A 72,089-nucleotide genomic window follows, 5' to 3' on the forward strand; every position below is an offset into this window, starting at 1 on the left:
TACAATTATTGTTCATAGCTAAGCCAATTAGAGTAATATAATCATATTTCCTATAGCACACAAATTTAAATTTTTTCTGGGAGTAATTAGTTGACTTAGATTTGTATTTCCTTGGTTTCTTCAATGACAAGTTGAGAAATCTAATATTTACTTCAATATAAGTAAATAAGATAATCTGTCAGTTTATGAATCAAATGTTTCGAACTGACCTCATTGTTCTCTTGGCCCATAACCCACAATATCTGGAATTCTCTCCATCTCTCTTTAGTGTTAGATTTTCTGTAGCTACATTCTTGGTGAAATCGTGGGCTAGATTAAATTAATCCATTTTTTTCTAGGAAGAAAGTAATGTATGCCAGAATGATAACTGCTCTGAAGCAGCTGGAAGAAGCATAGTCAAAACAATTTCCTAACGCAGGCCACACATGATTCCTATAGATAAAGTCTTACCAAACATGAGCTCAACATTCAAGATTGCAAAACCCTAAGGAAACACTCTACCTTAGTGAAAGTAATAGGCACACATAGATTTGACCCACCTTCTATACCCAAGGGGATATAAGTTGTGCTTTTTGTGTCCTACCTAAGGAATTTTCACCTAGTCCAAGAGCACAAAGATTTTATCTGATGTTTTTCTCTAGCAGGTTTATAGTTTTAACTTTGACATTTAAATCTATGAGTTTGACTTAATTTATGAGTATGGTGTGGGGTAGAAATAATGGCTCTTTTTTGTCCATATGGACTTCTAGTTGTCCAAGCACCATTTGTTGAAATTACTGTCATTTCCCTATTGAAATACCTTGACACCTTTGTTAAAATTAATTGATCACCTATGTTAAAGTGTGTGTGTGCACATGCATAGGTCTATAGCTGCACTCTTTGTTCTATTCCATTGACCCATCTATCTTACCATTTGCCAGTATTATACTATCTCAATTACTGTAGCTTTACAGTAAGTTTTGAAATCACATTGTACAAATCCTCCAACTTAGTTTTTCTCTTTAAAAATGGTTATGGCTATTCTGGATTCTCAACAATTCCATATACATTTTAGAATCATCTTGTGAATTTCTACAAAAAGACTTCTGGTATTTTAATTGACATTGCTTTGTGTCTATATATTATATTATTTATGAGAGAACTGATATCTTAACAATATTGATTCTTCCAATCAAGAAACAGAATATATTTCTACACTTATTTAGTTCTTTTAAATTTTCTTTTGATTATGTTTTATAACTTTGAGTTCAAGCCTTAGACATTTTTTGTTAAATTTATCTCTAAATATTTGATTTTTGGGATGCTGCCATAAATGGAATTTTTTAATTTCATTTTATAATTGTTTGTTACTAGTATATAGAAATGCAGTTAATTTTGTACATTGACTTTGTATCTTTTAACATTGCTAAATTCATTTATTAGTTCTATAATCTTTAGTAGATTGATAAGGATTTTCTAAATAAATGGTAGTAATGTTATATTAGATGTGCTTTAGATTCTATATTAAAGCCTATGTGAATAAAGAAGAGAAATAAAAGAAAATTGTATGAAGTACAACTAAAATCATTGGTCATTATCTACAAAGCAAACATAAGAAGACTCTGAAAGGTGGAAAGAAGAAGGCAGGCTGGCTAGGGGTCTTTGGACTCGAGAATGACAAGGTTTTCTTGTGCCATTAGTGTCTCAGAAGGAGAGGAGAAAAAGAGGAAAGCTAAAAATGTACTCAAAGAAATAATAACTGAAATAAATCTTCCAATTATTGGCAAAAGACGTAAAACTACAGATTCAAGAAGCTGAGCAAACAACAAACAAGATAAACTCCAAGAAATCCACACCAATACACATCCCAGTCAAATTTATGAAAACTAAAGACAAAGAAAGAATCTTGAAAGTAATGAGAAAGAAATATCTTACGTATAGAGCAAAAACAATTTGAATGATAGCAGATATCACGGATCAGGAACCATGGACGTCAGAAGTAAGTGGCACATTATTTTTCAAGTGCTAAAAGAAAAGAACTGCCAAGAATCAGAATCCTATACTCAGCAAAAAATATACTTCAGTAATTAGGATAAATCAACACATTCTCAGATGAATGAAAACCAAGAGAATTTGTAGCCAACCAAAATAATGATTAAAAGAAGTTCTCTGAATAGAAATAAATGATAAAATAAGGAATCCTGGGACATCAGGATAGAAGAAAGAACAGAAAGAGCAAAAATATTGGCAAATACAATATATTTTCTTTCTCCCTTTGAGTTTTCTAAATTATTTTTGACAGTTGAAGTAAAAATTCTAACACTGATTGATGTGGTTCTAAATGTATGTAGGGGAAACATTTCAGATAATTATATTATATTGGGGGAGGGTAAAGGGAAATAGAAGGATGTAAGTTTGACTGGTAAAATGTCAGCATGAGTAGACTGGGATAAATATATGATGTAATACCAAGAATAACCACTTAAAAAGTTATACAAAGAGATAATCTCAAAAACGTTGTAGATAGATTGAAATAAAATTCTAAAAAAAATATTCTCATAACCCATAGGAAGACAGGAAAAAGAAAATATAGAAACAAAGAAAAAACAGAGAAAGCAAAAGGGAACAGAAAACAAAATAAATGGGAGGGTTAAAGTCCTAGAATATCAATTATTTCCTTAGACATAAGTAGTATAAATATACCAATTAAAGGGTGGACTTTTTAAAAAAGGTCCAATTATGGACGATTACAATGAATTCACATCAAATTCAGCAATTTAGGTAATTTGAAAGTAAAAGGATAGTAAAAGATATATCATGCAGACATTTAGCAAAAAAAAGCAGGAGTGACCAAATTGACTTCAGATAAAGTAGACTTTGGGGCAAAGAAAATTAACAGAGACAGAGAAGAACATTAATAAAGGTAAAAGGATCAATCCACCAAGAAGGCATAGCAATCCTAAATATGTATATCACCAATAATATACCTGAAAAAATTATTCACAAAGACTAAATTGAGTTTATACTGGAGATGAAAGGTTGGTTTAATATTGAAAATCAATCAATGTAATCTACCAAATTAACAAGATAAATATGAAAAGTCACATGATTGTATCAATTGATGCAGAAAATCATTTGACAAAATTCAATACCCACTCATGAAAAAAAATCAGAAAATTAGGAATAGAGAGCAAACTTTCCCAACTTAATAGGAGGACTATACCCAAAACTTAAAGGTAACATTACATTTAATGGTGAATTATTCACTGTTTTCCCCATAAGATCAAGAACAAGGTTTGTATGCCCTCCCTCACCACTCTTAGTCAACATAGTTCTAGAAGTTATAGCCAGTGAAATAAGACAAGCAAAAGAAAAAAAAAGGCAAACAGATAAAAAGAAGAAATAAAACTATCCCTACTTACAGATGCCATGCTTGTCTACATAGAAAGTTCTAGAGATCCACAAGAAAACATCTAGAATTAATAAGTGATTTCAGCTAGGTCACAGGTTACAAGATAAACATGGAAACATCAATTGTGCTTTTATGAACTAGCAATAACATTTTGACACCATAATTAAAATCACAATATTGTCTTAGTTTGTTAGGGCTGCTATAACTAATACCACAGACTTGTTGGCTTAAACAACAGGAGTTTGTTGTCTCATAGTTTCAGAATTTAGAAGTTCAAAATCAAAGTATCACCATTCAATGCTTTCTCCAAAGTCTTTAGGCTCCTGGCAGCAACTTTCCAACTATCCATAAATCAATCTCACCTCCATGACATGGTGATCTCTCCTTGTCTCCTCCTCACTTCTCTGCTTATAAGGTTTGATATCCTCTGCTTATAAGGTCTTCAGTCATATTGGATCAAGGCCCACCCTGATTTACTTTGGCCTCATCTTAATAGGATATTTAAAGATCCTATTTACAAATGAGTTCAGGTACACAGGACCAGGAGTTAAAACTTGAACATTTCTTTATAGGGCACATGATTCAATCCACAACAAACACCATTTACAATTGCTCAAAAACTGAAATACTCAGGTGCAAATCTAACAGAGCATGTGAAAGACTTAAATACTTAAAATTACAAAATGCTGGTGAAAGAAATTTAAAAAGATCTAAATAAATGGAGCACATACTATGTTCATGAATTGGAAGACTTAACATGGTAAAAATGTCAAATCTCCCCAAATTGAAATACACATTAAATACTATTCCTATTCATAACCCAGAAAGATTTTTTTCAGATATAGACAAGATTATTCAAGAATTTATATGGAAAGACAAAGTAATTGTAATAGCTAAAATAATTTTTAGTATGAAATAAAGTGGGAGGGACTAGTTTACTCAATTTCAAGACTTACATAGCTACAATAATCAACACTGTGTGGCACTGGCAGAGGAATAAACACATAGAGCGATGCTACAAAAAAGAGAATCTATAAATATATGCACACAAATATGGTGCACTGATTTTTTACAAGGATGCAAAGGCAATTCATTGGAGGAAAGATAGTCTTTTCACCAAATGATGTGGAGCAATTGGACATCCATAGGGAAAAGAAAAATGAACCTCAAATAGACCTTATATCTTCTACAAAAAAATCTCAAAATGGATCATCAACTTAAACATAAAACAGAAAACTATAAGTAAAATGCAAAACTAGAATAAAATTTAGGAAAAAAATTTACAAGACCTTGAGTTTGGTGATGAGTTTTTAGACAGAACACCAAAAACACTATGAAAGAAAAAATTGAGAAGTTGGACTTTTGCTCTGCAAAAGATTCTGGTTAGAGAATAGAAAGACAAGTCACAGAGGAAATATATGTCTAAAACATCTGAAAATCCAAAATATACAAATAAATTTTATAACTCAACAATAAGAAAATAAATAATGCAATCATAAAATGGACAAACAATCTGAACAGACACCTCACCCAAAAAAGGATATACAGATAGCAAGTAAGCCTTCTGTATATTGAGAAGTTCATCAACATCCTTTGTCATTAAAGCAATGCAAATTAAAACAAAAATACAATACCAATATAAAAATCCATGAAACCGATGATACCAATTGGTGGCAAGAATAAGGAAAAACAAGAACTCTCAGTTATTGCTGATTGGAATGCAAAATTGTACAGCCGCTTTAAAGGTAGCTTTACAGTTTCACCAAAAGCTAAACAGATTTACCATATGATCCAGCAATCATGGTTCTAGATACATACACAACTGATTTGAAAAATTATGTCTACACAAATTCCTGCATGTGGATATTTATAGTAGCTTTATTCATAATTGCCCAAAACTAGAGCAACCAAGTTGCCCTTCAATAGGTGCATGGATAAACAAAGTAGTACATCCATACAATGCAATACTGATCAGTGATAAGAAGGAATGCACAATCAAGCCATGCAAAGGCATAGATGAATCTTAAATCCATATTCCTAGGTGAAATAAGTCAGTCTGAGAAGGCTTCACATTCAATGATTCCATTTATATGACTATACAGAAGAAGCAAACTGTAGAGATGGTAAACAGATCAGTGGTTGCCGGGGATTGTGGGAAAGGGTGGATTCAGTGAAGAAGAGGGCTTTTATAGGGCCGTGAAACTACGCTGTTTGATAATATAATGTGGCACATGTCGCTATGTATTTTTCAGAACCCATAGAACTTTACAGCACAAAGAGTGAGCCTTAGTGCATGAAAATTTTAAAAATTCATTTTGGTTGTCAGAGTATCAAGGAATGGAATTCAGACTGAAAAAAGAATGCATTACAAGCATATGTAACAACCTTATTAAAGGGAGCAGTGTGGAGGAAGATGGTGAAATAAGAGACTTTGGAAATGAGTGAAGCCTTTAGGACAAAAGGCAAAGGAGACTGTGTATAAACACTGTAATCTAGTTGATAAAGTTGTTTTCCATAGGGTTATGGATTAATAATTCAGATACCACTATATATGTATACTGGAACAATCAAGTAAACGGAAGGTGGATGGTAAGAGCAAGGTTACTATTAACTTTTGGAGTGAGAGGTTATAGATAAGCAAGGTAGAAGACTAGAATGGTTCATGTGGTAATGAATTAGAGTTAGAGATATCAGTATAAACTCATGCTTAGTTTAAAATAGATATTGAATGTTACATATAGAAATATTTATGTATTCATGTATGCATGTATTTACACATCTATTTCCTTGCCCCATAAGCTGAGAAGGGTAGCAAAAAGACTCCCAGTAACAATAAGCACACCTAGCACACAGACCTAGGTTTATAATTCCATCCCTAGTAAAAGGAACAAGGCTCCTTGGAGAAATGGATAACTCTAGAAAAAGGACTGGAAATATACAAGATGGACCAGTAGCATTGTGTAGTAACAGAAAGACACAATGATGGTAGTATGTCAAAGGAACACAGAAATTAACTGAAAGATACCACAATGGCCATAACCAGAAAAATGTTAGCAACAAAATAAAGTAGTGCTATATCATATACAAATGAATGAAATTTCCATGACTCATATAATAAATCATTCATTATAAATAAATGATTGAATAGATAAATAAATGGAAAAGAATAAACAAATTTCCCATGCAGAAGAATTCCAAATAAGTTATGTAGATAAGCTGCCCTCAAGAAGGTTAAGCATAAATAACTATTCCTAAAGTGTGGGCTGCACACAGTAATTTCCTTCCAAACAGTCCAGTTTAGAAAGGGGGAAAAGAGTAACTTTACAATTAAGAAATATGAAAAACACTACATCAACCAGGTGATCAAAGTTAACATCAACAGTGATAGATCATGCTGATGCTAAGTACCCATGATATCATATGATGAGAATGTCACTTTACTTCTATAATCCATAACAAAACCCATAAACCCAGTCTGATAAGGAGGAAAACATTAAACAAATCCCAGTTTTGTTTAATTCTGCAACATACTTGACCAGTACTCCTCAAAGCTGTGAAGATCATCAAAATAAGGAAAACCTAAGGAACTGTCAAAGCCAAGAGGAGCTCAAGATACTTGACAAATTATAGTGTCATAACTTGTTTGAGATCCTGGATCAGAAGGTCATTATGTAAAACTAACGAAATTTGAATCAACTATAGAATTTGCTTATTAATTATATATCCATCTTGGTTCCTTAATTTTGATGATTTACCATAGTAATTAATGTAATATGTTTATAATAGGGCAAACTGAATATGGGGTATATTAGAATTGTCTGTACTATCTTGACAATTTTTCTGTAAATCTAAAACCATTTTAAAATAAAAAGTTTATTTAGAAATTTAAAATGTTAGTGCTTCAAAGACCCTGTTAAGAGAATACAAGCTAGAGACTTGGAGAAAATATTTATAAGCCATATATCCAACAAAGGACTATCTGTTGAAAATATAAAGAACTCTCAAAACTCAATAGTAAAAGAATAAGCAATTGAATTAGAAAAGGAGAAACAGACAAACATTTCACTCAAGAGGATGTACAGATGGCAAATAAGCACATGGAGAGATGCTCAATATCATTAGACATTAGGGAAACACAAATTAAAACCACAAAGAGATATCACTACACATGTGATATTGGAAGCTATGTACCCCAGAAAAAATACATTCTTGAACTTAATCCATTCTTGGAGGTGTGAAGCCTTGTAATAGGACCTTTTGATGAGGCTACCTCAGTTTAAGTGTGGCCCAACTCAATCAGGATGAGTCTTTAATTAGCAGAATGAAATTCGGACAGAAATGGCACAGATGTTCAAATTACTAGTCAAAAACACTACAACAGTTATTTAAACTGTACTCCTTATATTCAAGAAGCTAGAGGAAAGAATAAACATAATAACTAGAGGCATGGGATATAGAAAAAGACCCAAGTTGAAATTCTAGAGATAACAGTTTCAATGTCTGAGATGAAAAAAAAAAATACACTGAATGGGATTAACAACAGATTAGACATTGCAGAATAAACGATTAGTGAATTTGAAGACATGCCAACAGAAACTATCCAAAACGAAATTCAGAGTATAAAGAGACTGAAAAGAAACAAACAAACAGAGCATCACGATCTGTGGGACAAATTCAAGTGGCTTAATATTCATGCAATTATCATCTCCGAAGGAGAAGAGAAAGGATAGACTACTTAAATTTTAAAATTGTGTGCATAGTTTAATTTGGAAAAAAATAAATTTTATTTTATCTAATATTAATTATTTTATTTTAAATTCAATCCACATGTGTAGATTTTTTGGCAAGTAGTCCAGACTGAAAAAGTCTGTCAAATATCAGAAGTATTTGATAATTGGGAGAATTACCAAAAGTCTGAAAAAGAGAAATGTGTCCCTATTTAATTTAGTTTGGCTTCTCTTCAAACTTGGAGAAAAGTTTGTACCTAAGAAGTACTAAATCATAGTTATGCATTCTGAGAGTATTTCTAAATCTGTTTATTAGATTCGAGAACAGAATACCTTAGAAAAGGAAGAGGTGAGCTTAAGTATATGCATGGGTTCAGTAAGCCTTAATCATACTATACTATCCTAATTTCTTCTGATGTTGAAATATGTTTATTTCTTTGCCTTGTAGTTATGAGGTTGTACCTCAGAAGAATTCTGCTTTGGTTTTAAAAGGGCATGTATCTTGAATTATCAAAATAATTGCTCTCCTGTCCAAGAGTTGGATTTTTAGGTGCCCACAAATTTTGACAATCCAAAATAAAATCACTGTCAAAACTAAAGACAAACAGAACAGAACAAAAATCTAAAAAATATTGTGTGTAGAGGAGTTTACATTTCAAAACAATGTATTCCATTCTGTAGAGTCATTTTAAGAGAAATACTGACAAAATGAATTTCATGGCATAGAAGACAACAAGGAGAATAACTTGCAAACTGTATCTTATGAAGTTCACTAAAGGAAATCATTGGGATGTTTAGCTTGGAAAAGAGTGGACCCAAGACAGATGTGAGAGGTGTCTTCAGACAACTGAAAGGTATTTGCATAGAAGGATGATGGCTTTGTGGTCCAGAGACAAAGCTAAAACAAATGGATGGAAGTGAAAAAGAAACAAAATTGTATGTAAATACAGAAAAATCTCTTTAACAATTACAGTTGGTAAAAACTTTCTCATAAATTAGTGAGTTTTCTGTCTGCAAAAGTATTCAAAGATATTCTGGCAAAGTACAATGAGGGATATTATAGCTGAGCTTTGTATGTGAGTGTGAGACTAAGCTGCCACCCTAATATCCTTTCAACAGAGAGATTCTAAGATCTTATGGGAGAAAGGCGCTGTATTAGTTTGAACTTCACTGAGTAGGCAAGTCTTCAGCCCTATGTCTAGCCTAAATTGCCCTGTTGCTTGATTTAAATGGCTTCAATTAGCTAATGCAGAGATGAGGCTTGAATGATAAATGTTCATATTAACATGATTCAAGACATGATATTGACAATCCTCCTAGACTTATCTGCTGAAAAGCCCTTCAAGAGCATCACAAATAGCTCTAATTACTTTCCTCCATTTTTTAATGAAGGTTTTTTTTTTTCAATTTTTCAGATTTTTGGGGTCTGTAATTAGCTAAAGTTTATTTGGCGGTGAACAATTATTCTTTTTTTCAAGTCAAGTGATCATGTTCAGTGATATATCCATTGTTTGCCTCTGGTGCCAGGCCAAGTCATGGAGTTTTCACTTAAATTATAGCACCTCACCTTTAAAGGTATTGATCAATGTGGTATTCCTTGAACTGTCTCCTCTAACCTGTCAGAATTGACATGTCACCTAAATCAGCTCCACACTCAACAGAGAGAGGGGCTTGGGACTTTGTTCAGGAGTCAGTGTGGAAAAAATTGGTTTTGCCCAACACTCAGTTCAAAGTTTCAGAACAAATAGTCAAAACTTAACCCTATGTTTTCTGATGTGTAGTCTAGAGTCTCTCAAAATAAAACAGATATATATGCTAAATTAAATTAATTGGATTTAATTTTCTTCTCAGAATAAAAATGAGCCATTATTTCCATTTAATAGATGTGAACATTGAAATTTGAAAGGTTATATAGCCTGCCTCTGAACACACTGTTAGCAAGAAACAAAGCTGAAATTTAAACCCATGTATGTCTGACCCAAAGCACATTTCCCTGTGAGGCTGATGGAGTTCCAAAATTACAGCACAGCAGGAATATAAGAAAAAAAATATTTAATTCATCACCTTTGACACTAGAAGCATAAAATATATGTAAATGTAAATATTCCAGTACATATTTTTCCAGTGGGAGCAATAACATCATTGTATGGTATACACTTTGTTATAGGAAGTTTATGTTTTTGGCTCTTAATGCTTTTACCCTCAGCACCTGCTTTTGTTTTTGTTTTTGTTTTTTGTTTTTTGTTTTTTTTTTTTGCACTTCAAGGTCAGTGTAAACTCCGAGTTTCAATTCAGAATATTTCCTGCATTGCTGATGTTGCTATGTATGTGAACTTATGCTCAGCTGAAATAAACCTTCAAGTAAAATGCCTTGACGCTTTTCCCCTTCATTGAAATGTTTTCACAGATTGAACAGAAAAAAAGTGAATAGAAGTCAATATCTTGTAGCCTACTTTCTTGCTACATCAATCTGCTTGCTACTCATGGAAAACAATTCTTTCTTTTACTTCAGTGCTTTTGCACATATTGTTCTCTCTGTTGTGAAGGAAATGTTTTTTTTCTTTTTTTCTGTCAAAAATCTAAACACTTTTTAAGAAGCCCAGTAAGATTTATATATCCCACCTCTGCATTCTGGTAGCATCCTGTGCTTACCTCCAAAAAGCCCTTGCAATAGTCTATTGTAATTTCTGTTTTATTGGTCTGCTTTATCCCATTAGACCATAATCTTATTTTTGTTTCCCCAGCAACTAGCACATTACCTGGAATATAGTGGGAAGAATGAGTAAGCAATAGGTGCACAATCTTCCCTTTAGAAGCATATTTTTTTGAAAAAAAAATGCTAAACAGCATACTGGGAGAACACAAATTTGAATTCTTGTCATGCCAATGCCACTAACTAGCTATGTAAACTTGTATACGGTCACTTAATCTCTTTGGATGTCACATCCCATCAGTAAAATGAACTTATTGGACTTGACTGTGAGTGATCAATATTTTTTGGATAACATGTCACTGTTTTCAAATGAAATAATATTGCAAAGCCCATATGAAATTTTGGAGCTATTCTGCATGAAAAAATAGGAGACTATCTAGGGCCCTACAAATTTAACCTCCCTTTTCCCATTGTCCCACCTCCTCCATGCTAGGAGGGCAGTTTGAAAATTGTAGGAAAGAAGGATCATTGCCTAGTATCTATGAAGTTCCAACTAGCCCATATAATCTTGGAGTATTTACACACTGAGTTGAGATGACCTCTTCCTTACTTGCCCAGACTCTGGGATATGTCTATATCCTGTCAGCCAAACTAACAGAGGATGGAAGCCATATTATTATGGAAGTGAACAAGCTTTACTTTGGTATTCAGAAATTTTATTGGCTGGTTTATTGGGGGTCTGTAGTCTATCTTATTAGTGAAGGAAAAGAATGGCATTATTTCTTGGCTTTGAAATTGGAAATATGATTAAAATCCTGCATGGATTTAAGGCATATAATAATGGCTAAGAGCCAGGGATAGAAGAAATTTAAGTAATTTAAGTGACCCTATATATATAGTTTGTCATTTTTTATGGTTTGTGAGAGGGGCTAGATAAATTTATTATTGATATGAGTAACCAACTGAATGTTGACTCAGTGGGAATACCAGTGTATTTTTGGTGATATAGTTGAATAATTAATATGAGTTCATTGTTTATAACTTGCATCTAGTTTATCATTTAATTTATAGGAAAGATGAGATTATTTTTAAATTGACTGGAGACAAAATTTACTGTTAAATTGTCTCTCACTCTCCCTTTTGCTTTTATTTTGCTGCCTGTATCTTTTTATTTTTAAACTCTTTATTTTAAAACATGTAAAACATGCTCAATATCACAGGACGGTTAAAAATAATACAAATCCCATGCAGAGAATTCTGATATAGCCCTACCCCCTTCCCCCAGTATCCCAGATCCACCGATTTTAACATTTTGCCACCTTTGCTAATTATCTATCTATCTATCCATCCATTTTGGAACATTTGAATGTAGGCTGTATACCTCATGCTCCTTGAACACTAAATACTGTCATGTACATTTCCTAAGAACAAGGATATTCACTTATGTAACCATTTTAAGTGCAGCTGTCAAGTTCAAGCAATTTAACGTTGATATAAAGCTTAAAGTCTATATTGCAATGTTTTTATATGTCTCAATAATATCCCTTTGAGCCTTTTCTCCTCCCTTGCTAGATACCATCCAGAATCATGTATTGCATTTAATTGTCATTGTCTCTTTATTATTTAACTGTGGGAACATAGATACAATAGTAACTTTCCCATCTCAACCACTCTCAAGCCTACCATTCAATGGGATTAAGTACATTCGCAATACTGCAGTACCCTCATCACCTTATATTACTAAAAGTTTCCCATCTCCCCAAACAGAAACCCTGTACCCATTATGCATTAACTTTCTGTTCCCTCTGCCCCTATCCCTTGCTTTAATTTCTGTCCCTAAGAGTTGCATATTCTCCAATATTTTCCTTGTAGATACCATGGGGTTTAAATTGAACATCCTAAATCTATAATATTCTTGTTTACTTTGATACTTCATTTCCATAGAACACACAAATTATATTCCTACACCCCTTCAACCCCTCATCTTTATGTAATTCTAGTCATAAATTACATTTCTATATCTTATGAGTCCAAAACCACTGATTAATCAGTACATTTTATGCATTTGCTTTTTTGATCCTGCAGGAAGTAAAAAGTGGAATTAAAAACCCAAACAGAATATTATTGGCATCTATATTTATTCCATGTCATTACCCTCACTGGAGATCCTTATTTTTCCATGTGGCTTTGATCTATTGTCCTTTGCTTTCAACTTGAAGAACTTTCTTTAGCATCACTTATAGAATCAGATTCCATCAGCTTTTGTTTAGCTGGGAATATCTTAATCTCTCCCTCATTTTTGAAAGACAGTTTTTCTGAATATACAATTCCTGGTTGGGAATTTTTGCTTTGAACACTTTAAATATGTCATTCCACTGCCTTCATGCCTCCATAGTTTCCTATGTGAAATCTGTACTTAATCTTATCAAGGTTCCTTATACATGGCATGTTGCTTCTCTCTTACGGTTTTCAGGATTCTCTCTTTTTCTTTGGCATTTGACAATCTGATTTTAATATGCCATGATATGGGTCTATTTGGGTTTATCATCTTTGGAGTTACTTGAGCATCTTGGGTGTATATATTCATGTCTTTCATTCAATTTGGGAAGTTTTCAGCCATTATTTCACTGAGTAGTCTCTAGGACCCTTTCTCTCTTTCTTCTCCTTCTGGAGATTCACAGTGCATGTATTGGTATGTTTGATGTGTCCCACAGGTTCGTTAGGCTTTGTTCATTTTCTTCATTCTTTCTTCTTTCTGTACCTCAGACTGAATGGTTTCAATTGTCTTATCTTCAACTTCACTGACTCTCTTCTTCCAGCTCCAAACTGCTGTTGAACCCCTTTAGGGAACTTTTAATTTCTGTTATTGTGGTCTTGAGTTCTGTTTTGTTCCCTTTCATAATTTACATCTCTTTACTGACGTTCTCTTCATGTTCATCTATCATTTTCCATATTTTCTTTAGTTATTTGTCCATGTATTTGGGACAATTTTTTTAAGTCTTTGTCTGATGGGTCCTAAACCTGGTCCTCCTCATTGATGGTCTTTAATGCTTTAATTTCTCATTTGCATAGGCCATCATTTCCTGCTTCTTTGTATATTTTCTAACCTTTTGTTGAAGCGTGAACATTTTGATATTTTAATGCATTATCACTGAAATTTAGAGTCTGTGGTGTCTGTTTCTTAAGCTCGTATCCAGCTAGTGTTATGATCAAGTTTTCCTTGAATATCAGGAGCTAACAAAAAAATAAAGAAGGATAAAAAAGAAACCACCCTTATCAGCCCTTGCAGATTGACCTGTGCAAGTGCTTTCCCCAGGGATTTCCCCTACAGTGGGTTATATGAGAATATCTCCAGGCCAAAGCACAGGAGAGTCCCTGATTGTTTCTGTGCATATGCCTTGTCTGGGGCATATATACCTTATTTCATGGTTACAAATATCTCTTCTTCCTTAGAAAATAGTTTTCTCACAGTCCCAGGCTCAGTATTGTATTTCCTACAGCCAGTAATCCCTTGCCCCAGGCAGCATGACTTGACTGCTCTCCCACAGCATTCTGTTGGAGAGCTCTCTGAGCTGCCTTCTACATCCAAGGCAAGGTGTAGGATGATGAGTCCCTCAGGTCCCCCACTAGAGAGATTGGACTGGACATACATGTTCCTAGCATGTGCACATGGGCCACTATGATCCCTCTGGAACTGGGACCAATGACCCACACTGGGAGCATGGGCCAGCTCTGTGTCCAGGCAGTGAAGTATGAAGGAGAGGGTAATCAGGGTGCCATGAGATCCTATCACTTTTAAGAAGACTTTTTATTGATTTGGCATCTGTAGTTACTGTAGTCCTTTAACAGTTTTCTGGATCTCTGAGAAAGATGTTTGTGCCCATTCTTGATGGTTGTTCAACACTTCTGTAGGGGAATGGAGCCCTGCAGCAACTCACTCCACCATTTTGATCAGGATGGGGCCAAAATTCTGTCTCTTTTTAAACTACAATGCCATTGACTGTTAATTACATGTTGAATTATAAGAGAAAGAAAGGGAAAAGCACTAAAATTTATCAGTCATCTTCTAGGAACCATATCTTAGTTTCCAGGCTGCTATCACAAATACAACCCAATGGGTTGGCTTAATAATAGGAATTTATTGGCTCACAGTTTCAGAGGCTAAAAGGCTTGCTTCCTTCTGGTCAGTAGTATTCTGGCTGGCCAGCAATCCTTGGGTTCCTTGGCTCTCTTGTCTCATGACAATGTCCTCTCCTTTCTCTGTTGACTCCTGCTTCCAGCTCCTTTCTGTGGCTTTTCCTCTATAAGGCCTCCAGTAATATGATTATGGCCCATCCTTATTCAGTTGACCACAACTTAACTAAAAATAATGTCATCAAAAGGTTCTATTTACAATGCAGTCACTCCCACAGGAATGAGGATTAAGACTGAGAACATGTTGTTTTTTCTTCCCTGGTATACACAATTCAACTTACCACAGACTAGGATTTACAAATTTGATTATTTATGGTCCTTACAGCCTGACAAGTTTAGTGCTATTATTCCTATATTATAATAAGTAAAGAAACTACATCTTAGATAGGTTTGATATCTTATTAACATCACACAATTAGTTAAGTGTGGGATATATAATGAACTGTCAAAAGTACATAGAATGAACTACATGACTTATTTTAAAAAATCTATTTGTTTTATGACAATGTAAAAATTGAAAATTTCATCAAAAATAAGAGATTGAAACCCACACTATTGACTTCTGCTTCTAGTCATGATGGAGTAATGGGAACTAGACTTTCCCTCTTCCAGTTTGCAATTAGAAACTAGACAAACCATGTGAACAATGTTTTTAGACATTGAGCAGCAGATAGTACAGGAGTGTGACCCTTGAGAGAAGGGAAACAAATATGGTAAATCTGGCAATTGCCCAGCTTTTCTACCTGGAAGCATTTTTGAGATCACTGTACAGTAAGAAAGAGCCAAAAAAGAACACCGTTCTTTCTAAATGAAGGAGAAAAAATATTGGTGTTCTGGGAGGCTGAACTACATAGAATATTCAGGGTATAGCAATCAAAATGAAGAAGCTATACATAGAAAAAGCTCAAGAAATCTACACGGAGTCTCCTTGAATCTCTCTCTGAACATGAAACTATATGTACATAGTGTGCGACCACATGAGGTCAAAGAAAAAGTAACTACTATGGAAACAAAAATTACCATGAAGCTGTAAACTGAACAATGTCTCAAAGTTACACAGGGTTGGGACACTTACAAATACCAATCAGCCAGAGAGGAGAAAACTTGCTGAACACCAATGTTCTGGTTTGCTAATGCTGTCATTATGCAACATACCAGAAATGGATTGGCTTCCATAAAGAGGGTTTATTTGGTTACAGTCCTAAGGCCATAAAAATGTCCAAACTAAGTCATCAACAATAGAATACCTTTACTGAAGACTGGCTGATGGCATCCAGAACACCTCTTCACCTCTTCAGCGGGGAAGGCACGTGACTGGCGTTTGTTGTTCCTCTGCTCCCGGGTTGCTTTTCAGCTCCTCTCTCAGCTCCTATGTGTTCTTGATTCTTTCTCCCAGGGCATTTCTCTCTAAGTGAATGGGGGTCTTATCTTAGCAAATCCCAGGGCAAACTATGGGCTTCATCTCTTAGCTTAACATCTCCAAACCTCCTTTTATCTGCATCTCCAAGCCTCTCCAAGTGGCAGCCTCAGCTAGCGTCTGGACCTGGAGCCCTCTTTTCTAAACTTCTCCAGTAAACCGGTCAAAACCCACCATGAATGGGTGGGGCCAAATCTCCATGGAAACATTCAATCAAGGGGTCACATCCTAATCAAAATATTAATAAATCTTCCCCCACAAGATTGCATTAAAGAATGTAGCTTTGGGGGGTACACAATATATCCAAACTGGCATATTCCACCCCTTGGAACCCAAAAAAAATATTCTTTCCAAATGCAAATACATACATCCCATCACAATATCACAAAAACTTAAATAATTTCAGTAACAATAGGTAAGTACAAGATCTTATCTGTCCTAAGGCAAAATTCCCCTCTAGCTGTGGACCTGTGAAACTTAGAACAAGTTATCTGCTTCCAATATACCAAGGAGGGACAGTCATAGGATAAATGTTCCCATTGCCACAGAAAGAAACTGAAAGGAAAACAGGGTTCTTGGGACCAAAACAGTTCTGAAAACCCTCAGGGCAAACTTCAGTAGATTTCAAAGTCTGAGAGTCATTTATAGAATGATGTTTTATTCTTGGGGCTTGAGAAAGAAGGCATCCAACCCTTTCCAATGGCCTTGTCTGCAGCCCTTTTCTCTCCAAATGCTAGAGTGAGTGCTCAAACATATCCACACATTGGAAAGACCACCTATTTCTCGGCCCCAACCTCCTCAAGCATCAGAGTGCCACCTGGACTCTGCATCTCTGGGGCAAAGGCTCTCCCCTCTACAAATAGTGGGCTAGTGGCCAGGGTCTCCCCAATCCCCGGGGAATGTGCTCCACCCTCTTTGAGGCCTGGGGTGGCAGCACTCTTCCTGAGCATCCAGGAAGAAGGCCCACTCTCTGCCTCCGGGGCAAACTCACCCTTTCCACATGCATGGGTTCCTTTGCTCTCTTTGCCTGAGATTTTTTGACTCCAGACCTCAATTCCCATGGCTATGTCTTCGAAGAAATTTTTCCTTCAATTTGTTCCTTCTCCATCCCCTGAAGTCCAGACTGGCAGTGGTTCCATTTATACAGATCTCACAAAATATTTGTTGGTTTGGCATGAAGCATACAGGGGTCAAAACCATCAGACAACAGGACTTTCTACAAATCCTTTCTGGATAACTCCTTCTCCAGTCTTGACTTGTACTGAAATGGCTGGCTGTTGCCAGGTTTCATTAAATCCTCATATGGGGAGGGGCAAGATGGCGGCATAGAGAGGAGTGGAAGCTAAGCAGTCCCCCTGGAACAACTACAAAAAACCAGAAACAACTAGTAAATAATCCAGAATAACTGTGGGGGGACAAATGAGACCATCCACTCATCATACACCAACCTGAATTGGGAGGAATGCCCGAGAACACAGCATAAAATCTGTAAGTAAAACCTGCGGAACCAGGTCGGGAGACCCCCCTCCCCCATAGCCCGAGCTGCGGAGCTGCGTGGTGCCAGAGAGAAGCTCTCTCCCAGCAAGCGAATATAGCTCAGCTGAGCTCCAACTGGGGTTTTAAGTAGCGAGTGTGAACTGCTCACTACAGGTACGCAGCCCCAAAAAACAGACAGAGGCTTTGGGTGACGACTGACCTGGGAGAGCCGGAGGGTCGCCTTGACTGGGTCTGAAGGGGACTATCTGTTTCTTTTTCGGCTCAGTGGAGAAAGCCCCAGTCATTTTAAGTTTCCAGGGCTGTGACTCCGGGAAGGGCGGAGACAGCACAAGCAGAGAACAAGACCATTGAAATGCTAATGACCTCCACCTGGGGGGTCTGTCTTCTCTAGGAGGAAACGGGTGGGGCCCTTTCCATTCAGAACCAGACCCCAGAGCCTGGGGGAACACGGCCATACCTCCTCACACCAGTCAAGAATTATAGGCTAACAGGCGTCACCTGCTGGGCAGAAAAGCACAGTGACCTGAGGCATCAAAGGGTGGAGCAATTTTCTAAGACACACCCGCAGGGAAACCAGATACTGAATATTTCTTCCCTCTGGGACCTGAGCCTGTTCTGGTCTGGGAAAACCTGATTTGGATAACCAAGGAAACCATGCCTAGACAACAGAAAATTACAACCTACACTAAGAAAAACAAAGTTATGGCCCAGTCAAAGGAACAAACGTACACTTCAACTGAGATACAGGAATTTAAACAACTAATGCTAAATCAATTCAAAAAGTTTAGAGAAGATATTGCAAAAGAGATAGAGGCTGTAAAGGAAGCACTGGACATGTACACGGCAGAAATCAAAAGTTCAAAAAACCTACTGGTAGAATCTATGGAAATGAAAGGCACAACACAAGAGATGAAAGACACAATGGAAACATACAACAGCAGATCTCAAGAGGCAGAAGAAAACACTCAGGAACTGGAGAACAAAACACCTGAAAGCCTACACGCAAAGGAGCAGATGGAGAAAAGAATGAAAAAGTATGAACAACGTCTCCAGGAACTCAAGGATGAAACAAAGTACAGTAATGTACGTATCATTGGTGTCCCAGAAGGAGAAGAGAAGGGAAAGGGGGCAGAAGCAATAATAGAGGAAATAATTGATGAAAATTTCCCATCTCTTATGAAAGACATAAAATTACAGATCCAAGAAGCGCAGCATACTCCAAACAAAAGAGATATGAATAGGTCTACGCCAAGACACTTAATAATCAGATTATCAAATGTCAAAGACAAAGAGAGAATCCTGAAAGCAGCAAGAGAAAAGCAATCCATTACATACAAAGGAAGCTTAATAAGACTATGTGCGGATCTCTCAGCAGAAACCATGGAGGCAAGAAGGAAGTGGTTGATATATTTAAGATACTGAAAGAGAAAAACCACCAACCAAGAATCCTGTATCCAGCAAAGCTGTTCTTCAAATATGAGGGAGAGCTCAAAATATTTTCTGACAAACAGACAATGAGAGACTTTGTGAACAAGACACCTGCCCTACAGGAAATACTAAAGGGAGCACTACAGGGTGATAGAAGACAGGAGTGTGTGGTTTGGAACACAATTTTTGGAGATGGTAGCACAACAATTCCATGGAAACTACTCAGAAATGATCACCAATGAGCAAACCAACACCAAATCCAAAAGAAACTCAGGAGTACCAGAAGGCAGGGATCATATGGGCCACCAGGAAGTCTGTCTGCCACAGATTTATATAATCAGAAGTTCTGGAGGTGGGGCCCAGCAATTCGTGTTTTAATAAGCCCTCAGAGTGATTCTTCTGCACACTAAAATTTGAGGACTACTGCTTCCAAGGGAATATGAAATAAGGAAAGAACCCTAGAGAAAGAGGACTCCCTCAACATGGAAGAGGAAGCAGAGGAAGAAGATCCAGAGAAAGGACTAAGGAAAGATATATTAAAAAGGAGAATAAAGAACCAGGATTTCATAGTCTTATGAAATCTTGGAAGAAAAAAGTTTTGAGAAGCAATGAGTGTAATCAATTTCTCTTGTTACTGAGAAATCAAGTAAGGTTCTTAACAAGCCTAGGCCCTCACTGGCATAAGGAAATGAATTCTGCCAACTACCTGAGTGAGGCTGGAAGTGGAAACATCATTAGCTGAGCCTCCAGAAGAGAAACAAACCCTAGATGAATCGTGACTGCAGCCTTGCAGCGGAGCTAGCTAAGCTATGCCTAGCCTCCTGACCCAGGGAAACTATGAGATACTAAATGTGTGTTGTTTTAAGCCTCTAATTGGTGGTAATTTGTTACACAGCCATAGATAACTAATACAAGGTCTAAGGTAAAGCCCGAGAATTCGCATTTCTAGCAAGTTCCCAGGTAATGCTGATGCTGCTGGTCCTGAGACCATACTTTTGAGAATTACTTCCTACACAATCTCACCTTCTCCCATGGTTTTAACTATCATACACCTTTTCAGTAAGAATTCTGAAATTTAATACAGTAACCTGCCTCCATGCTAGCATTAACCTCTTTTACTCTGATCTCCTTTCTTTTTATCCCCATAACACTTAGGAACTTCTAACACACTAAATAAACTACATGTGTAAGATGCATCAGGGAAAAGATCTTATTTTGTTAACTAATGTAGTCAAGGTTCCTGGATCTATACCCATTATATAATAAGTAAACAATAAATATTTGTTGAATGAAAAAAAAAAAAAAATCCTCATATGGGGCTGTAGCCTTTGGGGTTTCACTTTCTGGAAGCCCAGAGTTTGCCAGATCATCAGTTTCTGGTTTCTTTGAACCTAAGAGTTCAATTCTCAACTTATCTCTCTTCTCTCACATTTTACATTAAGCTGCAAGGAGATACCAGGCTATATCTTCCACACGTAGTTTGGAGATCTCTTCAGCTAAGTATCTCAGACTGTCACTTTCAAATTCTGCCTTTCATCTGACACCAGGACTCAGTTTTGCCAAATTCTCTGCCACTTTAAAACAAGGATTGCCTTCCTTCCAGCTTTCAATGACACGTTCAACATTTCTGTTTAAAGCCTCATTAGAAGTATCTTTAGAGTCCATATTTCTACCAATAGTCTCTTCCAAGCAATCTAGGCCATTTCTATCAAGCTCCTTACAATTCTCCCAGAATCTTCCCCTTATCCATTTGAAAAGTCATTCCAACATATTTGTATTTGCAAACTCAGCACCCACTTCTCTAGTACCAAAATCTGTTCTGGTTTGTTAATGCTGTCATTATGCAAAACACCAGAAATGGATTGGCTTTCATAAAGGAGGTTTATTTGGTTACAGTCCTAAGGACATAAAAGTGGCCAAACCAGGGCATCAACAACAGGATAACTTTACCGAAGAATGGCCAATGGCATCCAGCACACCTCTGTCAGCTCAGAAGGCACGTAGCTGGTGTTTGCTATTCCTTTTCTCTCGGGTTGCATTTCATCTCCTCTCTCAGCTTCTGTGAGTTCTTGATTCTTTCTCCTAGGGTGTTTCTCTCTAAGTGAATGGGGATTCTGTCTTAGCATATCCCAAGGCAAACTGTGGGAGTCAGCTAGTGTCTGGGCCTGGAGCTCTCTTTTAAAAGGACTCCAGTAAACCAATTAAGACCCACCCTGAATGGGTGGGGCCAAATCTTCATGGAACCATTCAATCAAGGGGTCACACCCTAATCAAAATATTAATAAATCATCCTCCACAAGATTGCATTAAAGAATGTAGCTTTTGGGGGTACATAATATATTCAAACTGGCACAACCAGAGCATTGATTAGGGAACAAGAAGGGTCATATTTATTTAATAGTTCTAAACTAGCCCAAGAGTAGGGAATACTTTAGACCTGTCTTTAAAAAATCATAAAAAATAAACCTCAAAAGAATCAAGCTGATCTGCAAGGAACTTAGTGGACTGTCAAAACCCAATTCGACAAACTTGAAAGGATTACAATAAATATCCACATCCAAAATTTCAGCATCTAATCCAAAAATTATCACCAAATATTTTAAAGAAAACTTGAAAGGAAAATTTCAGAGAGAAAAAGAAGACACAAAAATCTGTAGAGTTAAAAATACAATATGTGAAATAAAAAGAGTAGACACTGCAAAAGAAAAAAAAGCAGTGAACTTTAAGACATAGTAATAGAAAGTGTCTAAACTGAAGCACAAAGAAAAAGTTTGTAAAAATTATTGTAGCCTCAATGACCTAAGAGACAATATTAAATATACCTTGTATGTGTAATGGAAGTCCCTGGAAAAGAAGGAGGTGGCTGAGAAAATCATTTGAAAACATAATGGTTAATTTTTTAATCAATTTTATAAAACTATATATGCAAGAAGCTAAGCAAACCTAGAGCAGGATTACAAAAACAAAACCATACCAAAACATATCATAATCAAATTGCTCTAAATCAGTGATTGAGAAAATCTTAAAAGCAGCTGGGGATGGGGGAAGACACATTATATACATAGACAAAATATAAGAATGTCTTCTAACTTTTCTTCAGAAAAGAGGACAAAAGAAACAAAGGACAAATGGGACAAAGATAAAACAAATAGCAAAACGGTATACTTGAACCGAATTACACCAATAATTATGTTAAATTCAAATGGTCTAAAAGCTCCAATTAAGAAGCTGTCACACTAGATAAGAAAAAGCAAAACTCTACTATATGCTGCCTATAAGAAACACTGATTTAGAGTAATAAGATAGTAAATGATATATCATGCACATGCTAATCATAAGAAATCTGAAGTGGCTAAATGACTATCAGAAAAAAGTAGACTTTAGGACAAGGAATATTACTAGAGATAAAGAGAAACATTTCACCATTATAAATAGGTACCAGTTTATCAAGAAGATATAGTAGTCTTTATGTGTATGCGACTAATAACACTGCTTCAAAACACATGAAGCAAAAACTGCCAGATCTAAAAATATAGCTGGATATTTCAGAATTCCTTAGTAACTGATCAAGCAATTCAACAGAAAATCAATGAGAATATATAAGTATTGAACAATGCTATCAACGAACTTGAGAATTGACATTTATTGAACACTACAACAAATTGCAGAATACATATTATTTTCAAGTGCACACAAAACATTCCTGATAATAGATCATATGATGGGCCATAAATATAGTCTAAATACATTTCATAGACTAAAATAATAGAGAGATCTTTTCTGACCACAACAAAATTAAATTATATATCAGTATCAGAAAGATATCTGGAAAATCCTCAAACATTTGGAAATTTGCCTGAGGCAAATGTCTGGGAAATACGCCTAAGAAAATAGGAAATGGTTTGCATTAATTTCATATTAAATAGCCTGATACTTCTCTAGTAGAGTCATTCCCCTCCCTATTTCTATGTGTAGAAAGCTCAAGAAATTTAATCCTTCCAAATTACTGTCTCAGAAAACACTAGTCTCTGACAAATTGGAAATGCAGTAGATACACTTTTGTTTTAATTTGAGAAATAAGTTCTATTTAGTGTTTAAAACATGCAACTTGCTTTATTCCACTTGAAAATATCATACAATTCTCACTATCCTATCATGCGTATGTTTAAAAAGCATTCTTTTACTTGTATCTCATCCCTTCTGATAGATTCAGCTCAATGATCTAGACTATGGGAACATTTTGCAACTGATTCGGTTGTTGAAATGGCTAACATTTTCTAATTTAGGTCCTTTTCACCTTTGATAAACATCTTGTGGGTTTCTTTCAGGACTGTCCCCACTCCCTTGATCTAGACCTTCTGTCAATGAATCAGATCTGTACAATGTGATACTCTCCTCTTGAGATAGGCTCCTTCCCAAGTCTCCTTAATCCATCATGGGAATAGTTATGCCATTAGGGACATTTTAATTTGAATAAATGTTTAAACATTCAAAATCACTAAGGCTGCATTTCTCCACACTGTCCCTAAAATGATTTTTGAAAAACCAACAAATACCTACCTTAAACCCAGACTTAACAGTTCTATGGCATCTCCTTCATTTAATAATGTTCTTAAATAGAAAAACATACAAGATCAGCACACAAAAATCAGTTGTGTATCCATGCACCAATAATGAACAATCCAACAAAGAAAGTAAGAAAACAGCGCCATTTACAATAGCATCAAAAAGAGTAAAATAGCTTTCATTTAACCATGGGAATAAAAGACTAGTATATTGACAACTACAAAATATTGCTGAAAAGAATTAAAGAAGACCTAAATAAATGTAAAGACATCTTGTATTCATGGTTTGGAATACTTAGTATTATTAAGATGGCAATACTACCCAAAGTTACCTATAGATTCAATGTAATGCCTATCAAAGTCCCAAAAGCTTTTTCTGAAGTTATAGAAATGTCAAAACTCAAATTCATATGGAATTGCAAGAGGCACTGAATAGCCAAAAAATCTTGAAAAGAAGAACAGAAATATTTTATAGCTGAAAATACTTCATTGTATGTATGTCTGTATGTATGTGCATATATTATGCATGTGTATACATACCACAATTTTTTTATTTATCCATTCATCTGTTGATAAACTTTAGGATTTTTCTCACTTTTTGACTCTTATGAATACGCTGCTGTGAACTTTGATGTACAAGTATTTGTCTGAGTACCTTTTCAATTCTTTTGAGTGTATACCTAGGAATGGAATTGCTAGGTAATATGGTAATTCTGTATTGAACTTTTTGAGAAATCACCAGGCTGTTTTCCAAAGCAGCTGCACCACTTTATGTTCCCAACTTTGCAATTCAAAACTTACCACAAATTTACAGTAATCAAAATAGTGTGGTAAAAAACAACAACAACAAACACACACACACACACACACAACAAAAACAAACAACAAAACAAGCAAAAAAGTACCAGTGTGGTACTAGCATAAGAATAGACATATAGAAAAATGAATAGAACTGCGAGTCCAGAAATGCTTTCATACTTTTAAAGCCAGTTGATTTTCAAACAAGGGTGTCAAGACCATTCAATATGGAGAGAATGATGGTCTCTTCAACAAATGGTGCTAGGACAACTGGATATCCACATGCAAAAGAATGAAGTTGGACCTGACCTCAAACCATATATAAAAAAAAAATGAACTCAAAATGGTTCAATGACCTAAATTCAAGGTCTAGAACTTTAAGTTCTTAGGAGAAAACACAGGGGAAAATCTTCCTGGCTTGGATTTGGCAATAGGTTGTTAGGGATATGACACCAAAAGCACAAGCAACAAAAGAAAAAATAATAGATAAATTGGACTTAAGGAAAAGTAGAAACTTTTCCTTTAAGTGTTTCAAAGGACATTATCAAGAAAGTGGAAAGACAACCATCTACAGAATGGGAGAAAATATTTTCGAATCATACATCTAATAAAGGTCTAGTATCCAGAATGTATAAAGAAATCTTACAAGTCAATAACAAAAAGACAAACAACCCAATTTAAAAGTGGCAAAGGACTTGAATAGACATTTCTCCAAAGACGATATACAGATGTCCAACAATCACATGAAAAGGTGCTCAACATCATTATTCACTAGGGAAATGTAAAACCACAATGAAATACCACTTCACACCTGCTAGGAAGGCTATAATAAAAATTTCAAAAATGAGAAATAATTAGTATTGACAAGAATAAGGAGAAATTTAGAAATTTCTTGCATTGCTTGTGGAAATGTAAAGTGGTACAGCTGCTTTGGAAAACAGCCTGGTGATTTCTCAAAAAGTTCAATACAGAATTACCATATTGCCTAGCAATTCCATTCCTAGGTATACACTCAAAAGAATTGAAAAAGTACTCAGACAAATACTGGTATGTGAAAGTTCATAGCAGCATTATTCATGAGTCAAAAAGTAAGAAAAATCCTAATGCTTATCAACAGATGAATGAATAAATAAAAAAATTGTGGTATGTATACACATGCATAATATATGCACATACATACATACATACATACAAGGGAATATTTTCAGCTATAAAATAATGAAGTACTGAAGCATGCTTCAACATGGATGAACCTGAGAACATGCTACGTGAATGAAACCAGACCCAAAGTTCACATACAGTATGATTCCAGTTATATGAAATGTCAAGAATAGGTAAATCTACAGAGATAGAAAGCAGATTGATGTTTGCCAGGTGTTGAGGGAATGTTGAAATGGGGGAGGAGCTGATTAAAGGATACAGGGTTTTATTTTGGGGTGACAAAGATGTTTTGGAAATAGACAGAAGTGAGGGTTGCACAAAATTGTGAATGTGCTAAAAGCCGCTGAATTGTTATTTAAAATGGCTAAGTTTATGTTACCTAATTTCACTCCTAGAAAAAAATATTTTAAAAACATATGGTTGCCCTTTCAGATACTGTTCTTTTTAAGGTAGAGTGATAGCTTTAGCATGACAAGTTCTTGGGCAGTCTACTACGGCTGTGTTAAACAGGTCATCGAGAACAGTGCCCTAGATTGGTGTTTGATGTTTATCATACCTACCTGCAGTCTGCTACTGCCTCCAAAGTATCCCTACTGTTGCCTGTGCCCATGATCTCTGTGCCAAAGCTGCTGACTATTGAGGATGCAGAATTTTGCACTACAACCTGTCTTTCAACGTTGCTGGTGCTATTGGTTCTATCGTTCTCACAGCAAGAGTTGCTACTCACACAGCAGCCTACAGCTCTTCATTTTTTTTTTTTTTTTTTTTGGTCTCTTTATCTATGTGTTACTCTTTTTTTCATTGGAATTCTGAAATCCAGGATTTAAGCATGAATTCATAGATATCAGATCAATGGAAAATCTGAATGACAGGCATGGAATTATAATTAATCATCCCTGTACTCCAACACTAAGCTTGAACCCAGCTTGTGGTCCTTGATTTTCTCTTCCTTTTCCAAGTTTATCAGATCTTTACCAATAGACTCTTGCAAGCACCCTTCTCTCCACTCTTAGATGTGGCTGAATCCCATGGTGATTCCAACTAGGCTCAAGATGTAATGCCATTACATACATCATTATCATTTGAGGGCCTGGAAGCCCAAGCATCTTCACAAGCACTGCAGGCTGTAAAAATATAAGACATGCTCTCTGACCTTAAGGAGCTTGCAAGTGATGTTACCTAAACCCCTTAAATCAGCAGGACATGTCAGACAACCAAGGTCAGTTACTTGCATGTTTGTGGAGCATTAATTCTTCCTGTGGCTCTCTGATGCATGGCAAAAAGACAAATAAAAATGGAAAGAAACTAAGGGTGACAGAAGATTCTTTTCTTTGTATGGCCTTCCAACATTCTGAATTTCAAGGAGCTGATAAGCTGTTGATGTTACAGTAAATTTATAATACTTGAATAGCCTGATTTTTCCCCCTCAGGGTAGGGAAGGTGGGCAATGGATGGAGAATGAGGGTCCCACATTTTTATATAGTCCTAGCTCTGAGATTGTTATCCATATTAGATGACCAAACAATTCAAAAAATGGTAGGACCTTCTAAAACTTGTCTGAAAAGAGTGGTGTGAATTACCAAAATAAAAGCAGTTGCATGCAACAATGATGTGAGAAATATTGGCAGTTACCTAATATTAGCAGTTACACTCTTCCTGTCCTATCCACTGGGATTTGTTACCCACTCTGCAAATGGCCAGGGGCTTGACCTATAGTCCAGTGGCCCCAAAGGATCATACTTTTCTCCCTTCAAAAATATTTGTCTCCAATCCAGAATAAAGAAATGTCCATTCTCCTCCACTGCCAATCTTAGAAGTGAGACAAATTTCTAGAGACAATGTATTTTGGCAACACCTGAATTTTAGGAAGATAAACTTAAAGCCAAGAGCATAAAGGCCCCTATTATTTTCTTTTGGAAAGAGTAAATAGTTTTAAAGTTATTGAACTATCTATTTTCCCTTCAACCTTCTCTGTACTGTATTTATACCGTGAGTCATTGTTTATATAATTTAATTAACATTGGCCAGTCCCGACAAACTAAAACACTGTCTTTAAGTATTTACTTGAAAAGTCTCCTTGTCCCCGAGCTGTCATTTCTTAGCATGATGGATAATAGATAGAAATAATTACCCTGAACAAGGGTAGACAGCTTAAGTGATTAGAGTTTCAAAGAATTAGCAGCCTTAGCTAACATCTTAATTTTCAAGATGTGTTTTTAAAGGAAAATACCACAGAGACAGTGATGAATCTGAAAACACTTCTAAAACAGTTCCATTCTCTATGACAGGTAAGTCCACACCAAGTATATTTTCAGAGGCTCATTTAAATCAGCCTCCATCTAATACCTCATAAATCTCTCCACCAAAGTACCTTGATATAGGTTCAAATGGAAAGCATCAATGCAAGATACGCATATGTGGAAATATTGAGGATTGGTCTGTAAATACCAGAGCCTTGATTTACTCCTCACGGACAGAACTTTGTGTCTCTTCTTTAAGTGTAAATATTCAGGGACTTTCTATTTGTCTTTTTTCTTTCTTTCTTTTTTTTTTTTTTAAGAAAAAGATTTATTATTATCCCAGAACTAGGGCTGCATTTTCCAGCTCAAACCCATTTTCCTGGGCTGATACTGGCTTTCAGGGAATGCCTTCTGAGATGCCACTTAGAAGGATTTACCACCTTTATTTTATCAGAGCATTTTTATTGTTCAATAAATTTTTTTACTTTTATGTCCAATATTGTAAAAGGTAAGGAGATGATGGAAAACTCTGGGGCAATCAAATATATAAGAAGGTAAGCACATTAATTTTATAAAAGCTAAGCTCTTTTCAGAACTCTCTCTCTCAGGCACATGGTAAACAGAACTACAAAAGGACATTTTGTGCTGATGCTGCATAATCCTTTCCTGGAGAAAGAGAACAGACTCGATTTCCTGCCTATGGTCAAGAATAAGTCCTCTCATCTCTTCTGTTGACACTTGATTTTGATCTCATCCTGTAGGAAAGCAGTTTGCAAATATTTAAGAGGAACTTGAGGAATAAAAATTGAGGCTATTTTAATGAAGTGTCACTACTGAATTGCATATGTGGGGCCTGGTTATAATCATGAAACTTACTACTTGTGTGACTGTGAGCAAGTTACGCCTCCTGTTTGAGCTCATGTTGTTTCATCTGTAAAGTGGGGAAAATAATATATATTTCACACTGATGGTCTGTGGTTCTAATAAGGTTACATATATGAAAATACTTACCATAGTGTCCAGCCCATCACAGGCAAAACAAAAATGTTTGCTCCGACTTTGTAATGAGGGACACATAACTATCAGACATGAAGCAGCATCTCATTTGAGGTATAGAAAAGGCAATGGCTGCCCCAAGAAAAATTCAAGCAGGCAAAACTTAATTTAAGGGCTATTCTTTCTACCATCTCCTAATACCTAATGTCTTCATAAGGACTTTCAGTGTCCTTATAATCCCTTCTGATGATCAATACTTCATTATCACCAAGATCAGGTCTTGCCTAATACAGAAGTGCCCAGTGTTTCAAAATTACTTTTTGCCAGCTCATCTTCATCCATCTCTCTGTCCCCTTTAAGAAAGATTCTCAAAAGTGGCTGAGAATAGTAACTCTGAAAACAAAGTCACTGATACCAGGATCCAACCCACAGAGATTCTGATGTAATTGGTCTGGGGTAAAGCCTGACCATTGGGATTTTTGAAAACTCCCCAGAGGATTCTAATGTTCAACCAAGGCTGAGAACACATCCTTAGAAGTTGGAAAGCAATCTGATAGCTAGCACCAGTGGTTTGCACACATGGAAGCACAGCAGAATAGTTTGGGGAGCTTTTTAAAAATAGTTTCCAAAGCCTCTCCCTTGACTTACTGAATCAGAATTTTGGAGAGTGAGACCCACCATATATAGTTTTAGCAATTCCTCCAGGTGATTCTTATGCAGCCTGTATAGCAACAATGTGCAATGTAATCTGATTACCCATTGCGACTTAAATGGAAATCATATCTGTTACTGAACGCTTGTGTTTCCTAGTATTTGTCCTTTTTCTCCAGCTACTAGCTTATTAAAACAGTTTATAAGTAAGGCAAACTATTGCCAAGGAAGGCAAAAAAAAAAAAAATACTATTAAAAATTAGCTAACATTTACAAAATGCTTGCTACATTGGAGCACAAGGATAAGAAATTTACATGCATCATCTTATTGAATCCACAAAAGAACACTGTGAGTTGGGCCCATTTTATAGCTGAAGAGACCAAGGTTTGGAGGAGTAATGTAATTTCCCCAGGGTCGTGCACATGGAAGAACTAGGATAGGAAGCTGAGTCTGTCTGACATTAAAGCCTGTGATCTCAACCTCTACATCAGTAGTTTTCAAAGCGTGGTCCCAGATCACCAGCATAAGGCACCATGTGGGAACTCCTCAGAAAGATAAAATCTTGGACCTCACTCTAGACTTTCTGTACCAGAAAGTCTGGGGTTTAGGCCCATCACCCGTGCTTTAAAAAGTCCTCCAGGTGATTCTGACGCATGATAAAGTTTGAGAACCACTGGTCTACGCTAGTGTTCCTGCCTATTGAAACAGGAACAGTCCTTTTCCCAGGCATGGAACGGAGTCTTTCAGTTTCAGTATGTGTGGACTCTCTTTGACTCTTCCTAGAATATGATGCAGAATATGCACTGGAGTCCTGGACTCAGGTATTGATGGAGCAGAACAGACCTGTTAGGAGACAGATGGGAAGAGCATAATTAACTTCCCCTAACAGCAGCAAATGCAATAGAGAGATAGATACAGCTTCTTATTCTCCTTTGCCCCAGCCTCTCTCCCCCCAGGACCACTTATTTTCCCCAGTTGACTCCAGGAATGCTGGAATTGACAGTACAAATAATAGTGATTATTTTCTTATTGTAAACTATTTGCCATGTATACCTTATTACTACGCTACACAATAATCATGCATATAATTATGGAAGCATTTAATTATTTAATTTCAACCTTAAGTCTTTCTTTACATATGTCTAGTCTTCTTAGAAGCTGCACGTCTCTCATTGCTTAAAACAATTACGGTGAACATTGCTTCTGGGTTTGTTTTTTCCCCTCTTTTCCAACTAGACTAATTAATCAGGGGACCAAATTCCACCATATTCTTCTATTTAAAAGCTGGCATGATCATTTCAAATGTTTGTGCAAGGAAATGTGTAAAATATTATCACCACATATTTGTTTTCTCGCTGAGCTTAAAGTCACCATAATGGTGCCTCTTCCTTTGCCTTTTATTTGAAAGTCCCCTGCCCTAGTAAAGAATGATGTATTTTCCATGTATTTTGCAGAGAGCTGCTTTATTGCTACTGTGATAGCATAAAACTGAATGGGTGGTGATATTTCAAGAGAGAGATGTGGGAGAGAGCAGTTTGCACATGGTAATGGATCTTAGAGAACTCCACTCTTGCCTCTCTCCCTAGTGTCCTTTTAATGATGAAGTCACTAAATAAGTCAAACATTCTAGGAGCATTTTACGTTTCTGTTTTTTGGTGGAACAGCTGATGAATATGAGAAGTAGGACAAAAATGAAGCCACAGGCCTAAGGACATGTAAAACACAACCTATCAGTGGGTCATAGTTTTTTCCCTCTCTCCCTCCCTTCCTTCCTTCCAAAATACCAAGTATTTATTGAATCTAGCCCCATGGCAAAAAGATTAGATTTTTAGTCATCCAAACCTAGGTTCAATTGCAAGCTCCAATTTTTATGAGCCGAATGGCAGAAGGTTTGGACAATTCACTTACCTTTCCTCTTTCCATTTCGTCATCTGTAAAATGGAAAAACAATAGGTTATTGAAAAAATAAGGTGAACAAATATGCATATAAAGTCCTAGAATAGTGCTTTGCCTATGACTCAATGCATTTTTAAACTTTTATCTATCTCTTCTACATAGTTGAGCTATGGTTTACTTCAGAATCAAGGGAATCAGAGACTTTCAAAGCTATGTAACCAACACAACCCTCTCCCTAGCGTCCTACTTTATTGGGACATCCTTCTAGAAACAAGGTCTCTGAAAATTAGAAAAGAATGGCCTCCTCAGGAAGACATTGTTCATTAATAATTATTGTGCTCAGGATTTTCTTCAGGTGTAGTTTCCACTGTCTATTAATTTGGAGCTGGCTGGAGAAATGAAGGGATTTCAAAACACTAAAGAACCTGTACACCCTTCCCAATTTCTCTGCAATACTCTATGATTTCATAATGCTTTTTTTTTCTTTTTCTCTTTACCGCAAATGTAAAGCATGTGTTTCACATGAGGGAACATAAACAATAATAGACAGCATTAAATTATATACAGTCTTCATGAGCCAGAAATTCAAGAGCTGATTCTGAAACCTTAATAGCTACAGGATTGCACCCTCTGGAACTAAGACTTGAGTCCAGATTATTCCCAAGTAGAAGTAGCTTGCTGTGTTAGAAAGAGCATGGATTTTATAACTGAGCAGACGTGGTGCTTGCTTTACTTTCTTTGGCCATTCAATCTCAAAGCAAGTTGCTTAACCCCTTTGAACTGCAATTTACAATAATACTTCTCTCACAGGTTGCTGATTGAATCAGATAATGGAGAGGAAGTGTTTGGTACATAGAAGGTGGTCAAAAATTGGAAACCATGATTATTTTTATTTAAGACAGTTTTGTTTCTCATCCTTTTATCTGTTACTAAACACCAAATTTTGATCTGAAAATCAAAATTTAACTCTATCCTGTAAGGCACAATAAAGTAGTCTCCATCCAACATGGAGTTCAGTGAAAAAAATTCACACTATGACCTTGACCTTGACCCAGTCCCAACTCTCTGGCCCTATTTTTCTTTACCAGTAAAGTGAGAGAAAGGTAGCTAATGAATCTAGCAATCACACATTCTGCATTTACAGGGTTTGTATCACATATAATGTTTATAATGGACCATTTGCTTATTTGATTGATGTTTTTGTCTCATCAGATCAAAAATCTCCATGAGGGCAGAAACTGCCTGTCTTGTTCATCACGGCATCCCCTAGGATCTAGTTTAGCACCTGGCACCTAGAAGATATTCAATAACTTTTATGGAGTGAATCAATGAATATGGCATCGAAATTAATTGTTCTTTCATTCAACTTTCTCAATCATTCATATGATATTTCTGAGTGCTTGATATGGACACAGCCATGTGCTTTGTAGTTGGCAAAGCAATTTTCTCTAGATTATCTTATTTATTCTTTACAAAACACTATGGTAAGCCTTTCTACTATCACTATTCTGAAGATAAGGAAAGTAGAACTCAAAGAGGTAAAAAAAATATATATAGTCACACAAATAATCAGTGAAAAACTGAACTAATAAATAAAGTTAAAACATTTTAAGGATTATTTTATATGCTGTGTATTATACCAGGCACTCTTCTTAGCATGTTATATACATTAACTTCATTTAATCCTTAGATAAAAGACTTTGAGGTAGTTACTGAGAAAATCATCATCTTTCATATGAGAAAATTGGGCACAGAAAAGGTAAGTGACTTGCGCAAAGACACAGAGATAATGGCCGTTAAACAACTTGCCTCTAAAATCAGACAATAAATTTTAGAGGTAGGATTTGTACCGACAGACTGGATCCAAAGCCCATGTTCTTAATAGCCATACTATTGTACTTCTCAACAATCCAAACACAATTCCAAAGAAAATACCAAATCTTGATGAGCCTTTTTTGGTTGGGGTCAGTTGAGTTAGTGGTGGTGGTGGTGGGGTGGCTAAAAACTAGAGTGTAGTAGAATTTATCCATGTATGTGGTTTATGAAACTTTTTTCTGTTTTTCTGTTTTCTGTTTGGTATGTGCACAATACTTATTTGCTGATGTTATGGTTGAAGTATACATTGTCAAACCTAATCTAAATCATATAACAATTTAAAATAAAATAAAAATCAATGCAACTGCTAATCATTCAGCTGGCCAAGTGCCCTATTTTTTTAGCATAATATATGATATTCCAAAATAAGAGTTTCAAAAGAGTTGGATTATAATTTATCCTCAACACCTTTAGTTCAGTCAAGTTTGATCTCAGTACAATAAACATGTTAATCCCTTCATCTTAAAACCAACAAAAATTGTTTGGAGTTGGAGCTATTAAAGGGGGAATTCATGCTTTAATATAGTTGTTATTATTGGCTCATTCTTGTAACTTTAGGGGAAGGGCAGAATTTGGCATAAGAGCCTTTAAATATAAAAATAGTCTTAAATTGAGAGAAACATCATCTTCCATCTTAAGATGCTGATTTTACTCAGATAAGCATTTTAACTTATGAACCCTCAGCAAATCAGAATGTCCTAAAATGTGGGTTATGGAATCCACAACTTAAGGCTTATCAAACTGAGGACTCCCCTTATACTCTTTAAAAATGAACTGGCCATAAAATCATGAAACATCAACTGTTTGCAGTTCTAAGCTGTTGTAAAAGAAGATTGTGCCAAGGAAAAGCATAGAAACAAAGGTGAAAGCACATAAAATGATTGGTCTATGATAAGCCTTAGCTTCTTACAGATGCCTAAGTTTCAGCCAAATACTTCAAATAGCATTGGCAATGGCCCATCTAGCTGAAATTCAAAAAGAATAAACTCTTCTCTTTGTTAAGGTAATTTTAACATCAACGAGGCAACCTCTGGAATATAAGTCAACAAATATTTATTTGGATATACCTAGGTTTTTATTTTCTATTAAAGTTTCTATTAAAGTTTCTATTTTATTTTCTATTAAAGTTTCTATTAAGTTTCTATTGCCCATCTCCTCATTTATACTATACACCATGTATTCATTAATTCATTTCACAATTACTAATTGAGTGCCTGCTATAGATAAGACTATATGAGCATTTATTATATTTACCACTTTGTTGTCTGGAATATAGTAGATGCTTACTAAAAATGATTTGAATAATAATTTTTATTTGTCAAATGCCCATTTTTATCATACATACCGTGTGTCTTCTGTCATCTTTTATTAATTAATTTAATAAATTTTTATTGCTAGATATCAAGCTACTATGCAAACACTGGGGACACAAGGATGAATCAAACAAACATGCATCTTGCTTTTTGTGGCTTATGGTCAAAGATTCTCAACAATACACACTAATATTGTTTTGCAACATAATATGAAGGAGAGGTTCTCCTCAGTTGGAGGAGAAGGGAACTTTACATAGTCAGGAATTCCTGAGAAATGACATTTGATTGGAGATCTAAACAATGAGTAGAATGTAGTTGGGTAGTGGAAAACAGAAGTAGATATATTGGAGGGATCATAAGAGGTAAAATCACTAGGGATTGTTGATGGATTGATTGAGGGCAGGGATTGAGAGGTGTCAAAATTTCTGGCTTGCTTGACTGAATGGATGGTGGTTCTATTCATGTGAAATTATGAACAAGAATGATAGAAACTCAAGGCTCAAAAGTAAGAGAGACACACATGTTTATATTAAATGCAGGTTCATCACCCATTGGCTCTCTATTTTATTTCTAACCAGGGATTATCGGCTCACTGGGTATTATTTTGGGAACAAGGGGAGGAACAAGTGATCATAGCTCAATATCCAAATGGGTGTTCATTGGATTTAGGCAAGTATTAAACAGTAAACTTACTCCAGGGAAGATGTCATCCAGTTGGGTACTGATTGGGAAGATAGAGCTTGTATAGATGAAAGAATCATAGAACACATCAGACAAAACAGAGTTAATGCTCACATATGCGATTCAGACCATAAGTCTAAAAAACTTCAGAGAAATTTTTCATTGTTTGAAATAACCAGGAATTTAGCCTTTTAGGGGTATCAGATTTGGTTGCAATCTTTCTGTATTGCAAATAATGCTAGAATGAACATCAAAGGAAATGAAATCACCAGGTCATAGGGAATACAATTCCAAACTCCTTGGTACATAAAGTCAACTTATTTTCCATAAAAATTGAGACATTGTCTTCTTCCTCTAGTAGTACTTGAATCTGCATTTCCCGACAACCTCAAACTACAAATTAGTTTTGCTAATAGGAAGTACGTTATGGGATGGAAAAAGTATCTTATTGTTTTAGCTTGTTTTATTTGATTAATTGCATGATTAACATTTTCAGCTAGTGTTGTTTGTAGTGTCTTTTTAATTCTTTTTATAAAAGAGTTCCTTATATACTTTGCCCAAGTATCTACCGAGGTATTACTGTTTTATTTTCTTGTCCATGTCTATGAATTCTTTACATATGATAGTGTAAAATTTTTGTGTATTTAACGTAAATGCTTCTCCAGGTATAGTATTCCATGTCCAGACATTTTTTTAATTTGAATCTGCAGAAATTCTGTGTGATTTTCCTTTGGGAGTTCTTCACTGCTTTTTTAACTTAGAAAGATTTCCTTATTTAGAGATAAAAGTCTATGTTTCAGATTTGTTTAAAAAACAAATACAGAGGAGTGTGGGAGTTAGTAATGGGTAATTGTATAGATGAACCAAAACGGGCCGTGTGTTGTTTATACTGAAACTGAGTAATGGACACATGGAAGTCATTATGCTTTTCTTTTTTTAACTTCTCTATAAATTTGAAACAACTTTTTTTATAAAAAATTTTTAGAAATGACTTCTAATTCAAAATCCATGAAAATAGTTATGCATGATTGCTAGAGTCTTCTAACTGAACTCCTTGTTTCCCCTCTTCTTCCCTACAATATACACATAACTAAGGTATTCTTTTAAAATGTAAGCAAACCACTTCACTCCTCTACTCATCCCCAACCTTTAGCTCCCAATTTGACCCAGAGGCCTTCAGTGGCATACAAGATCCTACATGGTCCATACATCACACCCCCATTGACTTCTCTGATCTCACCTACTATTCCTGCCCTATAGTAACTCTCCTTCAGCCACACTGGCTGCCTTGCTATGACTTGAACAAAACAAGCACACCTACCACAGGGCCTTTGTTCTTGCTGTTCCTCCTATTGCCCCGGATTCCTGCACTGGTGAACTTGTCATCTCATACAAGTCTCACTCAATTGTTCCCCTATCAGTGAGACTCTCCCTGACCATTCGATAAAAAATAACACCTCTGGCAAACTCCCTAGACCCTTACCCTGGTTTTACCTCTCATCTTCTGCAATAGTATATAGTTAGTTTATTTTTTATCACTCGTCTAGAACATGAACTCTTCATGGATCCTTCTAAAATTTAATTCTTGCTACATTTTCAGTGTCCAGAAAGTGCTGGAAATAGTCACTAAATATATACTGAATGAACAAACAATATATTCTGGCATTAGAGAAATATTTATAACTAGAGTACATCATGATGGAATATAAAGCAGTCATTAAAATTAAGATAATAATTGTTAATAGCATAAGGAAATGCTTGTGCTCTAATGTTAAGTAAAAAAAGGGAGACAAAATTTTCACCTTTGAAAAAAGTATGGGTGGGAAAATATCAGGGATGAAGTGAATGTTAACAAGGCACCTTTGAATGTTCTGTGATTTTTTATGACCTTTGTATTTTTGTACATTTTCCAAGTTTTCTTCAAAGGCTTTTATAATAAGTAGGAAAATGTATAAATATATATTTTCAGCAAATTATACATGTATTTTCACTTTTGGGACAATAGACTAACCAGAAATAATAGCCATACCCTATGAAAATATTCTTATGCATGTCACTATTTTCTCCTGGGCAACATAAAGATAGGGATACTAATAGTTTTATATTTGAGTTGTTAGCTGATGTCATCAGCAAGAACAAATATGCATTGAGTATTTGATATGTGGCATGTCCCAAGGTAGACACCTTAGGAGTTTAGAGTGTAAATAGGGATGTCTGTCTTGTTTATTGCAGAATTCCCAGCATCCAATACAATACAGCAAATAGTATAGAGTATAAGAAAATTAAGATCCACAGCACTGGACTTTGCTTATTCTTTGATTCATCATAGTTACAATTATTTTTGTATTCATAATTTTCACACTATTCTGCAAAGTTTGTGATGGCAGAGGCCATATCTATTTTATTGATGGCTGTATTCTCACAGTCTAACACAGGCCCTGATATATATTATGTGCTTCATAAATATTTGTGGATTGATGGATGGATGGATGGTTGCTCCCAAAATTCCCAGTAGGGTAGAATGTGGCAAAAGTCATAAGAGGGACAAAATGGTTTAGAGAGTTTAAGGAACTAAAGTTTATAACTTGCAAAAAAACAGTTTATAACTTGCAAAAATTCCCAGAAAAACAGGAGGCATGTGAGCTCAACCTTAAAGAATAGAGAAGATTTTTAAAGGCATGATAGGAAAATAGGAAAGTGTCATTTCAAGCAAAAGGAATAGAATTAACGGTGGTATCAGATGGGCTTTGGGGGTTTCTTGTGACTTGGCACCTTCTGAGAAGTTAGTACTATTCTTAAAAAGTTTAATTGTAAGGACCCACAGCCAGTACCTTAAGTGCCAGATGCTGGTTTTGTTTCACAGTTAACAGTGGCGACACTGCTTAATTGTATATTTACAAGCAAACACATGTCGTTTCATGAAAACTACTTGATAATTACACAGCAACTACTGGAACCCCTGATAATTAAACAGTTACATGTGTTACTGCTACCTAGTTATCTCTTGATAGCTGACTAATTAACTTGTCAACTTGGTAAATGGGGCTGTAGGGGAGGCATCTGAAGCATTTATTCCTTTTCTTACAGATGTCTGTGGGTTCATTTGGCACCTGTCAACTTTAGTGCTGTCCTCCTGTCAGTTATTTGGTACATAACCTGGAAGGTGAAACACTTGCTTCCATGTGGATCTGGAAATCGTTGCTGCTTCATATAGCATCATGGTATAGTGGAAAGAGCATGAATCTGTTCTCAATTCTGGATCTGTCACACTTCAAGTCTGTGGATTTGTGCCAGTCTCCTAATCTATAAAATGGGTTTAAAAATACCTAACAGGGAAATTGTTAGGATGACAGAAAATGAAAAGGATTGGTGCAAAATAGGTGCTCAATAAACCTTACTACCCAACTACCATCTGTTCCAACCCACAGACCCAAGTTGTTTTAACTGTTTCACTTCTTCATTAAAACAGATCCCAGAATAATCTCTATTTGGGAATGTTAAAATTTCAGAATATGGTTGAAAATAATATTTTTTAAATTCTCAAAATGCAAATGATTTACTAAATCAACTGGCCTTCTCTCAAATTACATTGAAATTAATGGATTTTTCTCAATGGTGCCCAAAATACTTTACATGGCAAATGTTTCCTCCAGAGATAAGTAAGTCTTATCTGTTTACTACTTTAATACAGCCAATGCCCAAATCCAAAGATGGACCATAATTGTGCAAAGTATGTTCTTTTAGAAGACAGAATTTTGTAGTCCTCAGAGCTCCAGATCATTTGAAATTTCTTGTTGGCATCACTTCTGCTTTCCTCTTTAGAGTTCCCTGTCAAAAAAGTTTCAGTTCACCAGGAAACAAGCTCATCCTCTAGAAAACAGGGTGCTAGACACTGTACAAAGACACAAATAAAATTTATGGCAGTAGTAATACCTACCCCCTACAATAAAATAAGATGTTATTGAGGCTGAACAGATTAAATAACTTGTCCACATTTATGAAGCTAGGAAGTGGCAGAGGTATAATTCCAACTCATCATTCTGACTCCAAACCCATGCTTTTCACCACACTGCCTCAAGCCCATTTGCTAAGTGCCTTGGAAAACTTTCAATCCAATACTTAATTATTTGCTTACATCTATTAAGTGCCTACTATATGCTGAAAAAGTAGGTATGTCTTAGAGGAAAATTATTTATAACTAACATTTATTCAGTGCCTGTTTGAGACAGGCACACATTTTGTACACATTAGTTCATTGGATTATCACAACAATGTGAGAAAGATATTATTATTATCTTCATTTCATACATGAAAGAACTGAGGCACAGAAGCTTCTGTAACTTGCCTGGGGTCACCTTCTTAACCCCCAGGCTAGCTTGGTTCATTTTTTCTGCTATAGCCACAGTTCCAAGAACAAGACTGGAACAAGGACAAATGTGCTATGCACTATGGACGCAAAGAACTCACAGCCTAATAGGGAAGAAAGACACAGAAAGAAATATCATTCAATGAGCTAGGTATTATAATGTGTGGTTATAATAGAGCCAGGATGCCAAGTCCCTGCTTACTCACTTAAAGTCCTGAGAAAATATAAAAGATGCCAACAAAACATGCTCTGATTATGCCTTGTCAGGTGTCTTAGTTTGCCAAGGCTGCTATGACAAATACCATAAAATGGGTTGGCTTAAACAATGAGAATTTATGGATCATGGTTTTAGAGGCCAGAAGCCCAAATCAAGATGTGAAGGCCTCACTTCTCCCAGGGTCAGTAGTGTTCTGGTGACGACAGTCCTCTGTAACATGGTGATCTCTCGCTTCTTTCAGGCATCTACTTCTGACTTTCTCCTACTTGGCTGTCTGAATTTTTTCTCTTTATCACATCTCCAGTGGTAAGGGCTAAAGCCCACCCTGATTCAGTCTGGCCACACCTAAATAAGATCTTTGAAGAGCCTATTCACAAATGAATCCACACCCTGACTCACCTTGCATATACAAACTTGCTGTTTACAAATGGGTTCAAACCCACAGGAGATCCTATTAAGCCTTAACATGACTTTTACGGAGTACATGATTCAATCCCCAATACCAGGGGTTTGGTTTGAATCCATGCCCACTCTGGGGAGCTGGACTAGACCCCACGTGGAATAGTGGATCAGAAGAAAGTTTCAGGGGAAAACTCTAACACTGAGCCCAGAATCAATTCCAGGTAATTAGTTTCCCCTTATTCATTCTCCCATGGTGCTCACCTGGTCCCACCGGACTTTCTCTGTCTTGGGTCTCCCTAGTAAGAGATAAACCCCCTAAATTTTATGCTCTAGTCACAGGGGAGTTAAAAGGATGCCACACAACAAGTAATCATTTTGACCACTTTGTTCCTCCTACAAAACCATCCTTCATGAATTACCAGATGTCTCCTCAGAGGTAACGAACAGAGAGGAACTGCGTTCATCCAATGTAACAGAGAGGTGGCAAAACACAGAGGAAGCCCAGAGGAACAGCTACATGCACTACCTGGGAGGAGACAGAGAGGCTTCACAGAGGAGGGAATGTTTGTATCGAGTCTTGAAGGATGAGTAAAAATTGCCAACAACATGGAGAAGAAGGGGATTCCTGATGGAGGGAATGCAGAGAGGCACAGGAGCAGGGTATGGTAAGAAATTCAATGTGGACCTGTGTAACTTGTCAGGGAGAAGGAGGCAAGGCAGAAGAGATATGGCCATACTGAACTAGATTATGAAGAATTTTGTAAACCACGTTGAATAGTTCTAATTTTTCACCTGAGTTTCATAGGCAATCTTGAAGCTTAGAACCAGCATGATTCATTTTCAAGAGATCCAGGGCAGGAAGACAAGTCAAGAGCTGATTCCAATTTTTCAGATAGTATGAGGTTGTGAATAAGGCAGACACCAAACTTGGGAGCTATTTATGAATAATAACCTATAGGGCTACAGAGAGAGGAGGCGAGGAGCAAAGAGCATGCCTCAAAGGAAGGAAGGACAGTGACACAAGAAACACAAACAGGAAAATCCTTTAATTCTATTCTTAAAGAATTACTAATGGCAAAGTTGCACAAAATATAGGCCAGCTTCAGACTCCTGTTCTCTGAGTGAGTAGATGGTACTGGGCTTGGGTGGGGTTAGGAGGATAGGATATAACTTAACTCCTAGGAATAGCTATTCTGTCTGAGTGCTAATGATACCTCCATTGCAGATTATAATTTCCATGTGGGTAGGTAGCCATCTCTGAGACAAATAAGCCTGTTTATGCCAGAATGTTCCACTAGTGGTTTCTGATTTACATATTCCTACTCTGTGCACCAGACTATTAACTTTCAGGTTGGATTTACCAAGCCAAAGAATTCAACAACAATAATGCTGGAATCTAATCTTTAACTCAAGACATCATGGAAACAAAAGTTTTGCTGACAATAACTGAACCCATTCTATGGGATTATGACAGTTTATATAATAGTTAATGTTTTCTGAGAGCTTTCTTTGTTCCTGGACTTGTACTAAGGGACTTATATATAGATTGCTAATGCAATTTTTGCTGTATTATAAATATGAGTTTAGATGCCCATTCTCTTCCAAAATTCGCTCCCTAGAATTCTCCACAGCATTATCAACTACCATGGGAGCAAAAATAAGACCATTGGTTATTTGGGCCAAAACATAATAGAACTTTTATGACTGGAATGGGAGGCAGTGTGGTATAATGGGAAATATTTGGAGCTTTGAAATCAGAAAGAACTGGCTTTAGTTCAGGTCAGTGCCACAGAGAGATCTTGAACCTTTACCACAGGAGTTTTAATAAATATGTACTTACTCTAAGATAAGCACTGTGATTGTTAGTAACAATATAAAGAAGAATGAAGACATAACACCTGCTGCTAAAGTGGTTATAATTGAATGGGAAGAAGAGAAACATAAACAGACACTTTCAAAATAAAGAGGGCAGTATTAAGATAGATAGAGAAAAAGAGAGTGCTACAGGAGCACAAGGAGGAACTCTTAGCAAAACAGAGTCTGGATCTTGATCTTAAGAGATAAGGTAGACAGTCAGGCCAGGAATGGTGAGAATCAAATACCAGGCATAAAGAGAATTCTGAGCAAAGACAGAAGAAGGACATGTCAAAGATGTGTGGAAAATTAGAAACAGCATAAAGTGATGAGCAGGGCAATTTGACAGAAGAGACTAGAAAGGCAGGTACAGCAAGATCCTACACAGACATCTTCCAGGTTTAGGAGCTGGTACTATCTCCTGAGGGAGGAAGGGAGCCAGTGAGGGTTGGGGCAGACAAGTGGTGGGATCAGGTCAGTGTCAGATGGATTGGAGAGAAGAAAGACTGCAAGTAGAGAGCTGACTGAGGAACTCATAAATGTTTAGCTGAAAAATGAGAACTGAAAATAAGGAAGCATTTGTAGAAACATGGAGGAAAAAAGAGATCCTGGAAATATATAGGAGATTAAAATCAATAGGATGCTACAATTTGTGGAATGTTGGAACTATATCCTCCAAAACTTGTTAGCTGTGTGACAAGGCAAATTCCTTGTCCTTTCTGAACCTCCTTTGTCTCATTGTAAAATGATTATACACAACGCCTATGTCATTGATTGCTGCAAACATTAAAGAGAAAAACCAATAAAGTACCTATAACAGTATTTATATCAGAAATTTCAAAATGGGTAAGATATTTCCTAAAACACTAATTTTATAAGATGTTAATATTTTTAATCCTATGGTCAGATATAATTTGGAAATATGAAGTTAAACTAAGTACAAATTTTGAAAATATTTCTTTAGAACTAGAGCCTTTCAATATGATAATGCTCACTGTGGTTACTTAAGGGTATGGGAGAGAGGGAATATTTAGTTTTTCCAAAGCTGTTTTTGTTTTTTTTTTTTTTTTTCTTTTTCTGAGTACCTCAAGGAACTCATGTTCCATAATCACTCTGTCAAATATTGGCCAAGGTTGGATTAGCATATAAGATGGTTTGTATTGCTTTAACCCATCTTATTCTTACCTTTACTCTTGTCTTTAATGAATTGTGTTTCATCAATTCATCATTTTATTTGGGAGCCAGGAATTTTTTAACCCATAATGATCCTAAGTCTGTGTCACAGTGATCCATATTAATTAAGAGTTCTATGTGTAAGGTCATTTAAGAGTTTCCTCTCAAGACTTAGAACAGCTGGCTTATGAGAAAGGCTTGATCTCCCAAGTATTTGAACTACCATTTGGATAATAATACATAGCCTTATAAGTTAGGAGTCAGTCTGATGTGATGGCTCTGAACTTCATAGCAATGGGAAAAGTCACTGCAGTTATGTAAATTATCTCAGTCTCCAATTTTAAAACCCAAGGTGTTTGTTTCCTATAATTTATCAGAAACCCTATAGGATTATACTATAATATAATAATTCTAGGTAAACTTCAAGAATATTCAGTCCCAAAGCTTTGAATTTGGTGAGGCAGGAAAGATGGCTTGTGGAACTAGAATTTCACAATTCCAGATGGATTCTTCCTTCAGTGATCCATGGGCAAGAATGAGAGGGGACTCGGCAGGAGTAGATAGACCAGGAGCAAGGAGAACAGTATTTCCATCTAGCTTAGGGCTCTTTGAAAGAAAAGGGTACATCAGTTAGTATGTGTTAAGCTGTGTTGCGGAAGGACAGTGGACAGGGAAGGCCAGGAAGGATATTATTTGCTTAAGTGCAATTTAGCCAATTCAGATGACTTCCAAATCTCCACCCAGAGTTCTTCCAAAACTATATAATTGTATATCCTAATGCCCTATAGTCATCTGCATCTACCTTCTAATAGGCACCTCCAACTCAATGTACTTAAGATGGAACTCATGGTTTTCTTCCTGTACATACCTGTGCAAGAAGTTTCCAAGAGATCCCACAGGTCAAGGGAAGCAAGGGATCACTTCCTGCATTAGATTGGACAGTACTGATGACATATGTCCAAGCAGACAGGACAGAATTACCAGTGACTTCATGTTTACTTTGTGTTCAGTGCTCTCACATGGGCTTTCTTATTTAATCCTTAATAAAACTACAGATAATTATCATTAGCCTCATTTTGACAAATGCCGAACACAAAATTCTGAAAGGGAAGACAATCACTTGAGGTCATACAGCTAGTAAGTCTGGGAGCTGGATTCCTACCTTCACTTGACTCTGCAGCTGGCCTTCCTTTGCATTAGGCTGGCTCCAGCACTGAGGAAGTTGAGTGTTGATGTGAATGACACTAGATTATGGGGTCAGGGATCACAGGGTGCTGCTTCTTTCTCTGTGTTGAGCTGTCATGAGTGAGCATCTGACCAGCACTGACTGTCACTAGGAGAAAATCATAGAACTGTCAGGCAGGGAAAGACATGTTAGGATACAGGTTCTGCAACTTTTCATATGATATATTAGGAACAATGTACTTCCTAAGTACATCACCTGAATACCTCTCTCTCACAAACACACATACCCTCTGTCTAGTTTGGGGGAACACTGGGAAGATGCACAAGTTTTATTTTAAGTTACTATATAGCTATTCCCAGGGTTGCACTGATTGAGCACCTATTATGAGGTCATGCCCTAGGTGCCTAATCCATTTTAATTCTCACAGAATACCTCTGAAACAGATATCAGAAATCCCATTTTGCAGAAGAGGACGCTGAGCCACAGAGAGTTTCAGAAATTGTTTAAAGTCACAGTTAGTAAAGAAGGGAGAGGGTGAGGGTAGGTACCTGGAGGCAAGAGTATATATCCAAGAGAGCTCTTATTCCTTCTCCCTGGAAAAGAAAAAGAGAAAAAAAGTCTAATGAATGCTATTTCATCCTGGTTAACCTCAGAGTTGTATGAGGGAAACAAGGAACATTTCCTGCTGCCAAAGACAAGTTCCAGAGTCCTCCTAACAGTGCAGCAAGTCTGACACCGTGTGGTCGAGCTTCAACCTCCCTGAGGCCCTCCAGATCTCTTCCCCACAGTCTCTGGTTGGAGACCCACTAGCCCTCACAGACTCCCTCAAGAAGAGGGCATGGAGGATGACAGTACTTTGCAGAAAAAACAGCAGTCATTGGGTTGAGATAGCTGCTGGTAAGTCAATTTTTATCACAACACAAGGCAATTATTGCTGCAAATAGCCAACTACAAAGCTGATATTTAGCTCTGGTACTGGTAGTATGGGAGAGAAGATAATTAGAAAATTTGACTATTTTCTTTATTTCAGTGCTATTTGTTTGTTTGTTTATATATTCTCTAACTTGTTCCAAATATACTTTCAGGCAACTTTAAAAGATGCATTGAATTCAGTTAGGTAATATGTCTTAGAATTTGGCAGGCAAGATGAAGCAAAGAGAACCAATGGTAGAAACAAAGATAGAGATGAGAAATGAAACTCTATACAATATGACTAACTTAAAAATGCAATACAAGGGCTATGAGTAGGACACAGATTTATCTATGGAATTTCTATATCCAATGAAAGAATGAAGGTCTCATCAATTACAATGTATGTGATACAAACAAACCATGAGCCAAGAAAAACAAAGTGATTCATGATATTAATAGCAGGAAAAAGAAAATCTCCCTATATCCTCATAGTGAGGGCAAAATATAAAAGTCATGAATAACATCAGTACATGGATGAGCGTAACTGGCCCAGATGATCTTTCTGCATTGCTTAGCAAGTCAGAAACCTAAGCTCCAACAACCCAACACCTCTTCCCACACTTGATCCTTAAAATGGTTTGTCTTTTTTTAATTGTTTTTATTTTGTGTGTGTTTAGATCATTTGTGCTTCCCCTTTAAATGATTGCTGTGCCAACTAGTTTTGTTTCTCTAAAATGCAGTAAGATTCCATTTTAAGAAGTCGATGCTGGGCTTTTACTGGGGAACACAATAAATTAATCATTAAATCAATTTTATTGATTGGACCTTGCAAGACGTGACAAATTGCAGTGCAAAGAATATTTTCACCCAGGGGTGGGAGGGGACCTCAGCATCATAGGAAAAGATGGGCTAGTATTCCCTGATAGTACTGTCTCATTTCTTTGCTGGGATGTTAGCTTCATTTATCAACTCTAAAACAAATATTGTGAACATTAAATTTGCAATATCTACCCTATTTAGCTATGCTATTTATTTATGCTATTCTTAGTGCTTTCATATATTATCTCATATAATTCTAACAATAAATCTGCAAAGAGCACATTCCTAACACCATTTGTAGAAGAGAAAACTGAGGCTTATTGACATCAAGAAACTTGCTCAAGGTGACCCACCTAATGGGAAGTGGTGTCAGGATTTGAACCCAGTTCTGACTGACCCCAAAGCCCATGCTCTTAACACCAAATTATACATGAAATTAATAAAAACATATAGAGGTAGTCTTGAAATTCTGTGGCACGTTTCTATGCCTATTTCTGGGCTGCACATGTTTCCTCACAGTGTGCCAAACACACAGGCAGGGAAGTGGAATGTTGGAGCCAAGATTAGGTTTTATTTGGAGGAAAAAGAATATTGGTCACCAAAGCTAAGACAATAAGTAAAGGCCCAAGTTAAGAAGTGAGACACCAACCAGACCCCAATGTGAAACACTGAAATGAGAGCTGGCTGAGATGAAAACCAGGGAAGGTGGAAAGGTGCAGAGTTGTCCACACAAAATGGCACAAAAGATGTTGACAGAAACTGCAGGACTTTGGGGATATCCAGGTGTAGTTTTCAACCTTAAAGTCCACATCATGCACCTTAAGTGACCATATCACTTAAGATCTCTAAGCCTCAGTTTCCACATCCACAAAATGGGGAGTCATACCTTCCTTAAAGTGCTATTGTGAGGTTTAAATGCAATAACACATGTCAAGCTCTTAGGAGAGCATCTGGTACAGTGGTGGTTCCCTTCTCCCCTCCCTCAATCTCCCCTAGTAGAGCCTCTTGTAAGGAACCTTTGCATTGGGCTTAGTGGCACCTACCTTCTTCCAAAAGTTCTGCTCAACTTCTCTCTTTATGCTCTAAACAGAGGGCCCTCAACTTGGAACTTGACTTCACCACTTGGCCTGCCACTCATGGTCTGGGTATGAAAGGTTATTCCAGAACCTGCTAGACAAGTGTGAACAGGGATGGTGATGGTGGTGACACTGATGACAGGGGTGTCTGCTTTGTTGCCTGATGCTCTACTCACTATGATGGGATAAAGCAACTCGGTCTCAGAAGACTGTTCTGATTATCAAGGAAGCAAAGACAGAGAGAAACCTATGCTGGCCTATCCTGTCACCTTCTCTCCTGGAAGCAGAGCCCCTCCCATTCTTAGTGGCAGAGAGGACATTCTTTTCAGGATGATTTATTCAGAAAGACTCAAAGGAAGAGGAGGCACTGTTGCTTGATGAAATACTAGCCACAAAAAAAGAAAAAAAAATAGCTGAGTGGGATTTTATTTTGCTGGGCAAATTCTTTAAACAGATGCATACCTATTGGCCTATTTAAAATAAGTGTGGTTATTTATTCATGCCACCACCTTTTGAAGAGGCCGGAACTAAAAAGATAAGAAAAGTCTCAATTATAGTTGCAGCATTTAAAGGTTAGATTAGTATTCAGCTGAGATTTGAGTTTGCAATTCTGGTACCAGGTACAGTTTAAGATTCTAAGGAGAAACAGGAAATAGCCTAGGTCAGAGTATTCCTTTTCACTTCTTGAGTCCATTTATTTTATGGTTCTGATCACATGCCAAAGCCATTTGGAATCTTCAAGAGTTTAAATAGCTATGTCCAATTAATAAGGCATAAAACCCTGAAGCTTCCTCACCCCCATGCATTTAGCCAGCCCTTCTCTGTTCTGAATGCCTAATTGATAGGAGCCACTTGCAGTCCTGTGTCTTCATATCTAGGCTGAAGATGGGAGCAGCAAGAATGGTCTCCAGCATGGGTTCATATGTTTGGAACCAATTCTGGGCCATATATTGAGGAGTCATGTCAAGACGAATTACAGTTCCTCATTGATATTATGTCTATGGTTGGAGTAGGATAAAAGTTCTGGTAGTTTTCTTTCTTTCTGAGCCATTCTGGAACATTTTAGCAGTGAATTTGTTTCCTGTTTTTTTTTGGATTACCTCCACCCCACATATTATTCTAACAATGAGACATTCTGCTGCCACAGGATTAATGAGATAGCATTGCAATTTTCAAAGTGACTATTAAAGCTGTTGTTTTTTCCCAGTCGTGCATTTATCTCTTTCTAAAGGATTATTTTTTAAAAAGTTCACATTTCAGTTTTAGATTTCACCTTCACTTGGACCAGGTCAAACTGAAAAGTATATATGAAACAACTTGGTTCCAGGAATATTCCATCATATTTAATGGGAGAGTCCATTAAACCTTTCCTCTTCTATTTTTTTTAACTGGTTTTAGGTAATAGCAGGTATTCACAACCTAATTTAGAAAGGATAAAGAGTTGCCTTTTTTTTTTTTTTGGCTAAGTATTTTATTTTTAATGGGGGAAGAGAAGATCTGCAACCCTCTTTGTTTCATCATTTGTAGATGTACAAGCTCTTGTGCTTTTAATATGTGGTTCCTAGTTGGCGCAACAGAATAAAATTATTGTCCTCTATTATCCTTGAGCTACAGGACCACATTTCCCCCAAAGACATTATCATATCAAACAACAGCTTTAAACACAATGCGAAACACAGACTTTATGGGAAACCTTTGGATTTCTCCCCCTGCCAAAGGAGTGCCTTTGTTATAGATGGCTCTAGAGTTCCTCTAATAGGTGTAAGATGAAAGATGACTAAACTCATCACAGATGGAAGAGTTGGCTAACGGCAGTGCCATAAATACCTGATGTATATACAAGCCTCTTGGCATGAAATATAGTCTTTGCTCTGATTTACACTTTTAGTGCATATTTAAAAGAATGCCACGTTTGCGGGGGGAAAGGTATTGATACAAAAAATTAGATTTGTGGGCAGAGAGCAGAGTACCCATGCTCCTTGACATATACATTATTGTGTTTTCCTCACCAGAGCCCCATTTTTCTCTCGAGAGCCTTTCAAAAGAGGATAGCTTCATTTTTCTGAATAGTATTCTTTTGCCCGAGAAGACAAACTCTATCCTTCTAGATTGAGTCTGAGTAAATTGGGGGGATGAGAAAGTTGTGTTGGTGAAACAGTGCTAACCTCAGAATTCAGAGATAGAACTGTATTTTCATAACTCCCTGTGATAATTTTTTACACTGTTGGCAATAGCGTGGCACTTGGCTCTTGTAGGTACTTAGTAAATAAGTATATGTTGTTAATCTGAGTCTTGATTTTCTCATCTGTAAAATGGGAGCTACTGATATCACAGGGATTCAACACATGTTTTAAGAAGAACCTTGTATACCAGAGCCTATGTTCATCACTTGGTACAAAAAACCCATCTGGACAATTACAAAAAAGAAGGGAAAGAATGAATAAAAACATACCGACATATTTGAGAGAGTCGTTACATAGCACTTAAAAGCTTGAATTCCACAAAGTCAAGCAAACTTCGGTTCCAGTCTCAGCTCAGTCACTTGTTAGCTTAGTTTCCATGGAAAAATGTCTTAAACCCTCTTGCCTTCCAATTCTCGATCTGTAAAATGGAATGTAGATAGTTCCTGCAATATAGGGTTGTGGTAAAGATTAAATAAGAATACATTCAAAACCCTGAACGCATTGCTTGCACATAATAAGTACCCAATAAATTTCATTCGGCAACTTGGCTGGAATTATTGGGGCCTAGTATCTAGAGTGAATTCTTCACTATTTTTCCTGATCAAACCATAGCTGGGATGATATTTTTATTCATTAGACACCAAAATTTAAACAGATGTTGTCATATACAAAAATGAATCCTGGAGACAATGAAACATTAGGAAATCATGTTATGAGAAAAATGATTGAAAGACCTAATATTTGGTTTAAGGTGGCAGAGGGAGTCCATCATTGTACAGATACATGAAGAGGGATCCAAGTCCCAAGGAGCTTTTAAGGGCATAACTGGCGCCATTTGGCAGGAGGTAGACACCACTTTTCTTTAGAAGAAGCCTCTCTAAAAAAAGAATTTTTTTTTTTCTTTCATGTAGAAATTAAGCTCCTGACACTAAGTTAAGAGGATAGAGCTTCTCTCTGTGATGTGGAATCAAGCATAAGGTAGAGGAATGGAATCTAAATTTCCTTCAACCTTAAATGTTCCATGATGCCACTTGGCTTTTCTAATGTTATTTATTGGATGGCAAAAGTCCAGGGAGATCCTGACTCACCCACTGCTTAACGGAATATATATGGTACAAATTCATTCCACTAATTCCATTCCATCTAACAAAGTCATCACTTCATTGTGAGCTTTTTAGAGTGTCCTTCCTCATGTACAAGGTCAAGCCCTTCACATTGTTTCTTGATTATGTTCTCTCCCATGTTCTCTATGTTTAGATACTAAATATCTTCCTCTCTAATCTTTATCCTCTTGCTACCTAAATACATGCTCAGAGCTCTCCAAACTCAAGAATATGTACTCCCTTTTATCCTGGGTTCCTCTCTAACACTTAATTTTTCATCTTTTATCTGAGTCAGTGATGTTCACTTGCTGTCTTCAGTTACTCAAGTCACATTTACTACTCAGTCCACCCAAATCCCAACACACAACTGAAACAACTCCAGCAAAGTTTTCTCAGAGCTTTCATATTGCCAAATCTGATGGACATCTTTCAGACCTTTGCACATTACGTTTCTCTTACCCTTAACTTTCCAGACTTGCGTCTCTCTGTCTACCACCATTACATATTTAGATAATCTGCCGGGACAGGGAGAGGCTCTCTAAACATACAGAACGATTTAGCAATAGCATAGAGGCAGAAAATTTTGAGAACAGGTAAGAGAAATGATGAGAGGTTTGCATTTGTTTAATTTGGCCTAAGTGTATTGTTGGTGGTGAGGCATAATGGAATTTTGTAAGGCATTAAATTCCAGACTAAGGAAATGGGAATTGATTATATCTGCAACAAGAAACCATTTCGTGTTTCTTAGTAGAATATTTTCATAATCTTTAATTATGATACATTGGGTGGAAAATGTGTGGTAAGAAAACCATTTAGGTGTTTACTACAACAATTCAGATCCATTTATTTTCTGCTTCCTTCTTTTCTCTTCTTTCCAGCAGCCTGTGTTGTCTCACTGAGAAGATGGTATTCAAGGTGAGCACTTGCTTGATTTAAGCACAGAAGATAATACCATCACCATTCTTATGAAATCAGCTTCCCAAAATGTAGGCATTGAGTACTAATGGGCCTACAGATGGTTTGGGGTGGACTAGAGAAAGAGCATTAAATAGTCTTAAATCACATAATAGGAATTCTAATTATCTTTTAGTCCTTTTGACCGTACCAAGGAGAGAAATATCACTTTGGTGCTATGTATTGTTAACACCTCTCTAACACTTGCTAATCTTCATTTTTAACAACGAAAGTACGCCTCAGGCATACAGCCTTCCAGACACTAGACTTCATAGCAAGAATTTAATAACTCTATTTTGTTTTCATTTTTTCTATTTTTGTTATTACCACCTATTTACAGCAAGTGAAGTGGCTTTCCTTTTATAATACATTCATACAAGTCATATTTAAAATGGAGGGAAGTTGATTTACAGAAAAATGTTAAATAAATAAGAGCACAAATGTTATGCAGATATGGTGAAACATGAAAGAGAGCACCAGTGGCTAGAGTTTAGAAAACTGTAATTTGGTAGGAATACAGAATTTAGAGTCAAACAAATCCGATTTCATATCCAAGGTCTACTTAATAATGTAAGGCATATTCTTAAACAGCTTTGGTCTTTGCTTCATTTTTAAAAACGAAGAAAATAATACTTACTTAATAGGACTGTTGAATGGAATTAAAAGAAGAAACATTTAAAAAATGCTGAGCGCCATGCAGCACTTATTAAGTAAACTGATGATACATTTTAGTTCCTCCTGTCTTTTCCTGTCCGTCCTGCTGACTGCTGGGATCAGCCATTACTCCCTGCTCCCCGGGTCCCATCTTTCACACGGGAGCCTGTGGGCAAGCTCTTCTGTTGACAGCTTCAGAGTGAACTCTCTCCTTGCCAGTGTCTGCTGCTGACAGCCTGGCACAGGGCCTCCAGTCCAGCTCTCAGAGAAGGGGAAATGGATGGCAGCAGGGAGCAGGAGCTCCCAGAGAAGCTTTCCCACAAACATCCCTTGTTCCTCCTCTTTGTCAAGGAGTAGAGTCATTTGTCCCTCCTCCTCTCTCCATATACAAGTGAATAATCTTCCCTTTTTATTTGGGTGGTCCCCCCAGGGACCCAAATAAGCATAGTTAAAACAGTGAGAATCAATTGAATCTGGCTTCTGAAGGGTTTTTCATCAAATATAAATTCAAGCTCTAGTGCACATCTTAACTCCTGTGTAAGCTTGAGAAAAGCTATAGTTACTGTTTTAGTTTGGTAATGCTGCCGGAATGCAAAACACCAAAAATGGATTGGCTTTTATAAAAGGGGGTTTATTTGCCTACACAGTTACAGTCTTAAGGCCATAAAGTGTCCAAGGGAACAAATTAACAATCAGGTACCTTCACTGGAGGATGGCCAATGGTGTCTGGAAAACCTCTGTTAGCTGGGAAGGCACATGGCTGGCATCTACTTGCTCCTAGGTTGTGTTTAAAAATGGTGTTCTCCAAAATGTCTGCATCAGCTTCCAATGGCCATCTTCAAAATGTCTTTCTCAGCTCCAGCTAGCCCTGAGCTCCTTCTGTCTGAGCTTATATAGTGCTCCAGTAAACTAAACAAGGCCCATGCTGAATGGGTGGGGCCATGCCTCCATGGAAATTATTCAATCAGAGATATCACCTACAGTTGGGTGGGTCACACCTCCATGGACACTGAACCAATAGGTTCCAACCCAATCCACACTAATACATCTGCCCCCACAAGAATGCATTAAAGAATACAGCTTTTTCTTGTGGACATAAATATACAAACCAGCACAGTTACCCTAAGAGCCATGTCTTTAAGACGAAGTTTCAGATGTGAAATGAACCTTACAGATTACTGAATCCCTTCTCCCATCAGAAGAAAGAATCACCTGTATTCAGCTTAAAATTTGCCACTAGCCAGCTGGAGGGTCCCTACCATGGAAGGTAGTTAGCTTCATTGTTTGACAGATTACAGTTGTAAATTTGATTCTAATTCTGAGTCTCACTTTGCCGTCATCTGTCTTTTGTTCTTTCTGGAGCAAGACAGGATAAGTCTACAATTTAAAGTTTTATTCAGTGTTATTAATCTGTTTCCAAGTGACTTCTGAGAATGTTATTTCTCTAATCTTTCTGGTTCCTGTGGAATATTTTCCCACTACCTTTGATTTCTTGGTACTAGATAGTTTTTCCTTCAACTTCAGTCAATACCAAGAAATTCATTATGCTTATTCTAAAATAAGTAGATGCAGACAGACCTTCAGACAAATGCCAGACATTATTCTGGGATTTCTAGCCAGCATTCAAGAGGGATTAGTAAGCTAGTAACTAAATGGGAGGAAAAAAGGTTCAGAACTCAAAACCTAAAATCACAAAAAAATTGAAGGAAGAAGGCAGCTATGTGGTGGTTGGGGAACAATCACTTCAGAGAAGAATAATGTCAAACTTGCATGCCCAGTAAGATATAAAATGATCAAAATCACAGAAGGTAAGAGCTGGGAGAGCCCTTGGATTTGATAGATATTTCTTTTCCAATATTATTGGTAAGAAAATTGGAAGCTGCCATGGAGAAATGGCATGTGCAGCCACACGATGCCCTAGTTAGGCCCCAGTTTGCAGATTCCCAACCCAGAGCTCTTTCCCTTGCACCACATTTTCTCCCAACTGCCCAACACCAGTCTCTCTCTTGACAACTTTTCCCCAGCCTCAAAGCCTCATTTGACCCTGGTAAATGCACCCATTTTTCAGCTCTAAGGAGTATGCACAGAAATTAGACCTTCAACAAAGCTTCTGGAGCCTTTATTCCTTATAATCAAAGAATATAAAAACCTATGATCTGGGAAGGAGAATTGAGAGTCCAGTACAAATCTTCAGTGACTGAAGGAAAAAAAAATAAGAAGCAGCAGCCTTGAATTTACCTTCTCAACATTACTCATCTTATTGTCAGAGCCGGGACACAAGTGATGGCAAATAAGTGATGTTATTAAATGGTTATTATGTAGCATGGATATACTGTGCTATGATCTTTACAGTGATTGTCTCATTTATCCCTCTCAACAACTCTATGAGGTATGCACAATTTTTACTCAATTTTTCAGACAGGGAAACTGAAACACAGAGCTTTTAGCTACATCAAGAGAAGTCATACAGCTAATGGGTGGCAGAGCTAAGATTTTAACCAGCCTGTGTTTTAACCATTACCCTGAACTTCCTTTGTTCAGTACTTGTGCTATTCAGACTTCCTTCAAAATAGTAGATGACTTTTCTATCAGTACATTAAGCGCAACTATCCTGTTATTCTGAACTCTTCCAGAGAATAAAATAGTTTTAGAAAGTTAAGAAGTTGACAAAATGCCCAAAGTTTTATACCATTAGACTTACATCAGGGAATTTCAACCTTGTATTAGATATGCTATATTTGAAAATAGCATTTTTTGAGCCTTTCTAAAAGGAAATCGAATTCATCTCAGTTAGCCATGTAGTAAAAGCTTGAAAAAGGAAAGTCAGGATTGAACCCGGATTAAATCATAACCACATTGGTAGTGATGGATTTCAGTGTGGCTCAAGTTTGCTATGCTAAGGTACCCATGGTCAAGCATGTGCTGTCAGAGGTAAGTTGGTTTAGTGCAGAAGGCTTAGGCTTTGTTGTAATTCATTCATTCAATCACTAAACTATACTTATAGAGCAGCTACTGCATGTACAAGATATATCGGCCCTCTTGGAGTTTTACAGTAGAGGAATAACCAGACAAGGAAACAGCAAATCACATTATGATATAATAACTCTATTTAGGGGAATTTTGTTAACTGATTCTATTGATTACCACCTGCATACAAGACCCTGTGGTCAGTGGAAGAATACAGAGATGAATAAGAAAACACTGACCTTGCTTTAAAAGCACTCACAGTAATGGGAAGATGAAAATGTGAACTTCAATCTAATGTTATCAGTGTTTCTTCAGGGTTGTTACCCAATGTTCACAGCAGAGAGAAAGAGTGCCTAGTTCTCCCTGGATAATGGGATGGGGGTGGAGTGAGAAAAACAGGAAGGAAACATTTCAAGGATGGCTTCTGTGAGGGGACCTCAGTTAAAATAAAGGAGTTAGTTAAAATGCAGGAGTCTTTCTTGAAAGTTTCCCCGGATGCTCTGTTTTCTTTTTACTCCTATTATACAATTAGGACATGTTCTTTATAAACAATTTAGAAAACACAAAAATAGAATGAAAAAAGTATTATCATTGTTAACATTTGGTTGCATTTTGCTTTTGTTGTTTTTGTACACAATTCAACAAATTCAAAATACACACACATAAACAAGTGGGTTCTTAGACACCATAATGAATACAATAATAAGAAATATGGATAGAGGCAGCTCAGAGAACATAATAATAAACTCTCTTCTGGTCTACTTTATATACAAATTCTAATCACATTACTGTTTTTCTTAACTTTATAACAAAGGCATCTTCCATGTTATGGGGACTATTATTGTTCCATCAAATGGATAAACTATCATTTATTTAAGCAGGACATCAGATATTTTATGATATTCACTATTAGAAATAACTCTTCAAATGAACATCTTTGTACATTTAACTTTTTTTCATCTTCTTTTCACCTTAAAATACAATTAGTGGCTCATAGTTTTCCAATTCCTTTCCCAAGCAATCTGAGGTATGGAGGCATTAAGTTGTTAGACAATATTAAAATAATTCATTAGTAGATGACTTAAACCTGTAACCCAGGTGATATGGTTACCACGGTAATGCCTGACAGTTATAGAAGAAAAATATTCCTCCAGATCAGGGTTTCTCAACCTTGGCACTATTGATATTTTGGATCAGATAATACTTTGTTTTGGGAGGCTATACTGTGCTTGTACAATATTTAGCAGTATCCCTAAACCTCTACCACCACATACACCAGTGTGACAACCAGAAATCTTTCCAGACATTGTCAAATGCCCCCTGGAAGGACAAGGGGCAAAATTGCTCCTAGTTGAGAACCACTGCTCTAGAGGGTTCCTGCTGCTTAGATTCTGAAAACAGATCCTCCTTGACAGCAAAGGAGCGTCAGTAAGAAGCCATCCTTTTCTATATTGATTATATTCTGACTCACAACCATATACGGACAAATGAATCAAGTATAATGTTCATATTAAACATCAGTAGATCCAGGGTAAAATAGCCTATAAGATCCTTGATAATAGGTTACCCCAAGAAACAAGAGGTAACATATTATTCTGGAAGGCTTTTAGGATTCCTGCTGGTATCCAAGAAAATACGAAAATATATGATCCACACAGGCAATAAAATGAAAGAAAAAAACATAGACTTCAACTCCACAGCTATTATGATCTTCCAAGATACTGATCTCCTAGGCTATCTAGCCCTGCCTACCACATGGTAAACTCTTAATAAATGTTCATTCTTTTTTTCCTAAATCACTTCTTCAATAGGCAGACTGTAGGCTAATGAACAATCTTTTTATCTTGAAGGTATTTTGGCATTTTGCTAAATAAATCCTTTAAATAAAATCCAGGATAACGGAACTGCCATGATTTTGCCTGTTTGGATATACTACGTACCCCCAAAAGCCATATTCTTTAATACAATCTTGTGGGGGCAGGTTTATTAGTCTGTTGTTTAGGGTGGAAATGTTTGATTAAATATTATTTCCATGGAGATGTGGATCCTGCCCATTCAGGGTGGGTCTTAACTGAATCACCTATAGAGAGATCTCAGACAGAAGGAGTTCAGAGCAGCTGAGAGACCTTTGGAGAGATGCTTCTGACACTGAGAGATGCTTGGAGATGCAGACAGAAGGACGTTTGGAGATACTAAGCTAAGAGATGAAACCCAGAGTTTGCCCTAGAAAAGTGCAAATGCCAGCCACATGCCTTCCCAGCTGACAGAGGTGTTCTGGATGCCATCGACCATATCCTCCTGTTGATGCCTTAGTTTGGAAACTATTATGTTCTTAGGACTGTAAATTTGTAACTTAATAAATCCCCTTTATAAAAGCCGATCCATTTCCAGTATTTTGCATAATGGCAGCTTTAGCAAACTGGAACAATGATATACTTTTAATGTTTGGCATATATTAGGTGCTCAAGAAATCTTTGCTAAAAGAATGAATAAATGTATCATACAATAAAATTTTTATTAAGAAAGGAAACAATATCCTTTATTCAGTGCCTACCCTAAGCTAATAATCATGATTTATTTATTTTCTCAAATTAGTCCCATTTTTCAGAAGAGCAAACTGTGACTTAAATAGTGGGTTAAGGTCATAGGGCCACTAGATGGGTTTGGCTGAGATTCAAAACCAAGCCCATCTAACTCATCAGCCTGCACTTCTGTAAACTATGGGACTAGGAGTTGTTCAAAGACAGACCAACTTTTAATCATGTTTATATCCTCTGCACAAACAATTGCCTGGCACAATATTTGTTCTCAGTGCACGTACTGAATCAAGCTATAGTAAACTGCTCTGAGAAGAATGTTCTCTGTTGCTGGAAGTGTTTTAACACAGGTGAAAAGACTACTCTGTAGTGATGTTGTTGAACAATTTAAATCATTTCTATGTCCCATCTATACCAGATCCTATGATCTTGAGATCTGAAGAGCTTAAAGGGAGATGAATCTGGTGTTACATTATTACATTTGAAGGGACTTTGATAGTGGAAGTAGTATATTTTTAGAACAGTTGAGTATTTTACAAATTGCTCAATCTTGTAAACTATAGCCATCAATTAGAAAAAGGCTGTGAAAAAATGCTGTTCAGGTCTTTCCCAATGATTTATTCATCTTTGAAGTTTTCATCCTCCGTAGGCATTTTTGTTGATTTAATAGCTTTTCTATACCTTGCCATTTTTTGGTCATGGAAGTGAAAATGTATGTTTCTTATACACTTGAACAAAGTAAACAGCATTGATTGAGACTGGCCAAGGCCTCCAGCAGGGGTTAAAATTCTTCATCTCCTCTTGGATCTTATCAAGTATTAAATGACTAGGTCTGGGAATGACTAAGCCCATAAATGAAGCAAATTATAACAATTTCAAATTTCTCCTCTAATGTATGTTCCTGGTTAGAAACGGAGGGCACTGCCTTTTTACATTTCTCAGTTTCTTTCTTCTGATTATCCCCTACTATTGCATACTGATCTTTCTTCTGATTATCCCCTACTATTGCATACTGATTTATCATTTTCATAAAATTGCAAATTAGAGCCTGTATCCAAAATCAGTCATAAATTGTGATAAACGTGTTTAGCTACTCTGTAGGGATTGATCTTACGGGGAGAATTTCACAAAGAACTAAATTTAACTGCATTGCATTGGTCCATGAGAAGGTTTATTGTCCCTGATACTCTGATGAGCAAGGGAGGGTGGAAAAGAACTAACATTTGCTAACAACCTTCTAGGGACCAAATTCTGTACATAACTTAATGCTGTTGGAGAAATAAAATAAACCTCTGTTTGGATAGAAGATTAAATAAAGGCCAAGAATGGTGAAAAGACTTTCCCAAGGCTTGTGAAGAAGCAGAACCAGGGTTGAAACTTAGCTCTGTCAGTCTCTAAAATTTAACCTCTTTCCACTTACTGTATCACCTTTCTAAGGTGGAACAAGAGTATCTTGGATAAGGTATGGATGAAGTAGTATTTATTAATATCAACCTAAAGCCTGTGCTCTTCAAGATCTGATAGATTTGCTCCAAGGAGCCATTAAGAAAAGCCACTGATGCAAGGGCTATAAATTAACTTTCCTCTTATACAGTTATAAGCAGCTATTTAAAACCTGGGTAATATCTTCCTTAAAATAAGTATCAGTTTTCTGGGCATTTATGCTCTATCACTCTTGGTTTTTCCATCCTTGACTCCATTAATAGAATTCTTCTTAATTCCTTTTCTCTTTTTATGGCTTTGCAAGGGGCTAATTTGCAGGCAAAATTGCTAATTTTACAGCTACTTTCTGCTTTGTCAGCATGAAACTGACTTAGGAGTTATTAATAGAAGAATAGGATTCCCTTTTCATCCTTTTGCTCTTGACTGTTGCAGGAGGTGGGACAAAACCCATTATGTAATAACATTTGTTCCTCTTGAAAGGTCACCATTCCAGCCTTTCAGTTTTCACTAAACTGTAGCAATATCAGCAGCAATAGCGGTCACTTTCTCTTCCTGAAAGGCTTCTGGACATCCTGCAGGTTGTATAGTTGGGATAGGACTTCCTTGAGATACCCTTGGGAATGGGGTCCAGCCAGGATATGCTCTCAGGATTTCTGTGCATTTACAAAGTAGTGATTTCTAACCATGAAAATTGGAAAGTGCTCCCAATCACCTGCATATAGATTCCTGGAGTGGATGATGAATGTGGGATATATCAGTTAGGAATTGCAAAGAATGGAATAATAGCAGAGAATAGAAATAGCAATGGGTTAAACAGTATAGAAATGTATTTTTTGCACAAAATACATCTTAAGATAGGCATTCAGGGTTGGTATGGTGACTTCACAGTGCCATCAAGGACCAGACTCCTTCTATATTTCAACTTTACTTAAACTATCAGGTGGCTTCCATTCTCAAGGCTGACACATGTTTGTGGAGAGCAAATGGATCTGTAGGCATTATATATATATACAATTCTAAGCATGAATCAGAACATGGGGGTTAAGGGCAAAAAGGGATATATCAGTTTTCTATCCCTTTCTTGTGAAGCTCTCCCAGAAGTATCCCCTTAATCAATTCCTAGACTTGAGACAGTTTACAGATACAGAGCCCCTTGAATGAAGGGAAGGCTGGGAACCCTTGGGGAAGGACCCTGTTACACTGCCAAAAATTTATACTGTTAATCTTCCTCCCAGCCTTCCCCAGGGGAACCTATGGCCTTTTACCAGGGTAACTGTGCACTGGAGAAAAGGAAATGATCAGATATTTGGGGGATTATTAGACACTGGTTCAGAAGTGACATTAATTCCAGGAGACCCAAAATGTCACTCTGGTCTACCAGCCAGAGTTGGGGCTTATGGAGGTCAGGTGATCGATGGAGTTTTAGCTCAGGTCCATCTCACAGTGGGTCCAGTGGATCCCTGGATCCATTCTGTGGTTATTTTCCCAGTTCCAGAATGCATAATTGGAATAGACATACTCAGCAACTGGCAGAATCCTCACATTGGATTGAGACCTATTATGGTGGGGAAGGCCAAGTGGAAGCGCTAGAACTGCCCCTGCCTAGAAAAATAGTAAACTAGAAGTACTACTGGATTCCTGCAGGGATTGCAGAGATTAATGCCACTCTTAAGGACTTGAAGGATGCAGGGGTAGTGATTCCCAAGATATCCCCATTCAACTCTCTTATTTGGCCTGTGCAGAAAACAGATGGGTCTTGGAGGATAACAGTGGATTCTCGTAATCTTAACCAGATGATGACTCCAATTGCAGCTGCTGTTCCAGTTGTGGTATCATTGATTGAGCAAATCAACACATCCCCTGGTACCTGGTATGCAGCTATTGATCTGGCAAATACTTTTTCCTCAATAGCAGTAGGACCACCAGAAACAGTTTGCATTCAGCTGGCAAGGCCAGCAGTATACATTCACTGTGCTACCTCAGGAGTATAGCAACTCTCCAGCCCTATGTCATAACATTGTCTGAAGGGCTCATGATCATTTCTCCCTCCCACTAGACATCACACTGGTCCATTATGTTGATGATATTATGTTGACTGGACCTAGAAAGCAAGAACTAGCAACTACTCTAGATTTGTTGTTCAGGTATTTGCATGGCAGAGGATGGGAGATAAATCTAACAAAAATACAGGGGCCTTCCACCTCAGTAAAATTTCTAGGTGTCCAGTAGTGTGGGGCATATTGAGATATCCTTTCTAAGGTGAAGGATAAGCTGTTGCATCTGGCCCCTCCTATGACCAAAAAAGAGACACAATGCTTAGTTGGCCACTTTAGGTTTTGGAGATAGCATATTCCTCATTTGGGTGTGCTACTCTGGCCCATTTACCAAGTGACCAGAAAAGCTTCTAGTTTTGAGTGGGGACTGGAACAAGATGAGGCTCTGTGACAGGTCCAGGCTGCTATGTAAGCTGCTATGCCACTTGGACCATATGATTCATCTTATCCAATGATGCTGGAAGTGTTAGTGGCAAATAGAGATGCAGTTTGGAGCCTTTGGCAGGCTCCTATAGGAGAATCACAATGCAGGACCTTAGAATTTTGGAGTACAGCCTTAACATCCTCTGCAGATAACTACTCTCCATTTGAGAGGCAGCTTTTGGCTTGCTATTGGGCCTTAATAGAGACAGAATGCTTAACCATGGGCCACCAAGGTACCATGAGACCTGAGTTGCCTATCATGAGCTGGGTGTTGTCTGACCTGCCAAGCCGTAAAGTTGGGCATGTACAGCAGCACTCCATAATATAGTGGAAATGGTATATATGAGATAGAGCTCGAGCGGGTCCTGAAAGCACAAGTAAGTTACATGAGGAAGTGGCCCAAATGCCCATGGCCCCCATTCCTGACACATTACCTTCTCTTTCCCAGCCCACTGCTATGGCATCGTGGGGGGTTCCTTACAATCAGTTGACTGAGGAAGAGAAAACTCGAGCCTGGTTTACAGATGGTTCTGCATGATATTCAGGCACCACCTGAAATTGGACAGCTGCAGCACTGCACCCTCTTCCTTGGATGTCCCTGAAGGACGGTGGTGAGAGGAAATCCTCCCAGTGGGTGGAACTTCAAGCAGAGGTGCATTTGTATACTGATTCATGAGCTATTGCTAATTGTTTGGCTGGATGGTCAAGGACTTGGAAGGAACACGATTGGAAAACTGGTGACAACAAAGTCTGGGGGAGAGATATGTGGATAGACCTTTCTGAGTGAACAAAAAACATGAAGATATTTGTATCCCATGTGAATGCTCACCAGAGGGTGACTTCAGCAGAAGAAGATTTTAATAATCAAATGGAGAAGATGATCCATTTGGTGGATACAAACCAGCCTCTTTCCCTAGCAACTCCTGTCATTGCCCAATGGGCTCATGAACAAAGTGGTCATGGTGGTAGGGACGGAGGTTATGTATGGGCTCAGCAACATGGACTTCCACTCACCAAGACTGACCTGGCCACAGCCACTGCTGATTGCCCAATCAGCCAGCAGCAGAGACCCACACTCAGTCCCCAATATGGCACCATTCCCCGAGGTGATCAGCCTGCTACCTGGTGGCAGGTTGATTACATGGGGCCATTTCCATCATGGAAGGGGCAGTGATTTGTTCTCACTGGAATAGACACATACTCTGGATATGGGTTTGCCTTCCCTGCACACAATGCTTCTGCCAAAACTACCATCCATGGACTTACAGAATGCTTTATCCACCATCATGGTATTCCACACAGCATTGTTCCTGACCAAGGAACCCACTTCACAGCAAATGAAGTGAGGGAATGGGCACATGCTCATGGAATTCTCTGGGCTTACCATGTTCCCCATCATCCAGAGTCAGCTGGGTTTATAGAACAGTGGAATGGCCTGGTGAAGACTCAATTATGACACCAACTAGGTGGCAATATCTTGCAGGGCTGGGGCAGTGTTCTCCAGGAGGCAGTGTATGTTCTGAATCAGTGTCCACTCTATGGTGCTGTTTCTACCATAGCCAGGATTCACAGGGCCAGGAATCAAGGGATGGAAACAGGAGTGGCACCACTCACTATCACTCCTGGTGATCCACAAGGAAAATTTTGGCTTCCTGTCCCTGCAAGCTTAAGTTCTGCTGGTCTACATGTCTTAGTTCCAAAAGGAGGAGTGCTTCCACCAGGAAACACAACAATAATTTCATTGAACTGGAAGTTAAGACTTCTACCTGGCCACTTTGGGTTTCTTGTGCCTCTGAATCAACAGGCAAGGAAGGGGATTACTGTACTGGCTGGGGTGATTGATCCTGACTATAAAGGGGAAATAGCACTGCAGCTACACAATGGAGGTAAAGAAGAGTTTTCCTGGCATAGAGGAGATCCCCTAGGATGTCTCTTAGTACTACCATGCCCTGTGATTAAAGTCAATGGAAAACTGCAACAACCCAATCCAGGCAGGACTACCAATGGCCAAGAAACTTCAGGAATGAGGGTTTAGGTCACCCCACCAGGCAAAGAACCATGGCCAGCGGAAGTGCTTGCTGAGTGTAAGGGGAACATGGAATGGGTAGTGGAAGAAGGGAGTGATAAATAAGAACTACAACCACTTAAGCAGTTACAGAAATGAGGACTATGATAGCATGAATATTTCCTGCTTGTTTTGTTATGATATTTAAGTTAAAGGAAATCAATTTTAACAGTTAATATCACCCAAGGACTTGCACCCTATTCTGCAGAGATTTAGTGCATTTCCATTTGTAGGCAGGACAGCGGAGTAGTTAGGCAAAATATATATCTGTTATTGTTCTCTACTTAGAGATGAAGTATGGTTTAAGGTGATGTGTATAACCACCAAGTTGATAAGGTGTGGACTCTGATGGTTAGGTTCATGTGTCAGCTTGGCCAGGTGATACTACCTAGGTGACTGATCAAGCAAGCACTGGCCTAACCATTACTGCAAGGACATTTGTGGCTGGTTATTAAGCCAGAAGGCTGGTTTATTAAATCATCAGTCAATTGGCTGCAGCAGTGACTGATTACATCAATGAAATGCAGTCAGCTGGATTTAATTGAATCAGTTGAAGACTTTTAAGCAAGACAGAGGACCTTCACTTTTTCTTCAGCTAATCAGCTAAGCATTTCCTGAGGAGTTCATCGAAGTTGCCAGTTCATTTCCCGAAGAGTTCACAGAACAAGTTCGTTGAAGTAACCAGTTTGCTGCCTAAGGAGTTCGTTGAACATCGTCATTGAAGTTGCCAGTTTGCTGCCTGCCCTATGGAATTTGGACTCATGCATATCCACAGTTACATGAGACACTTTTATTAGATCTTATATTTATAGATATCTCTTGTTGATTCTGTTTTCCTAAAGAACCCTAATTAATACAACCTCCAACAATTTCTGTGTGTATCCACAAGCCTAACAGAGTCTGGGCACATTGCTGCCTCTAGTAAAATTAGAGTTTTCTTACCAAGAATAAAAAGTAATACAGTATTGGTGAAGCAATTAGCATATCTGCCACACTGAACAAACAGAATGACTAAAAAAAAAAGCCAAGAGGCCTGTTTTAAGCACCTATTTTGCGTCTAGACACAAGAAAATAGAAAAAACTGATTCATTCCTTTAAGAAACAAAACACTACCTGGTTTTTGTTCACATTGTTTTCTTACCCCAGAATACTCTCTTTTCATCAATTGTGCAGTTCTGTTCTTTACCTCTATTTCAGTACTTAATTCCTCAGGTGTTGTATACTACAGTGAAGACTATATGTGAGTAAGGTAATGCTGGCTTCTCTCTTGGGTCTGTAATTTACTAGCATTAAGCTAGATACTTTTACCCTTTGAGCTGCAATTTCTTTGACTCTAGAACAGGAAATCCTACCTCAAGCGTTTTTGGGAAGATTAAATGAGATGAAATGAATAAAGCACAGCTGAAGTTGATTCTTAAAATACACTAGTTTATCTTTGTGGTAGGTTGAATTATATACCCCAGAAAAAAATATACTTAATATAATCCATTCCTGTGGGTGTGAACCCATTATAAATAGGAACTTTTGAAGATGTTATTTTTAGTTAAGGAGTGGCCCAAATGAATAAGTTTGGGTCTTAATCCTATCATTGGAAGCTGGAAGTAATAGGAAGCTGGAAGAAAAAGGGGAAGACATCTCCATTGTTGGGAAAGCCAAGGAACCTAAGGATTTCTGACCTATCAGAATGCTACAGACTCGGGGAGGAGGTAAGCCTTCTAGCCTCTGAAATCTTAAGCCAATAAATTCCTCTTGTAAAAGCCAACCAACTCTGTGGGATTTGTGGTAAAAAGCTTGGAAACGAAGACAGTTTTATTGCATGGTCTGTGTAATATGAAATGTCTGCTATGATTTATATAAACATAGAAATAGACTTCTATCTTAATTAAGCACTATTATTTTGTAGAGTTTTTTGTCAGCAAAAAACAAAACAAAACAAAACAAAAACACAAAACAAGACTATAAAGTCTCTGGAGATATATAATTCATACACCTTTCCTTAAAATCCTACTTAAAGGTCTACTCTACACACAGGAAAGCAACATCAAAATTCAATAGTAAACAAATAGGGAGGTTTGATATGCAAAGACTGGAGATAGATACTAACACATACAACCTAGATTTAAGGCTAAATAGTGATGATAGTTATAGTTTCAAACAGACTATTGGAAATAAATAAATTACATAATGTGAAAATAACAAAAATGAATAAAATAAGAAAAGTGTATTTGTATACTTATAAACACAGATATTATGTTAACAACCTACTATCTGCCTGCCAAAATTTCCAGGTCATATGAAGAAAATAAAAAATAGTGTAAAAGAGCAGAAATGGATGAAAGTGAAAATATATGATAGCCCTCGTCTCTCACAGAAAAGAGTCAATAGATATGATGCTGTTGCTGAAGACGCTATATTATGAAAAATAAATGTGAATGAGCTATAAAAAGTATTCATTTAACTATGAATGGAGATAAAAGAAAACTGTATCCCTTTCAGATTACTAGATGAGAAAACAAAAACAAAATCCCAAAATTGTAACTAAAGATTTACTTAAAAGGGTAGGATAAAGCAATGACACGTTAAAAAAAAACATAAAATGTAAATGACAGGTAAGATCATAATCAATACTTAAAATAGGATTAATAATTAAATTCTATTTTTAAATGCTTAGATTAAATCAAAATTTTAAAATTATATGCCTTATGCTGGCTTGGATATATTATGTCCCCAAAAAGAGCCATGACCTTTTAATCCAATCTTGTGGGATATTTAGATTAGATTGTTTCCATGGAGATGTGTCTCACCCAATTGTAGGTGATAATTCTGATTGAATCACTTCCATGGAGGTGTGGCCCCGCCCATTCATTTTGAGTCTTGATTAGTTCACTGGAGTCCTTTAAAAAGAGCCACACAGGCCCAGATGCTCGCTCACGCAGATGCTTAGAGATGCTTAGAGATGCGGACAGAAGGAGGTTTGGAGATGCTTAGCTAAGAGATGCTAGCCCAGAGTTTACTCCAGAGACGCTAAAAGAGACAAGCCCACAGACATTTTGGAGAATGCTATTTTGAAACCAGAACCCCAGGGCAGAGAGTCAGCAGACACCAGCCATGTACCTTCCCAGCTAACAGAGGTTTTCTGGACACCATCAGCCATTCTTCAGTGAAGGTAGACTCTTGTTGATGACATGCATAAAGCATAGCTCAAGTTAATTCTTAAAATACACTAGTTTATTTATGGATGGATGAGTAGAAAAATAGGGGAAGGAAACAAACAAACAAACAGACAAAGGTACCCAGTGTTCTTTTTTACTTCAATTGCTCTTTTTCACTTTAATTATTATTCTTGTTATTTTTGTGTGTGTGTGCTAATGAAGGTGTCAGGGATTGATTTAGGTGATGAATGTACAACTATGTGATGGTACTGTGAACAATCGAATGTACGATTTGCTTTGTATGACTGTGTGGTATGTGAATATATCTCAATAAAATGAAGATAAAAAAAAGACAAAAAAAATACACTAGTTTATCTTTGTGGTAGGTTTGGACATTTTCACGGCTTTTGGACTGTAAAATGGATTAAATGTCCTAAAGAAGGAATTTACTGAAAATACAATATTTAATGAGACTATAATTCTAATGAACTTTTCAGCATTGAAATAAATAGAATCAATATTATGAAGTAGAAACTCAAGGAAATATGGATTAAGTAGCTAAGAAATTGTGAATGGAGGTCTCAAATAATACAGTAAGTGATTTGAAAGAATAAGCATTACAAGGAAAGCTAGAGAAATACCTAAATAGCTAAAGAAAAATACAGCTAATTCAAACTTTATTAACATAAATTATACTTTCTTTTCAAAGACCCATGAAATGTTTTTAATAATGATGATATATTAGGAAATAAAAAATTTCCATAAATCTCAGAAAACAGAACTATTACACACCACATTTTAAACAAAAATACAACAATACTAGAAACTAAGAATAAAGCAGACAAAAAAAATTCATTTGGAAATGTAGACATGATCTTTTAACTTATATATAAAAATGAGAATGTATAGAAAATCCCTAAAAACATCTGGAAATTTACAAAATGAAGACAAATATAGAAACTATTTGCTTTGTTAAATATGTACAAAGAGAAATATTCACAGGACTTAATGGATTTAAAATGTATTAATTACATATTTAAGTAAGACTTAGAAAATAGAGTAAACAGTATAATGTCTCAATTAACTCAAGAGAAGTTCCCTTGAATAAATAAATGGAATAAATCAACCATTAGTTTTTTTTTAATTAATAAAAATAAATGGGAGAAAGCACAACATATAAAATTAGAAATTAAACTGAGATAAAGATCTTAATACTATAGGGGAAATCACCACAAAAAATGTTTGTGCAATCTCTGTTGTAATAAATTTTGAAATTGTAGATGAAATTGATTATTTTTAGGGAAATAAGTAGTCCAAAAAATAGATTTAAGAAACAAAATTTGTGACTTTGTTCTGTAAATATGATGCACTGGAAATCCTCAATCTTCTCACTGTAAAACACCTGAAATAATGAATAAAATAAGAGAAGTGTATTTGTATACTTATAAACACAGATATTGTATTAACAACCTACTATCTGCCTGGGTAAGGAGATGAGACTGAGACTAGCACAAATGTGGAGCAAAAGTAGAGAACCCACAAACAGCCAAGATCTCCAAATCACTGCATCGTTAATAAAAATGTGCACTTTTTTTTTAAAAGGCCCCACAAGGAAAATTAACTCACTTAGACTTGGGTTGGAATGAAAGGAGAAAGATTGTCTCCCACGTGAATTGTAGCCCATGCCAACTGTATCATGGTTCCTAAAACCATGAATTAAGAATTTAATTTAAAGTTGTTCTGTGTTAGTGGCACTTCTAGGCACTTAAAAAACAAAGCTGTCCAAAAAAATTGTTTTCCTGAAAAATATACCCTCAATCCAGGTCCCACAGAAGCTACAAAGATAAAGCTTCAGCAAATATAGGTCTCACAATTAAAAATCACAAAGAACACAAATGACAAAGCTCAACCACAATGACTGAAAGTCAGCATAAAACACACACTGCAAAATTAGAGCCCCAATACTAGCTTGAGACAAATCTTTTCAATGTGTTTAAAAAGACAAAAGAGGGATTTCAAGTAAAGGGCAATAAATTATAGAAAAATGAACAGGGAGATTTGAAAAAGAGTCAAACAGAAATCCTAAACATTGAATATGCACTAACTGAAATTAAAAATTTAAGCAATGAATTAAGCATCAGATAAGGACAGCTGAAGAGTGACAATGAATTGGAAAAGCATCTAATGAAATTACCCATACTGTAATGCAAACTAATATATAGGCAATAAAAGGATAGAGTTTATGAGACTTGGAGCATAAAATAGGAGGTGTAATATATTTCTAATCATATTTCCTTCAACAGATGATAGAATGGAAAAGAGGATATTTTAAAGAGACAATCACTAAGAATTTTTCAAGCTTGATGCAGAAGTCCAGTGAAACCCAAGCTGGATTAATAAAACAAATCTTACTTGGGCATATCATAGTAATTAAATATATATATATATACACATATATATGTGTGTGTGTGTGTGTGTGTGTGTGTGTGTGTGTGTATAGCCAACAATCTTAAAAGCAACAAAGAGAAAAGTTAACCCCTGCATAAAGGAACAGTAATCAGACTGATTCTTGGTTTCTCAACAACCATAATAGAAGCTAGAAGAAATTGAGAAAAATATATTTAGAATGCTGAGAGATAATAACTATAAATTTAAGATTTTATACCCAGCAAAACTACTTTTTAAAATCAAGGGAAAAAATAGGTTTTCAGATAAACATAACTGAGTAAGTTTACCATCAACAGACCTTCAATAAAAGAACTTAGAAAAAAAAGTATTTCTGGAAAAAGGAGACCAGTTCCAGCAGAAAAGTTGGAGATACAAGAAGGAAGAGAGCAAAGAATATGGTTAACACATGGTAAATAAAAACAAAAGACAAAAGAAAACATGAATAATAATGTTCAACTTGAAGGTTTAAAAGAAAACAACTAAATTCTAAAATATTATAAAAGGACACTGCATAAACCAGGAGATGGGCCATTAGAATTAGAGTTTTCTAAGATCCTTCTCCTATTATTCAAAGGGCAGGTAAAGATATTAATTACAATTTAGACTTTGTCCATTTGCCACAATATTTCTCTGTCCCCTTTAACAGAATAACTCCTTATGAAGTCCATGAGGATGTGACCTCCAATTACAGGGAGTGTAATTAACCACGAGTCCCAATTTCTACCTTCTCATTGAAGATTTCTTTAAACAATTTATTCAAAATTGCAACCCACATGTCTTTCAGCACTGGCTATCCCCATTCCCTTTTTTTTTTTTCTCCAGAGCACTATTTACAACCAACATACTTTATGTTTTATATATATAAAATACACACAGCCCCACACACATATACACACACATACACTTTTCCTTCAGAATCTAAGCTCTGTGAAGGAAGGGATTTTTGTCATTTTGTTGATTGCAAGTACCCCTAGCACCTAGCATAGTTGCCAGGCATATGTATTTGTTCAGTAGTACTCATTTGTTAAGTGAACAATGGAATGAATGAATACATATGAGTTAAAGAAGAAATATATTTTTAAATATTCTTAAGAAAATTATGACACACATTTCTATCTCTAGGTAGGGTGTATAGGGTCATGGCAGGCCAGCACTCTTACTGCAACAACCAGAAAAACCAAACAAATTTTTTTAAATTGCATCATTAATGGTTTTGGAGAGCTTTGGGAGCAACAATGACTAGAGCAACTGATCCTTTATGAAGTGAGCTGAGAATCACTGATAGTTTCTTTCTTGGGGACTTGGCCCATGAAAAGAGATTCCACTGGGGAAAAGATAAACCAGTGATGTCTTTGGTGGTCACACATGGAAGAAGTGACAAATTCAAAATATGAAAAGTCCCAATATGCTATCTGTTTCCCCCACAGAATATTTACTGTACATAGGAGGCTGGGGTTGATAATTTCTAAAGGGTAGAGTAAAATCTCCTATACCTTATAGCACTTGGGAGATAAAGTCCTGCTAGAAGAAGACATTCCTAAATCCCACAGCCGATCTTCCCTCAAGATGTTTGTCAAATTTTTCAGTTTCAAAGGATGGGATGCTAAGACCAAAATTTTCAAGGAACAAAACTAAATTTCCTGCAATCTTTCAAGTCTGAGCAGACAGATATCCCCTGCTTTCCTAATCAAAAGCCAGGAGGAACAAAGATGAACATCTTAATAAACTGCACCATAGCCTAAACGCTACCCAATCTATGATTGAATTGAGACAATCAGCCATTACTCTATTCGCCAAACTGAAACACAGACAGAAAAAAGGAAGGAAAAAGTAGGCAAGGCATAAGGGTCATGTGTGGTTTAGTCAATACATTTCACATTTGTGCCATTGGAGTCCCAAAAGAAGATCAGAGAGCAAAAGAGAATAAATATTTGAAGATCCACTGGACAAGAAGTTTTCCAAACTGATAAGAGATAATCCACTAATTCAAGAATAGCCATGAACTCCAAGAATATTGAAGACATATCTAACCTAACTTCTGTAAACCAGAGGGAAATGGCAGGGATGGGATCCTAAAAGTAGCCAGAAAAAAAATTGCCTAGGAAGGAGTTACAATAATACTGACAGCAGCCTTTTTAACAGAACCTATGAAAGCCAGAAGTTAATGGATAATATTTTGTATTAAGTGCTGAAAGAAAAATTTGTCAACCTACAATTCTGAACCTACCAAAAATATTCTCCAAAAATGAAAGCCAAAGGCCAGTAAATTCAGGCACATACACACAAAAAAAGCTGGAAGTTTTCATCAGCAAAAGACTTGCATTTAAAGAAATACTGAAGCAAGTTCTATCTGAAGGAAAATGATCCCGGATGGAAGAACCAAAACAGTCAGAAAAAAAAAGAGTAAAGTGTCAATCAGAAAGAGAGACACCTATTACCACTTGAACAGAGTCTCACCACGTGGAGGGTGGCAAGAGAGCAGAAGCACCTGCCACCAGGAACTCAGTCCTGGGGGAACCAACCCACTCCATGGTTTGCAGGGGCTGGGATCACCAACAGAAGTGTGACTCACTGAGTGGAACAGAGTTTTACTCACATAAAGACACTGAATAAAGTA

At 36.8% G+C, this 72,089-nt stretch overlaps 1 long non-coding RNA gene across 1 annotated transcript; it reads right to left on the minus strand.

The window, feature by feature from the left end:
- Positions 1-28,569: 28,569 nt before the first annotated feature.
- LOC119519106 lies at positions 28,570-52,517 on the minus strand. The gene is made up of 6 exons (XR_005213948.1): positions 52,367-52,517; positions 49,942-50,115; positions 45,231-45,275; positions 44,659-44,829; positions 31,628-31,650; positions 28,570-30,562 (listed from the first exon to the last, which is right to left on the minus strand). It is a non-coding gene; the product is annotated as an uncharacterized LOC119519106 (long non-coding RNA).
- Positions 52,518-72,089: the final 19,572 nt, after the last annotated feature.

Source organism: Choloepus didactylus, chromosome 2 (assembly GCF_015220235.1).
Source record: "Choloepus didactylus isolate mChoDid1 chromosome 2, mChoDid1.pri, whole genome shotgun sequence".
Classification (NCBI taxonomy): Eukaryota; Metazoa; Chordata; class Mammalia; order Pilosa; family Megalonychidae; genus Choloepus; species Choloepus didactylus.